General features: G+C 37.8%; 3 protein-coding genes, 1 non-coding gene and 1 pseudogene across 7 annotated transcripts in view; 4 read left to right on the top strand and 1 right to left on the bottom strand.

Moving 5' to 3' along the window:
- The first annotated feature begins 10,256 nt into the window (after positions 1–10,256).
- On the top strand, positions 10,257–12,139 carry LOC145584890 (uncharacterized). The gene is made up of 2 exons (XM_081641669.1): positions 10,257–10,829; positions 11,153–12,139. The coding sequence occupies exons 1-2, from the start codon at positions 10,257–10,259 to the stop codon at positions 11,903–11,905; spliced, it is 1,326 nt and encodes a 441-aa protein (XP_081497795.1). The 3' UTR covers positions 11,906–12,139.
- A 3,892-nt stretch (positions 12,140–16,031) lies between these two features.
- On the bottom strand, positions 16,032–16,137 carry LOC145587080 (small nucleolar RNA R71). The gene has a single exon (XR_014101122.1). It is a non-coding gene; the product is annotated as a small nucleolar RNA R71 (small nucleolar RNA).
- Positions 16,138–40,262: 24,125 nt separating this feature from the next.
- On the top strand, positions 40,263–41,096 carry LOC145583884 (uncharacterized). The gene has a single exon (XM_081640838.1). It carries the CDS (start codon positions 40,263–40,265, stop codon positions 41,094–41,096), a length of 834 nt encoding a protein of 277 aa, XP_081496964.1.
- A 5,951-nt stretch (positions 41,097–47,047) lies between these two features.
- LOC145583883 (putative mitochondrial protein AtMg00860) lies at positions 47,048–47,401 on the top strand. The gene has a single exon (XM_081640837.1). It carries the CDS (start codon positions 47,048–47,050, stop codon positions 47,399–47,401), a length of 354 nt encoding a protein of 117 aa, XP_081496963.1.
- Positions 47,402–70,940: 23,539 nt separating this feature from the next.
- The window catches only part of LOC145584889 (pentatricopeptide repeat-containing protein At5g39350 pseudogene), a 7,160-nt pseudogene continuing 6,011 nt past the window's right edge, over positions 70,941–72,089 (top strand). For all 3 annotated transcript variants that reach the window (XR_014100440.1, XR_014100443.1, XR_014100442.1), the window contains exon 1: positions 70,941–72,089. This exon is cut by the window's right edge and continues 1,117 nt beyond it. The product of XR_014100440.1 is annotated as a pentatricopeptide repeat-containing protein At5g39350 pseudogene, transcript variant X1 (transcript).

The following is a 72,089-nucleotide window of genomic DNA, read 5'->3' as shown; positions in this document are numbered from 1 at the left end:
TAGGATGAATTAATCCTTTCACTATGAGATACAATGTGGACGCATGCATTTGACTAAGCTTATTCAACATGCACCATCAAACACTCACTTCTTCCTTTTTGTGTCTTTCTTTTTCGGGAGAAAGTCGGTACCCTCCACAAAAGTGACGGAAAATTTTTGCATTTTTCGAGTCACACAATCACATTATAATGCACACACGAGTCATGTACGTTGAGTCATGTCACCTCGAATTGAGTCTAACACATGTGTCAAAACACATTAAGTCATACAAAAGTCACACACGTGTCAAAACACATTAAGTCACACAAGAGTCACACACGTGTCAAAACACATTGAGTCAACCTCAAGTCAGTCAATCACCTTAGGTCAACCTTAAGAAAAACACTAGCAAAGTCTTTTGCAATCTTTTAATTTTTACAGGATACAACCATTCAGCAAAGCTCCTGTTCGCAACCAACTGGACGATCTCAACAAACATTCAAGTATCAAAGCTCTTTGTTCAGAGACGCGTGGACATTCCTATCAAGCTCTTTTGCTCAAAGACGCGTGGGCATATCATTCAAAGCTCTTTGTTCAGAGACGCGTGGACATTTCTTTTCAAGCTCTTTTGCTCAGAGACGCGTGGGCATCCTATTAAAGCTCTTTGTTCAGAGACGCGTGGAAATTTCTTTTCAAAGCTCTTTTGCTCAGAGACGCGTGGGTATCCTATTAAAGCTCTTTTGTTCAGAGACGAGTGAACATCCCTCCAAAAGCTCCATTGTTCAGAGACGAGTGAACATTCCTCAAAAAGAAGCTCTTTTGTTCAGAGACGAGTGAACATCAACGACGACGAAGCACGACCACAACATCAACAACGGCAAGATGGCATTCCATAGCTTGTGGAAGGTTGTCACAACAACAATGCAACAACAAAAATCGGTTACTCCAGAGACGTGTGCTCGGCCGTGCAAGATACGCATTTCTTAACTCTTTTATCTGCTTAACTAACGCTAGTTTGCAGGTATCGGCGTTACAAGAATGATTTAGGATCGCAGAACGTTCTGAATCATTCTCCGTCCCTATCGCTACTTTGACTTTTGTTTTCGAAACTTGCGTTTCTCCAAACTCAGTCAAAGTGGGGGCTTCTGTAGACACCCAAATGTGTCTCCCCAAAACCGAACCTAGTGATGAATACCTTTCATGTCATTTGATTATCGAACGAAGTGGAAGTGTGAAAAGTCTAGTGATGTGGATGTTTTTATTAAAATATCTCTCTTTTTGTTTTTGAAAACATTTCTCTTCTTTCACTCTATTTATGAAAATATCCAGTCCAATTTAATTTGGTCTATGATAAAGGTCCAATAATAGTGTAGCTGGATTGGGCTTGAAAAGGGCTTTTCAACGATATATTATAAGCCCAATTCCGATGAATAATGAGGAAGTTATGGATTAAATTAAATTGGGCCCGAAATGAATTTTATACGTGGCCCAATGATCTAGAGGAGGGCCTATTAATTATTATTCCTAAAGTTGTTAGGATTGATTTTAATCTTCTAGAATATCTAGAAGGTTCCTTTTAATTCTAATGGAATTAAGATTAATAATTATATTTTAAAGAGTTTTATTTGGAATAAAATAAGTGTTTTATGATAAACTTGATTTTAATTTGATAAACACGGAATTTGCTGCTTAATCATATTAAGAAGGGGATTCCGTACAAAAGCGCCTTTTATCTTTTAATTAGCGCCAAACGACAAAGTCTGTCGCCTGGCGCTGATGTCTGTCGCCTGGCGACAGATTCCAGTTTTATTCCGTAAAGAACTTGAAGTATTTTCTATCGTTTCTGAACTGTTTTCTTATAAATAGGGGTTGTATCTTCCCCTTTTTGAAGGACCAACAATCAATCATTCACAACAATCATCTCTCTCTATTCTCTCTCTAAAAGGTAGAAGCTCTCTCTCTATTCTTTTTCTAAACCTTCCCTTTTACAAAATTCCTCATACATTAGCTCTAGACACACCTAGCCAAGTTCGAAGTTGCCTTCGCCCTAGACGTGAAAGGTTGATAATTTCTGAGGGTTTGGTCCCAAACCTTATTATAATTCTTTGATTAGATTTACTGTTTTATTATTTTCCTTGAAGTTACTAACGTGTGTATTTTGCTGTTAGAAAGAGGTACGTGGCATCGAAGTAAGTAATTTAATTGCTTTATTGCTCTTTTGATATAGAAATAATGCTTAGAGTATTTTATTGATTCCTAGTATCATGTTAGGATGTTTTATTGCTTCCTAGTATCATGTTTAGGGTTAACTAAAATTTCTAATATCATGTATGTTTTTATGATGCTTCCTATTTCTTTCCTAATATCATGTTAGTGTCATGTTAGGGCTAACTGATCTTTAATGTTTAGTGACATACTAGGATTTGTTATTAATCTTGTTAGTATCATGCCTAGGATCTTGCTAATATTATTATGCTTTCATGAGATTGAGAATATTATTATGATGATGATTGTGATTATTATGTTGCTTGACATATTTTTATTGTTATTGCTTGATCACGCCTTTTATGCATGTTTAAAGGGAATTTGTACTTGTAATCACACTTAATAAGATAATTAATAATCTTGTTTTGGTTAATATGATTATAATTCAAGTGATTGCTAATAATAGTTTTATTTGTGCATTATTATTCAACCAACATAGATTAAACAGGTTTAGGGGTAAACCTATTGATTGTATGTTAGTCAGAAAGCTCACATGAATACGAGAAGAATAAAGTAGAAGCCTATTATTAGGGCAGGTTCGATCTCTTTTAGGTTGGATTTGTACCTTCATCCCCGAACTTCAAGTCATGGTTCCAGACCTATTGGAGTTAACGATCTCCTGGATCGTTAAGGGGTGTAACCTTCACCCTGTGAACGGTTTACAAGTTCCTAAAACTTATTGGCGACTCTTTTACTCTAGCTTCCTTCCCTTTGGACGCCACCATGCTTAAGTGTATGATCACAATGGGGCTCAAGTGTGGGATGCTTGAAATATTCCCTACAAATATCAAACCCAAAAATTAATGAAAATTAAGCCACAAAATTATCAAAAGTACCCGAAAATTAAACCCAAAAATAACCAAAAAAACAAAATCAAACTAAAAAAGAAATAAAAACAACTAAAAACGAAACAAAAAAATTAACCTTAAACACAAAAATATACCTCAAACTTCGAATTTTATCTCAAATTTGGTTTAATAAGGCCAAACTCGACCATGAAAGTCTAGATCTAGAATTTTCATGGTCGAATTCGACCTTAAAAACCGTTAACTTGTTTACACCATCACCAAACTCGCCAACACTGGACCCGAACTCGCCAACACCAAACTCGCCAACACCGGACTCTTTAAAAGGAGAAGGAGAAGAGGAAAGAGATCGGGGAGAAGAGGAAAGAGAAGAAGGAGAAAGGGAAATAGATCGGGGAAAAGAGAAGGGGAAACAGATCGGGGAAAGAAGAAGAGGAAAGAGAGAGAGGGGAAGAGGAGAGAGGCGTGAGAAGAGAGAGAAATGAAAGAAATAGTAGATTGGTTGTACACTGGTTAGGGTTAGGGTGTGCACCTCTTTTTTTTTTAAAAAAAAAATCACTTTTGCGACCGGTATTAGCGCTCGTAATTTTGCGACCGAATCTCAAACGGCCGCAATTTAATTTTGAATTATTTTTTACATGTATTTTATTTTAAAAAATTGTTTAAATACCTTTGCGATCATTTTATAACCCAAAAACGGTCGCAATATGTGACCGTGTAAAAATCGGTCACAAATTTCATATTTTGCGACCGTGTTCATGACGGTCGTAGAAAAACGGTCGCAAATTGGCCGAATTTTAGTAGTGTATGAAGCTGCGTTACTCCGACACCTGTCTTGACCATGGGTGTCGTGTGTTGACACGACACGACACGACACGACACGACGAGCGACACGACCCCTGACACAGCTCCAGGAAAGTGTTGACTCGGGGATCGGAAAAGTGTCTTAAACAGGTGTCGATTTAAGATAATCAAGATTGTAATTTAAAATTTTAAGGTTTAATTAAAAAATTTACCAAAATTTCGTGAATTGCAGGACACATACAGACATTAAAAGTATAGGGCTTTTGGCAGCCTGAAAATTCCGATTTCAATGATGTATTTTCCGGCACATTGAACAGATCGCCGGCGAGTTGTGGTTGCCATTTGTGGTGGCTGGCTGTTGAATGAAAGAACAAAGAAGTGTTTGCAAAAATAAATGACAAACCGCCTTTGAAATTAGAAAGAGAAGAGAAAGAGGAGATTAAGTTTTAACTTTGAAGCATGCATCTGATTTAATGGAGGAGAGAGAAGATATAAAGAGAAGAGTAGAAGACCATGGTAAAAGAATACGTGGAAACTAGAAAGTGAACAAAAGGAAACAAAAGAAGACTTAAAAAAAAGTGTATTGGAATATGTTTAAATGTTCCCAATGTATTATTATTATTATTATTATTATTATTATTATTAATTTATTTATTTTTTGAGAAAAATGTTTATCTTTAAGTGTGAAACATTGAAACGTTAAGAGGTATCAATTGGAATTATTTTTATTTTTATTTTTTTTATGTACCTTGTATAATTTTAAATTTGTTAATTAATTCATTTTGAAATATTTCAGTTCTAATAATTTGAATCTTATTTTGAAATTTTAATTAGTTTAGTTCCCAACGACTCAATTAATGTATTTGTATTCGTAAATTGTTAGTAATATTTTTTTTTGGTATTTTTTGAAAAATATAGCTTATTATTACGTAATTTGGGTATATTAAGCTAAAATTCTTTTATTTTTAAAATAACATATTTTAAACAATTCTTTTTGAAGGAATTATAAACTATTTTTAAAAAATAAAAACAAAGTTATCTATATTTTCAGAGAATATAAGCTTATTATTACGTATTTTGGGTATATTAAGCTAAAATTCTTTTATTTTTACAAGAACATATTACAAAAATAATAGATAACTTCATTTTCCCCTCAAAAAGAATAAGCTTATATTCTCCGAAAATATAGATAACTTTGTTTTTATTTTTTAAAAATAGTTTATAATTCCTTCAAAAAGAATTGTTTATAATGAAAGATCTACAAAATCCAATTCTAATCGCATAACTGACATAAATTGTTTATAATGAAAAACCTACGTATTCTACAAAATCCAAATCCAACGAATAATAAAAGAGATTAAGTTTTCTTTTTATTAAAAAAAATTCAAGTGTTGTATAAATAACAATCAACTAATGATATTAAAAATTATAAATTAATTTTAAAAAATTATCTTTAACATAATAACAGCTCGAGCTATCTTTCCTTTAAAAAAAAATTATCTTAATAAAACTAGGATTTAATTTCAATATTCTCAAATTATTACAGACTATTTTAAAATCAAATACTACATATTTAATAATTTTTTTTTTAAAAAAAATTAGTCATTTTTTAACTAAAGTAAGTATTTTTTTCAAGGGATTTTAGCCAAAAAAAAAAAGGAAAAGAATATGTTAATATTTTAAGAAACTCACAATTTTAAAATTAATTTTAAAAAATTATCTTAATATAACTATTATGGATAAAATTTACAATATTCACTAATTTTTATAAAAATCAAATATTATGTATTTGATAATTTTTAAAAAAAAAATTATAGTCACATAAGCAACTAAAGTCAGTTTTTTTTTTTTTTCAAGGGGTTTATAGCAAAAAAAAAAAAAGGAAAAGAATGTAATGTTAATATTTTAAGAAATTCACAATTTTAAAATTAATTTTGAAAAATTATCTTAATATAACTATTATGGATAAAATTTACAATATTCACTAATTTTTTTAAAAATCAAATATTATGTATTTAATAATTTAAAAAAAAAAATTAGAGTCACATAAGCAACTAAAGTCAGTATTTTTTTCAAGGGGTTTTAAAAAAACAAAAACAAAAAAATGAGATTTTTAAGAAAAAAATAAGTTATCATAATAGAAAAAATTATATATATATATATACACACACACACACACACACGATTTTTAAAGGCAGCTAATATGACTAAACATTAACCAATAATAATTGACGAGATAAATAAGTTCTAGACCTAAGATTATTCTAATATCACACTTATTATAAGATCACCTGCCAACGAGCTTGCTTTCCCGTTAATTTTGGTTGGGTGAGGAAGTAGCTAGCTGCCGTGTTATCGGTGCGAACAATAAACTTCGAGCCCAACAAGTAGTGTCTCCACCCCTTCAAGCAGTGAACAATAGCTAAAAGCTCTTTTTCTTGTGCTGCATATCTCCTTTCTGCATTACTCAACTTCCGGCTTTCGTAAGCGATTGGGTGTCCTTCTTGGAGTAAGACCCCGCCCAAAGCATAATCGGATGCGTCCGTCTCAACTTCAAATGGTTTGTTGATGTTAGGGAGCGCTAGAACCAGCTCCTTCATTACTGTTTCTTTGAGCTTGAGGAAAGCCCCTTGTTGTTTCTCTAACCAATCCCATTTGTTGTCTTTCTTCAACAACTCTGTGAGGGGGCTTGCTATTTCAGAGTACCCTTGAATGAAGCGACGATAGTAATTGGCTAACCCCAAGAACGATCTTAACTCCGAGACGTTCTTTGGAGCTTGCCAATCACTAATGGCTTGGATTTTCTTAGGATCCATTCTTATGCGGCCTCCTCCTACGAAATGTCCAAGAAAGCTTACTTCTTTCTTAGCAAAAGCACATTTCTCTCGCTTCACGAACAAATGATGCTGTCTCAATTTCTCGAACACCTTCTTCAAGTGTTCTAAGTGATCTTCGAGGGTGTTGCTAAAGATTACGATGTCATCTAAGTAAACAACCACAAACTTGTCTAGATAGTCGCGGAAGACTTGATTCATCAAGGTACAAAATGTCGCAGGAGCATTCATTAGCCCAAATGGCATGACCAACCACTCAAACGCTCCGTATCTAGTGACACAGGCCGTCTTTGGTTCATCTCCTTAAGCAATTCGAACCTGATGGTAGTCGAACCTTGGATCAAGCTTGGTGAAGTATACAGCGTCTCCTAGCTGGTCGAACAAGTCTGCCACCAGGGGAATCGGATAGTGATTTCTCACCGTAAGCTTGTTCAAGGCTCTGTAGTCGATGCACAATCTCAAACTCCCATCCTGTTTCTTCTGGAAAAGACCGGTGCACCATAAGGAGCTCTGGAAGGTCGGATAAATCCGGCTTCCAACAACCCATCCAATTGTCTGCGTAACTCTGCGAGCTCCGGAGGGGCCATCCGATAAGGACTTCTCGCGAATGGTCTAGCACCAGGCACCAACTTATGCTGTGATCTATGGCCCTTCGAGGGGGAAGAGATTCTGGGAGCTCCTTGGGAAGGATATCAGAGTACTCCCCAAGTAACTCTCTTATGACCTCAGGGATGTCCCCCTCATCCTCTTCATCCTTCATCGAGAGAGTAGCGAGGAACGTAGGCTTATTTCTCCTAATTCCCTTTTTGAGTTGCATCGCCGAGAGGAGGGGACCTTTAAGTTCTTTACCTTTTTCAGCTCGAGCGTGTGTTCGCAAGAGGCATGGTTGGTGGCTTGTCACAAGTAAGGACCCTAGGTGGGGCATCGGGATAGCCTTACTGGTGTGTAGGAAGTCCATCCTAAGAACCAGTTCAAAATCATCCATTGTTGCCACCGTGAAGTCTAGAGTCCCACTCCACTCCCTAATCTTCGTGTTCACATTCCTTTCCACTGCGCAAGTCGGTTGTGCTTCAGAGTTCACGGTCTTCATTCGACCTCCACTATGCACGGCTTTCAGGCCTAATCTGTTTGCCTCACGCTTTGTGACGAAATTATGAGTAGCTCCTGTATCAACCATCGCCCGGGCTTTCTTCCCATTTATTAAGACATCAACGTACATCAGGCTAGTGGCTCGACTCTTATCTTCTGGCGTCTCTTTTCCCATTGCACACATATAGTACACTGCCCCCAACTTAGAGGGTTCTTCTTCACTGACTACCTCTTCCTCTTTGTCATTCCCCTTGGTAGGTTCTGAGGACATTGAGGAGAGTTTCTTCTGGAGGTTGTCTATTTTCGACTTGTGCTGGCACTCGAACCATTTATGTGGTCCACGACAGAGTATGCAAGTGAGAGGTTTGTTCCATGATGATGAGCCGGAGGACCCACCTCCGTTTGTGGACGCAACGACTCTGCTCTTCCGCGAGTCCTCTCCTCCACTCCTATATTTGTTCCCTACACTGTTCGAGCTAGCCTGAGAATTACCACTAGTGCTCTTCGGAGTACTTGAAGCTGACCCAATGTTTCCCTTCTTCTGGTTAGGCACCCTATCTGATGAGTAACCCATCAGCCTTTCAGCTGCAGCTATAGCACCTGACAAGGTATCAATTTTCTGGCGCCATATCTCCCTTTGGGCCCAATCTTTTAGACCTCGCACGAAGTTGAATAGACAGTCTTTCTCCGATATGTCGTGAATCTCCAACATGCACGCCGAATACTCTTTCACATACTTTCGAATGAAGGTCTTGTGTTGCAAAGTTGCAAGCTTGGTGTGAGCAACAAACTCCGTGTTCTCCGAGTAGAATTGAGCCATAAGTTCTTTCTTTAGATCTTTCCAAGTGTCTACCGACGTCCTCTTAGCTTGGATGTCGGCGTACTTGGTGCGCCACCAAAGTTTAGCGTCGTCCACTAAATACATCGTGGCAGTATCTACTTTTAATTCGTCCTCCAACTGACATATGCGGAAGTATTGCTCCATGTCAAAGATGAAGTTATCAACTTCCTTCGAATCTCTCGTGCCACTAAAAGTCCGAGGTTTGGGAGGTTTATTCCGGCACTTCCACTTCCCCCGAGCCTTCTATGGGCATGCATCAAGGTTGCACATTTATCTTGTGCCTCATCAGCTACGCCTTGCACAAAGTTAAGCTGCTCCGTCAACCCATCTACTATCGAAGCAAGCCTTTCTATTTGCTCGACTTGTTTTATCACAATATCTTCGAACTTGGGCAACCTTTCTCCCAATATAGCCCACTCTTCCGACTTGCCTTCAAGCCAAGCAAGTCGTTCTTCCCACGAATATTCTGGCGTCTCGTCGTACGCCATTTTTCGAGCAACCTGGCTCTGATACCAACTGTCACGATCCGAGAGTTCTGACACCGGATCGTGCGGCGCGCTCTTGTCTATTGGCGACAAGGACGCAAGCCTAGAACGAGAGAGGTTCGTGAGCACACAGCAACACGGACCAAAGGTATCTCAAGAAAGCACTCATCAACAACGGGTGCTTAGTCGGGGCTTGTGACGGCCGATACTTCGAAGCGGGCACAAGCGGAACCGACAAGAGAAGGCGTCTTTTGAGGGTCTTTTGGTTTGGTGGGGATGATTTAAAACAAGGTAAGCACAATATCCATAAAGGCTTAAAACAATACACAAGTCTTAAAGCAATAGCAACGGGGTAGGGAGCTTTGATTCATATTGAATAAATAGAGAATTACAAGTGAACGCTGAAACGACAGTAACACAATAATTCTCTCTAGAGTCTAGAAAGTAAAAAGAAAGACCTAAAAGACAGTACATAAGGGAAAATACAAGGAAAAGGGAAGGGGATACATAGAGAAAGAGGCGGATTCTAACACCCCTTCTACTGAAGAGAGTAACAAATACTCCCTTCGTTTTTAAATACTTGCTCCACTTTCCTTTTTCGGCCGTTTTTAAATACGTGTTTCATTTCCTTATTTGGAAAGTTTTTACAATATTAAATTAATTTCTCTCACCGAGTGGACCCACCATGATCATATTTTATTATTTTTATATTCTCTCCTCCAATTCTCTCCACTACTTTTGTTTTTTACAATTTTTTATTTTTCCACCTACCCCACTACCTCCATATTTTATTACTTTCTCCAATTTCTTCTAAAATTCCGCACGTAAACAAATGGAACAAGTATTTAAAAATAGAGGAAGTAAGCCCTTACATTTAAATTTCGGACTCGAACCAAATCGTTAACTATTGACTTGTTTAGTTGTTTTGTTTATGCACATAGTGACATGATATCACATCAACAAAAACACCAAAACCTTTAAAATTTCAAACTAGTGTACAAACAAAACACCCCCAAACCTTTACACCATTAAAGTGCACGACCAAACCAAACAACAAACAAGACCATCCAAAGCCGAAAAACCTGGTCATGAGAGGAAATCAGCGTTGAAGCATAAAAACACAAGATTCTAAAAAAAAATCCTCTCAGATCCAATGGCTTTCCACCACCACCTCCAAAACCTCCACTCCACCACCAATTCCTTCGGCTGCTGCTGCCCACCACCCGCACCCCCGTGCCACCACCCAACACCCCCGTGCCACCATCCACCACTATTATCACCTCCTACCTCCGATCCTTTTCAGGTTGCCGCCATTGTTACTCAGCTTCTTCAAACTCAAACCCGAACCCAAACCCCCCTAAATTACCACCTTAATTCCTCTCGAACCCACCAAAATCAAAGACACCCACATCATAATAATCACGAAAATCAAGATAATTCTTTACTATTATCTCTCCTTCAACGCATCGATGCCCTTGAATCTTCCCTTCAGAAATACTCATCTTCTGGTTTTTCCTTAAGAGATGCTGCTGCTAAAATTATTCAAGCCCATTTTAGGGCTTATCTTGTTCATAGATCAAGGACTCTTCGTGACCTTAAAGATTTAGCTTCTGTTAAATCTGCTCTTGCTTCTTTTAAATCTTCCCTTTCTCGTCATGCTTTTGTTGATTTTGATTCTCTCTCCCGAAATGCCATGGATTTGCTCCATAAACTTGACTCTATTCAGGTATCTATCTCAATTTTTTTTGTTCTTAATTTGATTTTTGTGATATGGGTTTTGTGAATTTTTGCATTTTTATCTTATGGGTTTGTAAGATTTTGCATTTTTGATTTCTAGGTTTTTGATATTTTGCCATTTTGATGTATGGTTTTTGATATTTAGCATTTTAATTATATGGTTTGTGAGATTTTGCATATTTTATTTATGGGGTTTTGACATTGTTGCATTTTTTATACATGGGTTTTGATTTTTTTTTGAATTTTTGGATTCTGTTATTTTCTTCTATTTTTTGAGATTTTGCAAATTTTGATTCCGGGTTTTGTTTATAGAGTGGTGATAAGATGATTAGAGATAGTAAGAAGACAGTTACCAGAGAAATTGTTGAATTTTTAGAAATAGTTGATGGGGTTTGTGTGAAGAGGCAACAAGTTTTAACCAGGAAGATGAAGAGCATGAGGTTGGTGAGGAATGATAGCAGAGCTGGTCGTGATACTAAGGGGTTTTCGGGGCATAATGTGTGTTCGAAAACTCGAACTGTAGACAATGAGGAAAAGAAACTAATGGCAAATTTGAAAGAGAGAGTTGAAAAGATTGGTAGGATGACGAAGGCGCTCGAGGAGCAAGAGCAAGAGCAAGAGGTCTATGGAGATGCTGAGAACAAAGGATTTAAGCATGTTGATGATGAGGATGATGATATCCTTGAACAAATTGCTAACAAATATAGGCTGAACAATGAATTTAATGTACAGAAAAATGCTCAAAGCTCGAATGCCAAAAAACGTGTTAGTTTTGTGGAGGATGGGAACTTGATTAAGTTAAATGATACTGATGAGGACTCTAGAAGTAGTTCTCGGCTGGTTGACATGATTGAGGATTCTATTAATGGAACACAAGATGAAGAGGAGGCACGAAGTGATGGCGAAGGGTCCTCACAGAGCAGTGAAGAGATGAGAAAATTTAGAAGTGATGAAGTTAGTGAAGAGTGTGACAACCAAGAGGAGTTCACATTTTCTACCACCCCAGAACCTGCAACCAGAGCAAATTTCTCGTCTAGGAAACCTGGTGTAAAAATATCTGGATAACGTAATGAGTTTGGCTTTGTCTTGCAGATTGTTTCTTTGTGACTGCAATAAACAAATCCATTTATCTTATGAATTTGCAATTCTTATATATTTTAGCTTGTAAGGTGCAATTGTCATGTCTTGATTGGAGTGCTGTTTCACTCATTGCTACGCCTGTCGTAGCGTAGTACTGTGTACCATGTATGCTGCCTTGTATTGAAGTTATGAAGGATTCACCTGTAGTATGTTTGTAATGTGTAGGTTTCTAATCTAATTCATTTTTTGACATAATCTTTTACTTCTGGAGTTCTGGAATAATTCTTTGTGTCCATTATGTTGTTTTTCTGTCATTAATGACTTTGCTACATGATAGAAGATGATCATAGAAAGGTTAAGAGTTCTGGCAGTTTGCTGCATAATTCATTAAGCTTATCTAAGGAGCTTGTGGTTTTGCTGAAAAGAGATTTGAGACTAGACTTGTGAAGCTGGCTTACCGTCCTTACTGCTGGCATACATCAGCTGTAAGACTTAAAGAGTGTTGAAGATTGCTTGAAATTTAGCTCTACTAGAGCAGATTGACTGATAGGAGAAACCAAGGGACTTAAGCTAGAATCAAGTGCAAAATCTTGAATAAAGTAGTCCACTCAGTGGTAAATCCTGTCATTGCAATATTGTTCTGATGCTATTATTTGATGTCGGACATTAGGATTTCCTAACGGAGCCTAAAGGTGACCGCAACTAGTGTATGTCTGACAAGGTAATAATCGCGTCGTCAAACGACTACACCTCAATCAAATATAATTTATACACCTAAACAAACCTAATACAAGTATAAGGCAAGTATAGGGGTCGAACCACAAGGAGACATGCATAAACACCACATTCACTACTCAATACTTAAGCTACCTCGGTACAAGAAGTGTGAAAAGCTAAGAAATTAAACTAGAGATTAGGAACGATTAAAACCAATATAACTAAGCACCAAGGGAAGTAGGTAGATGTAGTGGCCAATTGATCATGCAATAACACGGAGGCAAGGCAATGGTAAACTAAGCATGTAAGAATATCGAATTAAAGCTTAATCTAACCGCCTTCCGGGGTCAATCAAATTCTCCTAACATAGCCTCTATGTTTCCACACTAGAACCATATATTAGAAGGTGCAATCAAAGAACTATCGATAGTAATGAATCTTAACTAAGTCAACTTCCGTTTCTTGTTAGCAAAGATTCACCTTTAATCAACTAACAATGTGCACTTGCAAGAAGATTAAAGAACATCAAACACACAAAGACTTTAATCACCATTAACAAAACCCCAACATCATAAGCATGAATCAATCAACAACTACACCATCCCCACACCCTTGGCTAGGGGACTACTCACAAATCATATTGAAGGCAATATCAATCATCAAATCAATAAGCATCAACATGATCAATAAGCAATTAAGGAAAATCAAAATAAGCAAATAAAACTAAATACAAAAGCAAAGAAAGAGAGTAAGAAATTGCTCATTAATTGAAGATGAAGATTTACAAAGGTTCAAGCAAGCTCCTTCTTCAATATCCAAGTTCATCAATGGAAATCCACACTTTCTCTCTCTACTAATGAAGTTTCTCTCACTAGATTAGGGCTAAAAATGTTTCTAAGTAGTGATCGACATCCCCTAAACTTCTCTACGGCCTATATATATAGGTCCCCCCAAAAGATACAAAATACGAAATAAAACAAACTGCAGTTCAGCGGTGCGCGCCCGCGCAAATATACTGCGCGCCCGCGCAGAAGCTGGGTGTGCGCCTTCGCAGATCTTGCGCGCCCGCAGATCTGTGGGTACGGAGGATGAGACCCATGGATGCGCGCCTTCTCTCAGCAATACTGCGCGCCCGCTCTTGAGGGGTGTGCGCCCGCACACAAGGCGCACACATGGCGCACGCAACACTCTGTTTTGGTTCTGCTTCTGTTGCTGTGCTGTGCGCGGGTTCTCCCAGAGCTGCGCGCCCGCGCACATCAGTCGCGCGCCCGCACACGGAGCGCACACATGGCGCACAATTCTTCTGTTTGTGTTCTGCCAAGGAGCCATCCTGCGCGGGTTCTCCCAGTGCTGCGCGCCCGCACACAGGGGAGATTGGGTGTGAATTGCTCTTCTTCCAATGCCTTGGTTCCTACAAAACAAAAACAAAGAAAACAAGGAGAAAGGCAAACAAGGAAAAGAGGAACAAAAAGGAGAGAAAAGGGGGCAAACAAGCTACAAATGGGTGGGAAAAACCCGTAAAGAGTACATTAAATTGTGGCATAAATGCCACTCATCAAATTCCCCCACACTTGCTTCTTGCTTGTCCCCAAGCAAGGGAAACCAAGGCAAAAGGCAACAAACACAACATGACAAGGTTCAGGAGAATCAATCTAATGCCACGGTGAGAATTGCTCAGATCGGACTCAGATAAAGTGACATTGATCAAAGAATACTTACCTTTCTCAATTCAAGAGGGGAAACACGCTTTAAGATGCTCAAGGTTGAAAGAGACAAACCTAAGCTAAGCATAGAGAACTAATGATTTCATCTTCCGCCCTAGCGCCATCCAAGACGGTCCTCGTTCTCTCCACTAGCTTCAATTTCTTACTCTCTTTCTTTGCTTTTGTATTTAGTTTTATTTGCTTATTTTGATTTTCCTTAATTGCTTATTGATCATGTTGATGCTTATTGATTTGATGATTGATATTGCCTTCAATATGATTTGTGAGTAGTCCCCTAGCCAAGGGTGTGGGGATGGTGTAGTTGTTGATTGATTCATGCTTATGATGTTGGGGTTTTGTTAATGGTGATTAAAGTCTTTGTGTGTTTGATGTTCTTTAATCTTCTTGCAAGTGCACATTGTTAGTTGATTAAAGGTGAATCTTTGCTAACAAGAAACGGAAGTTGACTTAGTTAAGATTCATTACTATCGATAGTTCTTTGATTGCACCTTCTAATATATGGTTCTAGTGTGGAAACATAGAGGCTATGTTAGGAGAATTTGATTGACCCCGGAAGGCGGTTAGATTAAGCTTTAATTCGATATTCTTACATGCTTAGTTTACCATTGCCTTGCCTCCGTGTTATTGCATGATCAATTGGCCACTACATCTACCTACTTCCCTTGGTGCTTAGTTATATTGGTTTTAATCGTTCCTAATCTCTAGTTTAATTTCTTAGCTTTTCACACTTCTTGTACCGAGGTAGCTTAAGTATTGAGTAGTGAATGTGGTGTTTATGCATGTCTCCTTGTGGTTCGACCCCTATACTTGCCTTATACTTGTATTAGGTTTGTTTAGGTGTATAAATTATATTTGATTGAGGTGTAGTCGTTTGACGACGCGATTATTACCTTGTCAAATTTGGCGCCGTTGCCGGGGAGACGGCTTCCATTAATTTTTCACTACTTCATTTGAGACTATCTCATTCCTTGTCTTTTAGTATTTGTTACTTCTTGTTACTTGTCAGTGCTTACGTTCTCCTTAGCTTTGTTGTATGAACAGAGGACGAACTCGCTCAAGGTCTTTGGTCCCCATTGATCCGGAGTTAGAAAGATCTTTGTCCTTACTTCGAAGAGAAGCGAGAGCGAGGAGTAGAAATTCTTACACCCCAACGAAAGAAGGAGTAAGAGAATTGGAAGATACTCCACCATCTTCACCCTCAAGTGAAGACTTAGATAGCCCTAATTCGCTATCAAGTCCCGATATCAACCCCTTTTCAAACTTTAAGTCCGGAGGTGAAGACGGTCCTAAAATGGGAGAGAATACACCTTTGAGTCGTCTTGGGGCTCCCGAAACCTTTAGAGCCCAAAGTGGGATCCTAACTCCTACCACTCAAGCCAACAACTTCGAAATCAAGCCCAATTTGATTGCTTTGATAGAGAGGAAACAATTCTCGGGTGGGAAATTTGAGAGCCCTCATGAGCATTTAAAAGAATTTGAGAAATATTGTGACACAATCAAAGCCAACGGGGTGACTCAAGAGTACATCCGTCTCAAGATGTTTCCATTTTCTTTAATTGGGAGAGGTCTAGAATGGCTAGAGAAGGAGGTGCCCCCTAACTCTCTCACAACTTGGGACCAAGTGACTACGGCTTTCTTGAGGAGATTTTATAACCATAGGAAGACCGCCGAGGCTCGATCGTTGATCCAAGGCTTTCGTCAAAAGAGTGGTGAGACTCTAAGTGCGGCATGGGACCGGTACAAGGAGCTTCAACGCCAATGCCCACATCATGGGATACCCAAGTATCAACTCATCCACACTTTCTATGGAGGTCTCTCACCTCAAGGGAGAACAAGCCTAGATGCCGCCGCCGGCGGTCCAATCATGAACAAGGGAGAGGATGAAGTGGAATGCATCATAGAGGAGGCCGCAAAGCACTATGATGATTGGTACGAAGGAGAAAGGGAGGCCACTTCTAGCAAAGGTGTCTATGCATTGGAGCAAGCCAACGCAATCAACAACCTTTCTTCCCAAATCTCCAAGATGGCCAAGCAAATGGATGAAATGATGAAAGAAAGGTCCAATCCTCATGGTAATACCTCCCCTTCAACCAAGGGAGGCAATGGTATGGCCACTTCTTCCCCCTCTTCTTATAATAAAATGCCTCAAGGATGCATGTTTTGCTCAAATTGTGAAACCTATGATCATGATACCTCCCATTGTGTGTATGTTTGTGAAGTTCAACCCCCTCCCTATGAACATGATGATAGTGTAGAAGATGTCAATGCCATGAATTTTTCTCCTAGAATGGAAAATGTAGGGAACTTGAGGCCAAACCCTAATCAAATGGGGAATTGGAATCAAGGTGGAAACCGTGGTTGGAATCAAAGTGGTGGTGGTTATGGTAACCAATATCATGGTGGGGGAGGCCCTTCCAATTTCAATGGAAGAGGCTACTCTAACCAAAGAGGGTATGGCTACCAAAACCAACAACCCAACTCCCGATACCAAGACCATCAAAATCAAAATTTTGGTGATCAAGGTAACTTGGGAAATAATCGACAAGGTAGTGTTCCCAACCAAGGAGCCGGAGGCAATAGGGGCCAAAATGTTTCTAACTATGCCCAAACCAATAGGCCTCCGGGTTTCTATCAATCCCAACTTCCTCCACCTCAACAACCTCTTCAAATTGAGGCCCCTCCTAATGATCCCGTGATGGCTAAGCTAGATGCCATCATGAAGATGCATGAGGAGGAAAAGAAGAGGAATGAGGAAGAAAAGAAGTGAACCAATGCTCATATGAAAATGCTTGAAACCCAAATTGCCCAACTTGCTTCCAATTCTTCCTCTTCTTCTTCTTCCTCTATCCCTAGTCAAGGAGTCAACCCAAAACCTTTGTATGCCGTGACAACAAGGAGTGGAAAGGTAGTAGGGAGTGACCCCTTAGTTGAGGAAGAACCTCGAAATGAAGTAGAGTTGGAGAGGGGGAGTGAGAGAACCAAGGAACCTTCTAATGTTGAGAGGGAGAGGGATGTTGAGGTGCAAAAGGAAAAAGAGACCACCCCCTTGCCCCTAAATCTCCAACCTAGAGAGGAGAGGCTACCTTTTCCCCAAAGATTTGTGAGAGCTAAGCTTGATGCTCAATTTGGGAAGTTTTTGGATGTGATCAAGAACTTGCATGTTTCCCTCCCTTTTATAGATGCTATGAAACAAATGCCCCATTACTCTAAGTTTTTGAAAGATCTTTTGAGTGGGAGAAGGGAGTGTGAAACGGTGAGCTTGACCGCCAATTGTAGTGCAATCCTTTCCAACAAACTTCCCACTAAGTTGAAGGATCCGGGTAGTTTTTCCATTCCTTGTTCTATCAATGGGATTGAGTTTGACAAAGCTTTATGTGATTTAGGAGCGAGTGTGAGCCTCATGCCCTACTCCGTCTACCAAAAGCTCAATGTAGGAACCCTTTCCCCCACCAACACCACTCTCCAACTAGCGGATCGGTCTATTAAATTTCCCATGGGGAAGGTGGAGGACATCCCCCTTAGGGTAGGGAAGTTTACATTCCCCGTGGACTTTTACGTGCTAGAAATGGATGAGGATGAAAGGATTCCTATTATCTTGGGTAGGCCGTTCTTAGCCACCTCTAGGGCCATTATTGATGTGAAGGAAGGCAAAATATCTTTGAAAATTGACAATGACTCAATCGAGTTTGATTTAAATAGTGTCATGCAACAACCTTCCTCAAGTAGTGAATGCTTTAGAGTAGATGTTCTAGATTCCATGCTTAGTGAATTCTCTCGTTCCCATTTGTATGCTTCTAACGATCCCCTAGAGAATGTATTGTTGAATGATTCTAAGCTAGGTGTTCGCAAGGACGACATTCAATTCTATGAGGATTTGCTAGAGGAGAGCAAGAGCAAGTGCATGGATGAGAGCATGGAGGAGGAGGCTTTTCACACCCATGACCTCTTTCAAGTTGAGGAAAGAGAAGAGGGCACCAATGGTAAGGGAGCACCAAAGGTAGACTTGAAACCTCTACCTTTGGGCTTGAGGTATGTATTTCTTGGTTCTAATGAGTCTTTCCCCGTGATTGTTAATTCCAACCTAACGGAGGAGCAAACCTCCCTCTTGATCAATGTTTTGAAAAAGCACAAGAAAGCTTTAGGCTATACCATTGATGACATCAAAGGTATAAGTCCTTCCTTATGCATGCACAAAATTGATCTAGAGGGAGATGCCAAACCCGTTAGGCAAAGGCAAAGGAAGCTTAACCCTTCCATGCAAGAGGTTGTGCGGAAGGAAGTGGCTAAGCTTCTTGATGCGGGAATTATATACCCAATTGCTCATAGTGATTGGGTATCTCCCGTGCAAGTTGTGCCTAAGAAAGGGGGAATGACGGTAGTGAAAAATGATCATGATCAACTAGTTCCCACTAGGCTTGTAACCGGTTGGCGCATGTGCATTGACTATCGCCAACTCAACACAAGTACATGCAAAGATCATTTTCCATTACCGTTCATTGATCAAATGTTGGAGAGGCTTACAAAGCATTCCTTCTATTGTTTTCTTGATGGTTATTCGGGGTTTTTCCAAATCCCGATTGACCCCAAGGATCAAGAGAAGACGACTTTCACTTGTCCCTACGGTACTTATGCGTATCGTAGGATGCCTTTTGGGCTTTGTAATGCTCCCGCAACATTCCAACGTTGTATGATGTCCATTTTTAGTGATATGATTGAGGATGAGATAGAGGTCTTTATGGATGACTTCTCCGTTGGAGGAGCCACCTATGAAGACTGTCTATCTAATTTATCTCGTTGCTTAGAAAGATGTGAGAGGGCTAACCTCGTGCTAAATTGGGAAAAGTGCCATTTTATGGTAGAAAGTGGGATTGTTCTTGGGCACAAAATTTCCCATGCCGGCATTGAGGTTGATAGAGCCAAGGTAGAGGTCATTGAGAAACTTCCTCCCCCCACCAACGTGAGGGAAGTGAGGTCTTTCCTTGGCCATGCCGGGTTCTATCGGCGTTTTATAAAAGACTTTTCTTTGATTGCAAAACCTCTCACATCCCTATTGCAACAAGATAAAGAGTTTATATTTGATGATGCTTGTCATGAGTCTTTTTGCAGGTTGAAAGAGGCCCTTTGCACCGCCCCTATTGTCCAAGGCCCGGATTGGTCTCTTCCATTTGAGCTCATGTGCGATGCAAGCGACGAGGCTATTGGTTCGGTTCTTGGGCAACGAAAGGATGGGAAGCTTCATGTCATACATTATTTGTCCAAAACTCTCAACGACGCTCAACGAAACTACACAACCACCGAGAAGGAATTCTTAGCGGTTATTCACTCATTTGAGAAGTTTAGAACCTACCTCATTGGTTCTAGGACAATTGTGTACACCGACCATTCGGCTCTCAAATATTTGATAGGGAAGAAGGAAGCTAAACCAAGGTTGTTGAGATGGGTTTTAGTTCTCCAAGACTTTGACTATGAAATGAGAGATAAAAAGGGTGCCGAGAACGTGGTAGCGGATCACCTTTCAAGGTTGGGCAGTGCAAGGTTCAAGGATGATGGTTTGCCAATTGAGGATGCTTTAAGGGATGATGTGCTATACGTTCTTGAGGTGAAGTCGGCTCCATGGTATGCGGATATTGTGAATTACTTGGCTTGTGGTGCCATACCTCCGGATTTCACTTCACAACAACGTCGAAAACTCAAGCACGAGGCAAAGAGATATATTTGGGATGAACCGATTTTGTTGAAGAGAGGGGTTGATGGGTTGTTGAGGAGATGCGTTCCCGATGAAGAGTTTCAAAGTGTTCTCCACATGTGTCATTCCTCTCCTTGTGGTGGGCATATGAGTGCTCAGAAAACCGCCTCAAAAGTTCTCCAATCAATGCTCTTTTGGCCTTCCTTATTCAAGGACTCATGGGTATTTGTCAAGACCTGCGATAGATGTCAAAGGGTGGGGAATATTTCGAGAAGGGATGAAATGCCACAAAACCCCATCCTTGAGCTTGAAGTTTTCGATGTATGGGCGATAGATTTCATGGGGCCTTTTGTCTCCTCCAATGGGAACAAATATATTTTGGTAGCCGTTGACTACGTGTCCAAATGGGCGGAGGCCGTGGCATTTCCAACAAATGACTCAAAAGTGGTGGTCAACCTCTTCAAGAAAGTGATTTTCCCAAGATTTGGTGTTCCGAGGGCAATTATTAGTGATGGGGGGTCGCATTTCAAACACCACACCTTCGTGCGACTACTTGAGAAATATGGGGTATCTCACAAGCGGGGGCTTGCTTACCACCCCCAAACAAGTGGTCAAGCGGAGGTCACGAATAGAGAGCTCAAAGTGATCTTGGAGAAAACAGTTGCCAGAACGAGGAAGGATTGGTCCTCTAAGCTCATTGATTCTCTATGGGCTTATAGGACCGCTTTCAAGACGCCAATTGGGACCACCCCCTACAAGCTTGTATATGGGAAGAATTGCCATTTGCCCGTGGAGATGGAGCATCGTGCTCATTGGGCGATCAAGCAAATCAACCTTGATCTCCATAGTGCGGGGGAGCAAAGACTTTTAGAGTTACATGAGCTAGAGGAATTGAGGTTGAGTGCTTATGAGAATGCAAGCATGTATAAGGCAAGATCAAAAGCATGGCACGACGCTCAAATCATCAAGAAAGATTTTGTGAAAGGGAAAAAGGTGCTCCTCTTCAATTCAAGGTTGAAACTCTTCCCGGGCAAGCTCCGATCAAGATGGAGTGGGCCTTACATTGTTACGGAGGTGTTTCCATATGGTGCTTATGAAATTTTCCAAGATGGGCACTCCCCCTTCAAAGTCAACGGCCACCGTCTCAAGCCTTATTTTGAAGGATCCCCAAGTGATGAACCAATTTCAGTTACTCTAATTGATGTGCATCGTCAATTCCACCCTCCTTAATCATCTCGAAGAACGTCGAGCTAACGACGCTAACCAAAAGCGCTTCCGGGAGGCAACCCGAGTTTCTAACCCTCTTCTACTTTCTTCTTTTCTTGTTAGTTTTTCATTTTACAACTTTGGATTATTGGGATTTTTGAGTTTTTGATTATAATTGAGTCTTTGATAAACGGTGCGTCTAGCATGATACATGACTATTTTTTGTAGGCCGTTTGGTGTTATGTTTGGAGCTAAGTTGAGGTTTGGAGACTTGAAAGTGAGCGAGGAGCCTTACACAAGAGGATTTGATGAAGACCCTGTGCGCGGGCGCGCAGGCCTGGGAGAACCCGCACACAGGGAAGCTCAAATTCCAGAAAGTTTTGCGCGACATCTGCGCGACATGTGCGCGGGCGCGCACACAAAGGATGTGCGGGCGCGCAGGCCTGGGAGAACCCGCGCAGGATGGAAGGCAAAATTCCAGAAAGTTTTGCGCGACGTGTGTGCGACATCTGTGCGGGCGCACATATAAAAGCTGCGCGGGCGCGCAGGCCTGAGAGAACCCGCGCAGGTGTGCAGGCAAAATTTCAGATTCTGGCAGAATGTTTTGCGCGACGTGTGTGCGCCTTGTGTGCGGGCGCGCAGTCAACTTGCGCGGGCGCGCAGTATACCTGCGCGGGCGCGCAGATCTGGGTTTATCGGGGCTAAAATCTCATTTTTCCCGATTTCATCCTCATTTCATCCTCACCTCCTCACGATTCTCACTCTCTCTCCTCAAAAACACAAACCCTAACTTCCCAAATCACCTCTAATCTCACTTGTTTCCTTGAAATCTTAACAAATCCCTTACATTCCCTCAATTTCCTCACAAATTTATCACTTTTCCCTCTCAAAATCACCCATTTTTCACCAATTTCGGAATTGCTCCTTGGTGGCCAAAGTGGTGGTGCGTGAGTGGTCGTGGTGGTCTTCATGCTCTTCAATTGTGGTATAATCCTAAACTTTGACTACTTTGTAGCTTTAATTCACTAGATAATACCATGTTTTAGGATTGTTAAGCAAAAAAATTGAACTTGCATGAATTTTGTGTGATTTTGAGAAAGTTTAGCTTATAATTGTGGTTTTTGTTGGGATTTTCTTGGTGATTTGTGTGTATTGTTGATGACAATTGTTGTTCTCATGAATCTTGGCTAGCAATTACTTGGCTTGAATATTGAGAATTGTGTGTATAATCACTAGTTTGATTTTGAGCATTGAAAATTGTTAATGTATGAGGATTGAAAATGCATGTTGATTGAAAGTTTTGATGCTTGATTTTGAAACTTGCCTAGTGATTCTTCATTTAGCGATTGAGTATTGTGAATTTTGGCCTGGATTTTCGTTATTCATAGTTGTTTCTTGCTTGTGATATTTGTGTCTGGAAAGGTTGTTGCTCCTAACCCCTTTTCAGGTACCAGAATCAAAGGTTTCTCTTGTTGTTGTTGTTGTGGGAAGGTTTTGGTATTTCTGAGTGTTGGAGTCACTCCCTGGTGTTCTCGGTTTTCTTGGGTTGTTGAGTAAGTTGGTAAAGACGAGCGGTAGGAGAAGGAGTAGAAAGGAGCCTAGAATGTCAGTTGACGAGCCTCAACCCTCCTCCCAAAATCAAAACCAAACACAATCCTCTCTTCCCACTCTAAAGTTTGTAAACCGACACCATGCACCCTTCCATCAAACACTCCTCAAACGCAAGCTTAACCCCACCCGACACTACTATCAACGCTCAATGCGTGATTTGGGGATAGATGAGGACCTTCGGTCCCTTCTCGACAATCTTGGGATGAGTGAGTTCATCAATCACCAATACCCAACCTTCAAAGAACCCACCTACGAGTTCCTCGCTTCCTTTGAGAAGGAACCCGTTGGAAACAACGAATTCCAAATCTCCTTCCAACTTTTCAATGCCCGCCATGTCGTCTCTCTTCGGCGTCTAAATGAACTCTTAGACTTTAACCCCGACGCCGACCTTCTTGCCCCATCCACCGAGCTCTTCCCCGAGTACGATGCTTTCCGTTGGTGGCGGACAATTACCGATTCGGAGGAGTTTAGTACTCGGTACTCGGTGGCAAGCCAAATCATCCACCCGGTACTCCGCATCCTTCACCGCATCTTGGGGTTTGCGGTGTTTAGTAAGCAAGACTTGAGTAAACTCTCTCACGAGGAGCTTTTCACTCTTTGGGTCGCCACAAAGGAGGAGTTGAGTGGGCGGCTCAACATGGGGTATTGGTTTGTGCTTTGTTGCGAGGCAATCAAGAATGGGAACAAGACGGGAGAGATTGCCTTAGGAGGGATGATTTCAAGGATCGCCTCGAAGTTAGGGGGTGAGGTTCTCTTCCCTTTTTGTACAAGGGCGGGAAGAGAAAGAGACATATTCGTGGATATCTCCTATATGAGGAAGTCGGTTTTCATCCAACCAACCGACGATGTGAACAACTTCCATGATTGGTGCGTTGAGAGGGAGCACCATTGCATTCTTCCATTTCCGAGCCGCACTTCCTTTGAGAGGAACGCAAGGAATGTGTGGAAGGTTCCTAAGGACAATGGTGTCCTTCCTAACGCTCTTGGAGGTGAGCGAAATATGATCATCCGTGAGCGGCATCAGCAGCATCAACATCAACAACAAGAAGAACAACAACAAGAAGAACAACAACAACAATTCCAGCAGCAACAACAATTTCAGCAACAGCAATTTCGTCAGCAACAACAACAACAAGGATTTCAACTTCAAGGTTTCCAGCATGGGGAGGGATCCCAAGGTTTGCGCGTCCCCTCCTCTAGTGAGGGAGGTATGGCCTCTTCCTCTTCTTCTTTTAACCTTGAGCAAGCTTTCCAAAACCTGTCAATGCAGGTAAACCGGTTGACGGAGGCCTCCGATGGGTACTCGGTTTACAATGCCAACATTTATGATTGGCATGTAAACCAAGGACATTTTACCCCACCGGTGAACTATCCGTATTTTCCGCCCCAACAGGGGCCGGTTCCTTCTTACGAGGAACCGCATTCTGACGGCACTCCCCGTCAACCGGTTTGGCCCTATTGGTCCGGGCCTTCATCTCAAGGGACCCCCCGAGTGAACTACCCCACCTCTGAGGGGTATGATTACAAGGCACCGGGGGGGTGTGATTACCGTGGGGACCCCAACTACCCCATGTACACATCCGAGCCCCTTGAGATGCCCCCTCCCTATGACCCTCTTCCGGATTACCAGCAAGAGTTATACCGGAACCGTGGTTTTCCACCGGGTTACACCGGTGGTTGGGACCCCCATGGCCCTCCTATCGACGTCGACTACGAGTGGCGTCCTTATGGAGAGAGCTCTAGTTCTCACATGGAGGACTAGGGCCCTCGGGCCGAGTTTAGCCCTTCCTCCCACCCCATTCTCCACTTTGTTCAACCCGAGGACGGTTTTCCGTTCTAGTGTGGGGGGGTGCTTGTTTATTGTTCCATTTAAGGGCTTTGTTTTTATGGGGCGTGATTTTGGGCCAATAGGTGTCTTTTTGGAAAATTCCCTCCTCTCTTTTCAACAAAATGATGATGATGATGTTTTAATGAAACCTTGTGTTGTTTTTGGCTCCCTTTCTTTTCAAAAATCCAATTTCCCCTTTAATCCAAACTTTTTCTTGTGTTATTTTTGCTTTGTATATATTTCTCTTGCTACTAACCAAACATTTGCCGAGTTGTGTTGGATTTTGACATTTTGTAGGGCTTATTGGCGCGTCCCCCAAAGTTTTCCAAGCAATGGAGCTTCATTGATAGTGGACTTGCGTTCTCTAAGCATATTTGGGTGACAAATTTCCCTTCTCAACTCTTTAAATATTTGAATGGTTGCATAGTTTAGTTTAGATTAGGAAGAAGTTGAATGGTTCGAGGTTGTTTGATTTGGTTCTAAGGAACCTGGGATCGTTGATGTTGTATTCAACGATCATTGTATGTCGATTGGGATTTATGTGATCTACATGCCTCTCTTATGAACCGTTTTGATTTCTTCCTTTTTCCCTTGTGGGTTGTTTTTCTTCTTCCTTTTTGTGACATTCATAATCATGACAAGAGAAAATAATTTTTGGAAATTGAGAATTTGCTCGTTCATTTGGAAATGTGGACCTATATGCTTTTGTTATGACATATTTTTGAATGCTTACCTTCCTAGTTGAAGAGGGTCTTCACGGTTTGAGAGTGCTTAGGGTTGAACTAGACACATTTTAAGCTAAGGTAGCCCGGTTTAGAACTCTTGAGGACGTTTGAACCCCTAGTTCACGGGAAAGTGGTAAGATGGTGTTGCTCTCCGTAGTGAATAGGATTCCTTTGGTTGGTAATTGCTTAAATTCATATCCCATGTGAGCGTTTATTGTTCAAGCCTCCATCACTTTTGTCGAGCGGCATTTTGGATCCTCAACTATGTGTGTCTTAATCCTTGTGTTGGTATCTAGCTCCCAAGACCGTGATCATATAACTCTAGAGGAGGAAGAGGGCATCTCTTCTCATTTTTCTTTGTTTTCCTTGTGTTTTGTTACAAATTTGGTTTTATTTTGCATGTACCTTCTTGCTAGCCATGTTGAGCCTTATTTCCCCTTTCTTGGTTAAACCACATTACAAACCTAGCGGCCTATGTCCTACCAACCTTTGTAGTTAGTGAAGCATCGGCTTGTGAGGTTCGGGTTTGAGAGTCTTTATTTTAAACAAGAAAGTTGTGCAATTTGGTTCGAATGAGGTCTTGAAAGTTTATTCGTGAAAAAAAAAAAAGTGTGCAAAAGGTTCGGCAAGGAAGTTGTGATCTATGAAAACCAAGCATCTTCAAAAAAAAAAAAAAATAAATAAAAAAAAAAAAAAAAAAAAGAAAAGAGAGGAAAGAAAAAAATAGGAATTTGAAAAAAATTTTGAGTGTAATAAAAATCTTGAGAAAGAAAAAAAGAGAGTAGTATTGTCATGTAATTTGTATTGAAGGTTGTGATTTGAAACTTAGGTTAGATTCTTATGTTGTTATTGAGAGATGGCCACTCTTATGCTTCACTTAGGAGTCTCCACCAAAGTTTTCAAATTAATTCCCTACCTTAACCTTTAGCCATGACATTACAACCCTAACTAAGACCCTTGGACTCTAAAGGGGCGTGATCAAGGAAACGGTGGAGGGAGATAGATTTCAACCCTATGGAGAGAGTACGCATAGTTGAGATGTCGGGATAGCCTCGTTGTTCCACATAGATTTGATTGTTTTTTTTTTTTTCTTTTTTTTTTTTTACAAAAGCAAAGAAAGAGAGTAAGAAATTGCTCATTAATTGAAGATGAAGATTTACAAAGGTTCAAGCAAGCTCCTTCTTCAATATCCAAGTTCATCAATGGAAATCCACACTTTCTCTCTCTACTAATGAAGTTTCTCTCACTAGATTAGGGCTAAAAATGTTTCTAAGTAGTGATCGACATCCCCTAAACTTCTCTACGGCCTATATATATAGGTCCCCCCAAAACATACAAAATACGAAATAAAACAAACTGCAGTTCAGCGGTACGCGCCCGCGCAAATATACTGCGCGCCCGCGCAAAAGCTGGGTGTGCGCCTTCGCAGATCTTGCGCGCCCGCAGATCTGTGGGTACGGAGGATGAGACCCATGGATGCGCGCCTTCTCTCAGCAATACTGCGCGCCCGCTCTTGAGGGGTGTGCGCCCGCACACAAGGCGCACACATGGCGCACGCAACACTCTGTTTTGGTTCTGCTTCTGTTGCTGTGCTGTGCGCGGGTTCTCCCAGAGCTGCGCGCCCGCGCACATCAGTCGCGCGCCCGCACACGGAGCGCACACATGGCGCACAATTCTTCTGTTTGTGTTCTGCCAAGGAGCCATCCTGCGCGGGTTCTCCCAGTGCTGCGCGCCCGCACACAGGGGAGATTGGGTGTGAATTGCTCTTCTTCCAATGCCTTGGTTCCTACAAAACAAAAACAAAGAAAACAAGGAGAAAGGCAAACAAGGAAAAGAGGAACAAAAAGGAGAGAAAAGGGGGCAAACAAGCTACAAATGGGTGGGAAAAACCCGTAAAGAGTACATTAAATTGTGGCATAAATGCCACTCATCAATGTCCTTCGTATTACAGTATTAAATAAATAACATTCACTACAAAAAAAAAGATCCAAAAAAACAAGAAAAAGGGCAACGTTAATTTATGGTGTTGAGTTGTATACCCACAAGGCCACAACACAAGCAGATGATATCAAAGAGACAAAGACCCATACGTATCAAATGTTGCCTTGACATTTAATTCCAACTATGAGTAGTATATGACGTGAACATAAAAGCATGTGACGAGGCTGATCAACCTCCGTATAGATAAAACACTAATTAGTAAAAACGGCAGATGACAGTAATTTATTCTGATTGTTTAATGGAAGATAACATCCTCTACAAAAACCTATATTTGATGCGCTAAGTTCTAAAATATAATGAAATGCGTGACAAACAAATGATCGAATCCACATCCAAAAACATAGACCTTGCAACTTTCACCACCAGTTTACATATATCAAGACTTCTGCTTTAGCATATATGAGAGTTTGCAAAATCTAATAAATGATAAAGCCCAGAAACCAACAAATTCAAATATACACTTGTAAACTCACGAATCTTTATCTTAAATCCGCAAAGCCCCAGCAGGATCAACACTGCAAAGTAGACAAGAAACAATGAGAAATAGGAAGATCATACCATTTAGGTTGTGAAAGGGAAGCACAAGCAAACAATAAAATGTAACAAACATATACAACATTCTATAATCTATATAGTTAGTACATATGGTCTTTATATCCTGTGACTCATTTTAACCCTAAAGCAGACAAACATAACCCCACAAGCTGGCAACGTTGAACTAATAATTTTAACCATTTATCAATGTTGTCACTTCATAGCACCCTGATTATGTGCTCATACAATAATACTACCATAAAATGGCCAAGCCACTAACAGGACTCACCCTCACTACCAAGCAGGAGAGCAACCGTATGAGCGTATGGCATCCCTATTCCCCACATTATAATGACATGTACAATATATCCATGACAGAGTTCCAGTCACCATGGACCCCACCAACGTCCCCTATCCCTAGGTAAGACCCAACCCCCTCTGTCTCTCTCCCCTTCCTGCCCTACTCCCAACACTGCCTTCAAAACTGCCAGCCAAGATTACAAATCTAAATTTTCCGCCCATGCAACTGTAGGAGAATACTTAGTAGGTGAGGAAGGGTGACAAGTGGTCAAGGGTGGATATCCACATGAGACTTATTAGAGTTATTTGACATTTTCTCCACAGACAATTGCAACACTTTGCTTTTTCAAGGTCAGACTTCAAATGCTTTGACCATAAATTTTCACCAAAACATAGGAAAAACAGTTATGTGGCTTGAAAACTTTTTATAATCTTTATCCGTACATGATTGAAGAGATAAGTAGTCAAAGTTGTGTCTTGCAAGCCATGAAAAAGCAAGTGCTGCAGTTTCTCAAGAAAAGAGAGTTTTTACTTTTCATTATTTTACCTCCAGTACTACTTTTATATTAATAAAGAAGGACCATTTGCAAATTCATCTCTACTAATCTGAGGTAGGAGGTAGGACTCTGCACTTTGCCCTCTATATCACCCAAGGAGGTATCCAAAGGTTGAGCTTATTTTAAGATCAGAGAGAGAAACATCTATAAATGGGTAAAACCGGAACCAACACAATAGTAAAAAGGTTCATAAAACCTTAGACAAATTCAGCAAGTTAAATCAGCTGGTTTAGATAAGCTAAAGTTTACACATATATCAGTATATCACCTTAGTCGCAACTGGTTAAGGCTAAGGTTGGGCAAATCTTAACCACCAAAACATCCAGAACAGCTGGCACTTTACTATATACTGTATATTCAGCAACCCATAAAGTATGCAGCCTTTTTGGATATGAAGGAAATTCCATTACCAAATGAATCATTTAATAGAGTATACAATGATGTTGGAAAACAGCAAGGCATAATAATGCTTCTTGTGTTGCATATTGGGGCTCGAATTACTAAAAGAGAAGCTTGTTTGTGCTCCTCTTTCTAACTACACCTTGGCCCCATCGAAGAACACCAAGGAAACATCATTAAAAGGATATAACAATCAGCATGTTGTAGACTCTTATCTGACTAACTGCCTCATCACAATCACTAGTCTTACTCCGTAGATTAAACAAACTTTCAGAACCTTGCTGACATTGTGATCTCTCCATGTCAGTACCGTTGAACTTTCTTTTCCTCTTTTAGTTCAGGCAAGACAAAATCATACAAGAACTACTCCTACATGTTATTTCAACTATGGTGTCACTAACACTTACTACCGCTGAATAGGCTCACGAGCTCTGCTATTTACAAATGGTAAAAGATATGTCACACAAAAACTAAGAAGAGGCACCATTGACTACACATCTCTCAATGTTTGAGAGTTTAAATGCAGAACATGAATCTCCTTACTCTAGCTGTAACCCAAGTTTTCAATAGAGGCCACATCATTGTATACTTAAAGTTGCTTCACCAAACAGATTTCCAGAAATTATTTAATAGATCAAGAAAAGAGATGTATGGTGGTATCTGGATAAGTGGATAGTGGAACAATCATACTGTCTTATCATACCTTTTTAGGCAAGGACTGATAGACGAACTAAATATGATACCAGAGGCGGAAGATGGAGAAGTTTTTCAACAAAAATGGCAACATGGCAGAATAAAAGAGTGGCTACAATTTTAGACATGCATGTTACTGTAGACACTAAATTTTGATCCCCTATTTTCCATTTTTTTACTTTTAATTCACTAATAAATTTTGTGTAATTTCATAAATATAATAATAAGATCTGATTTTGCTAACGACAACCGCAATAATTAGACATAAGAGACAAATTCAAGTAGTGTTTATTTATAATTTTGGAGTATACAAAACTCTTACAATTTGTACTCCTAATTTACGAACAAAATACGAGATTAATTCGAAGCATAACTCGAACCTTGTACACTCCGTGCCGAGAACTTCAAGTCGTCATTTATTCATGATTATGAAAATCATTAACGCCATTAGTAGCACCACTAACGCCATGATCAAAGCTAAATATAAATTTAGCACTCGAAAATGCTCGTCGAACGGAGATGGAGCTTGACGATTTTAGTTGCCGAGAGCCATGGAAACCGAAAAGGAAAAGGCAAGAGGTGTGTTTTTCGGGTAAAGGGTGATTTCGGATAAGGGAAATCTCCCTTTTATAAGGGATAAATCTTATCCGTATTTTTGTCGTATCCCAATTGTATAATCGTTTAGTCTAATAATAGTAGTAAGTGTATCTTTCAAAAATAACATAAAATAAAAAAAAATGTTGTTACCAGTGACATATGTAATAATCATGTCGTTTGACATATCCTGGTCAATAGTATCAAATTTTGACCCTTTAATCTGTACATTTTTTTTTTAAAAAAAAACCGTGACCATTTCTAAAGTATCACTTTCTAACCCCAAATAAATTTTTAGTGCTTCTGATTCTTTTTATCCTATTGTTATTATAATTATTCTACTATTTTTATATTATAAGTGGGTTCATCATATGTTATGTAAATAATTGTTACATTGTTGTTGGATTTTGTTTGACGACATGCCTAACCCATTAACATATTCATGGCTTTTGTTTCTTTATAAGTTTATTTTTTTTTTAAAAAAAAAAAAAAGGGAAAAATACAAATCATAAAAAACAAAGTAGCATATTTTGATAAGTGCAAAATCATGCAAAGCATGCATGAAAATATGCATGCATACTACCAAAGTCACGGCTCTTTTTTTCTTTTTTTTTATTTTATTATTTATTTATTTATTTATTTATTTTTTTTTGTACAACTTATTTAATTTTAACTTGTTTTAATCCTACCATTTTACTTTGCTAATAACTTACTACTACTTCATTTTTTTCATCTTCTTCCTTCCTTTCAACTTCTCACCAAAACACCATTACCACAATGCCTTCATGACTCACCCTTTTTCTTTATTTCTCTATTTTATACACTCAAAAACAACAAATGTAAGGTATGCATGTTATTTTCTTCCCGATTAATAATGCAATGACGACAATGTTTAACAGTGAAAGAGTGGTTATGAGTAAAGATACCTCTGCCATAACCACTCATTTGTTATGTCAAATCCATGCAAAAGAAGAAAATGGTAAGTCATAGTTGTAATTTAGCAACAAGAATCAGAAAATGGTGTGATATGACAATACGTTGTATCACTGAGCTGTGTTTCTTCCCAAACGGTAAGGTGATATGACCATCCACAATCCATGGCAAGCAACTTTTTTTTTCTCCTTGTTATTTTCTGATAAGTGGGTTTTGTAATAATCTTGTTTAGCTATGTTAAGTTTGAAATACGAAGAGTAAATACACTCTTCGAAGGAAAGTAGTACTAATTAACAATTGTGTTAAAATTATATTAGTACTTTTAATTATTTTTAGTCATTAATAATATTGTCATGTGTTCAGTCAAATTAATTAAGCTAAGTTTTGCATGAAGTAGTAAGCTAATTCTATTTGTCCTCTACTTCATTAAGTTGAATTTTGGTTACAATTTTTACCTAACTCTTGTATTTGTACGTATTTATTTCGTATAATAGTACGTTCTTTGTATTTTGTATCTTAGCTTCCATTTGCTCCCATATATATTCCACCCCATTCTTCACGAAAAGGGAGAAGAAAGAGATCGAAGAGAATAGTAAAAAAAAAAAACATAAAAGAAGTATAAATTATTTCAGCATTAGACTAAAAAAAAAAAAAGCAATCAAAAATTTTTATTTTCCGTAAAAAAAATTAATTAAAAAAAAAATATTGTAGAAAGACTTGGCCTAATTTTAATTCGATCGTTTTTGACACTATCTACTCTTACTAACTCCTCAAGATAGCTACTCAAAGTCAAAGGTAATATTTTCTTTCTTTTTATTTGTGATTTCATATTATTTTTACATACATTTACTAACTTTTCTACTTTTGTGTGTTCCATAACCTCCTAGGGCACTATACGTGCCGGTTTCCTAATTTGGAAACCAAGTAGAATTTGACCGACCGCGAGCGAGTTTGAGAGTGAGTATACATGGCTTGTGTGATTTTTCTTTTCTTGTATGTATCATCATTATGTAGAGTATGAAATGGAAGCAATGATAATTGTACAAAATGCATAAGGAAGCTCCAAAGAATGAATGATGGAATTCTAGCAAGATAGCATTTTTGACCACTTTATTTTATTATGTAAAAAATCGTTTTTTTTTATCATAAAATTAAGAAATAAATTTTTACAGTAAGCTTATGTATTTAGGAGTGTATGAGACTTGGAATTTCATAAAAATAAATTTTAACCAATACACAAAAAATCAGACATGAAGACATAGTAAGACCACAATTTTTTTACTACAGGTCTGTCTATTTGCCAATTTTCAACTAATATCCTTTTTAATAATAAAAGTTTAATTGAATATCTAGAAAGAAGATTCCTTAAGCTTTGTAAATTGGGGTCACACGTTCCCATAGGATAAATACTCTATTTTTTTATGATTTTTACAAAACAAGGTAACAAAATGATAAACTGATTTGAGGTTGTCTTCCCCAACCAAGCATACTCTTTTTATTTGGCATATCAAATGACTTCTAAAAAGGGAGAATTTTCTACAAAGCATTTATATAATTTTCCTTAACATACCATTAAAAGGATCATGCCAATTTCGAAGTATTTTGACCATTATCACCCGATTCCCCATGAATGTCTCAAACTAGAGTGTTTTTAAAGAAAATTCATTATTTTTCAATTCAACCGTTGGATGAATCCCAATTTTTGATATGTTATAGAAGACTGATAGACCTTTCTAGGGATCTATCATATGCTCAAATCCGACCGTTAAAACTTGAGTTATGGTGTCCGAAACATTAAGGAATTTTTTTTTTAAACCCTTAAGTTCTTTTTTTTAAGAAAGAATGAACTTTATTATATAATTTGTGTCACCCTATTATATAAACCTCTGGTACTCTTTTTTTAAAAGATTTAAATTTAAGTTATGTGAGTAAGCTATAAATTACTCATGCCTCAAGTTTATATTAATCCAAAAAAAGAGACACATATGTATCACTTTAAGACTAACACTTTTTTTTCTAAAAAAAAAAGTCTTCTTCCTCCTTTGGCTATATGAAAGGAGTGATATAAATAATTCATTTATTTCGGAATAGAATGTCTTACTTTTTTATATATAAATCTTGTTTAAGTTTTAATTCCATCACCGTTCGGAGGAGCAAAAATTTCCTTATGCATTTCTTAATAAAGAGACAACTAATTTTTAATTAAGTAAAATATGGCTTTGCATGCTTGTATCATTTTATTAATAAAATAAACCTTTCGAGTTGTGGTTTATGGCTTGTATTTAAATAAGAGGGTAAAATTGAATATTCAATCATGATAGGTTATGAGATGATCTTTTGCCACAGAGAACTATACTTTTAAAGTTTTATTATCTCTGATAGATCGTTTACGTAATCTGACATGATCAAGGTTTTCAATTCACTACCTATCATTTAGATTTAAGCCATATGGAATGTCCATTTTGCATAAGTCAATTTCCTACAACCCAAATACATTTCCTTTGTATTCTTCTAGATTCATACCAAGTAAAATACCTCTTTTTATCAGACTCCAATAAAGCCCATGCGATCTCTTTTCAGAAGTTGGTCAACCCTAAGTAAAGCCGTTGATTGAAACGCATTTTCCAAATAAAAAAGCATTCTCCTCAAAGAAACTCCTATGGTGTCGCTAATTCTAGTGACTTCCTCAACCTTGATAAATTGACCTCCATCTTGAAAGCAAGATTGCTCAGCCTCATTCAAATAACCCCATACGGATCGACCACCCTTCCCAAAAAAAATATAAACTTTCTTGAAACCTCGTATGGAATCTTTGACCTTGTACAAATGGACGTTCGTAAGAACTATGTAGGGTTTTGATCCGGGAGTGGATTCAAATCCCACAATGAACGGTACGTAGGGCAACTTTAATGCTCAAACCCACCATATATCGTAAGGTTTAATTCACTTTTATTTTACATTTGAGTGTGATCGACAATGTGGAAATTTTCGTGTTTTTGTGCATTAGTTTAAGGTAAAGTATTTGAATAACCATAACCAATTAGCAACGTAGTAGTAAGAGCCTGTTCATTAGAACAGAGGAAGAGACGAGTTCCAAACGTTCGATCTTCCTAACTTATACCCCGTACCTAGATCTCTAATTTTCCTAAGACCATACTTATATAGTGCCTCGCCTAATGGAGTCAATGTCGTTTTCTATTTGAAAGGATCATAAACAAAAAGACCGTCTCTATTCGGGCAAAAATAGAGTGGCGACTCTAATTTCTTTTTTTAGTCATATTATCGACTAACGTGGGATTTTGACTTCTAATTCTAATTAGTCAAAAACGGGGTACCACAGGCTGGCGACTCCACTGGGGAACTTTTTTTTTATTCTAAGAGGTATAAACCTGAAAATACGAAAGCATATATGTATAACTTTATATGTTATTGATTATGGTTATTCGCATGAAGTATTTTTTTTTTTTTGATATCATGATTTATGTGAAAATATGTGTCTTTGGGTATGCTTACGTGATCTGTGTCCGCACACGAGCACCGACTTGGTCGTAACCTAGGCTCTGAGCTGCTAATTTGCGGTGTTCAGAGAGTTTAGACAACTTATAATGAATTAAGGACGTAAACCTGTATCCGTGCGTTAATTACAATCGGCTATGTAGGAACGTTCAACCTCGAAAGAGGTCATATGGTTAATTATTACCTTAAATGATTAATCCTCTTAAATTGTGTGTTAGGACACATGGACAAATGCATGCTTGATTTTATTACATGTTCCTTTGTTTTTTATTATTATAATTCATGCATGTCTTATTATTTTCATCTTCCTTACATAAAGTTTTTTTTATGTGCATAAGTTTTCACCTCCAACTTTGATTGTACCATCTCTTTAAAAGCATTACACGCTCTCTTTAAAAGCATTATGTGCTTTCTTTAAAAGCATCCTATGCTCAACTTTTTTTTTTCCTTTTAGTCTTTTTTTTAAATTTGACCATTTTATTTTTCTTTTCATTTTCCTATTAAAACCATAATAAGATTAACTTATTCTGACTGGTAAGTCCCTAAAATCCCTAATGCTTGACCTAGGCTATGAAACCTTAGAAGATAAGTCTTTCAAGTCCCTAAATCGCAGAGGTAAAAGAAGAATGATTTCAATAATTCCCGACCCGACAAGTTTGCAAACCCTTATGATCCTTCTTAGCACCACCTGCCTTCAATTAATCGCGAATTTCTGTAATCATGGAAAAGTCTTTCATTGTTATCTTTTCTTTCCACCAATAAAAAAGAGGGGCGATTATTTTATGTATGAGATGCTTTTTTCATTTCCCGCTAATATTCATTATATGTTTATCACCACTCAAACTATTGATACTGATAATGTTCTTATATGAAATGACAGGTATGTATTTGCATTTCAATATGGGATTCAATGCACCAGGGAACAATCATGGAAATAATGGAGGGCGATGGACATCCGTCAACCCCATTTGCTTTAAAAAATGTGAATCTATGAAGGATATGTACTATCGTCTCAAGTCACAAGGGTTCATTGAAGCAAAACATCATAATTGTATTTTGCCATCTCCGAAAATAAACATGGGGAAATATTGCTCTTACTGCCACGACTATGGACATGATATAGAAGGTTGCTTCGATGTGAGACATGTGGTGCAACAACTAATTGATGACGGAAAGATCCCAATTCCTAAAGGAAGGATCCCACCTATATTGTCCTTCACTAATGCCGATTTACCAAGGGTCATCAATTTTAGCCAACCCTTGTGTATCACTTTGGGGTGTAATTATCGTCGGATTTCAGGCATTTTAGTTGATAACAGATCAAATTTCAACACTTGCTCCAAAGAGTCTTTAAGCAAGTTGGGGCGAAGAAGTGCGCCTATGGGATTTTCTAATGTGATCGTAGTTACACATGATCACATCCCGAGGAAGGCAATAGGGACTATTAATCTGCAACTACGACATGGAGATTAGACATGTGATGTAGAGTTTCAAGTGGTTGAAGCTCCTAGCAACTTCTCTCTTATCTTGGGAAAACCTTGGCTCCACGACACTCAAGCTATTGCTTCTTCTCTTCATCAAAAAGTAAAATTCTCAACACCGAAAGGAGTGATGATTATCCATGGTGACATGCCAGCGGCAAAAGTGCCCCCAATATACTGCAACGTGGTTAGATCAATGGAAAACCCCACACTTCAACACAATCAGCCAAAATCTCGGAATAGGGGCAATGCGATGTCATTATGGGAGTTAATCTCTAGTTCACAAACTCATCTAGATGCCCTTATTCGTCACCTAAAGGCAACTACAATCGACCTATTTGAGGAATCAATCGACATCAAAGCATTCATGTCTAAGGACATACTATGCAATCAAGAATACACTCTTCCGGTAATTGAGCTAGATTTTGCTTTCCTAAAGGCAAAAAATCAAGAGATGAGAAGGATTGTCCTAAAGTATCTACTATTGGCAATTCAGGAATGAGTCATAACCATTTTGATCTTTGCCAACCATATTCTGATCAATTGGTTGATTCATTTGATACCATACTACCCAAACATGAATCTTATTCTGGTGTTCTGTGTCATGGGAATAGGCTCAGTGAGTCTTCGATGATTCTCCAACGTCAAACCAATCATCAAGAGTGGACATTCACCGAAGCTGATTTACCCCCGAACCCATGGCATACGCAAGAACTGCACATCACACTAAGACATGGACGAAGCTACATAAATCACATATTGGTCGACAATGGGTCTGCATTAGACATATGCTCTCGAGGCTTCCTTTATAGTTTGGGTTACACCGATTCATATATCAATCCTTTGTCTTACACAATTCTTGGTTTTGATGATACGCCACGAGAAGTAACTAGGTACATCAACTTGCCCTTAAGTTACGAGACCATGGTTTTTTATGTCAGATTTATGGTCATTAATTGTCCGACTTCATACAACTTACTCTTAGGACGGCCTTGGCTACACGAGTATAAAGGGGTTGCATCGACTCTCCACCAAAAAGTAAAGTTGGTAACGCCACTTGGGGTGATTACAATTCCCGGAGACCTTACAAACGAAGTGTATAATTGAGGGTGGATCAATCCTCAAAGGTATAGGATGGGTAATATCTTCATTTTGATGGAAAGAAAACAACCCAATCTACATGGAAAGATGCAAAGGGAGTCTACAACGACGTCTAGCAAATCAAGGGTTTACCACATCAAAGTTACAAGCTTTAGAAACTCCATCGAAGAACTTTATATGTATTATGTATTTATTTTTCAGTTAAAAAAAAATGTATGACTACTAAAAAAAAAAAAAAGGAACCAAAAAAAAAAAATAATAATAATAATAAGGAATAATAACATGCTTCATAGAGCTATGTTTGGGCCTGATTCCCGAAGAATACCCTTGTTCCGGGATACGTAGGCAGCCTTCGGGCGCGGCCTTTGCACTTATCGAATTTTAATTTTTGTTGTTTCAGGATGCACGGTGCTAAAGCTTTGATGATTTACATTACCAATAGTGTTTTCATATGTAACAGGGACACAGGCCCTATTTCTATTTCCGTCTCTCTTTATATATACTTTTTGCAAAGCGGGAAATGAAAAAGTAAAAAGAACTTTTGACAATGATTAAGTAATTCGCGATTGAACCCCATAGTTGAACCAATCCTCCATTTTAAAAAAGCTTTAGGATGGCCCAAACCCGTACCTTTTCTTAATTTATATAATTTAAGGACCAAGTACAAAAGCTATTAAGGACCAAAGCTAATAAGGACCAATTAGAATTTTAGTGGACGAAGGAATTTTAAACTCTTCATGATGACCCCAGGGGAATCTTTGACAGTGCTCAGCAAGAAATAAAGCCCCTTTTAGATCCCCTTGTAAGAAATGTCGTATGCTAATTTCCCAATCATGTGAGCACATCATTTGGAGTATATCGCATAACATTAACTCAACCTCCGTGGTAGAGATGTCTAAACTAGCCAAGGCTAGATTATAAATACCAACATCTACCAGCACTTCCAAATGCTTCACTCGTAGCAATCGAGCCTTTTTCAAACCTTGTTGTAATAACGATAAGACAAAGAGCGATAGGCCAGGCCCTTTAACCTTAGAACCAAACCCGATCACCCAGTTTTCCTCAGCATTCCGTAATGTGAACCCACCCCTACTTTTGAATGCACCATCGGAGATGGCTGCGAATGAGAGTGTGTAAGGTTTTATGTGCACCCAAGGATCGGTAATCTGTGCCTTTGAAAATATGTCCATTAAAGAAAATAGACCCTTCTGGCCTATTGTCCATAATGTTTCGGGAATCGCGAATGAAGGAATTCTATATTCAGGTATTTTTTGGAGGAAACTTTCTTTATAACGCAAATAACTCGACGGCCCACCCAGTGCTGCCTTTAAGCGATCATGTGAAACAAAATCCGATAAATTTAACCAGGCATGGTTAGCAGAACTTTGGCTCGGACCCTTCCCTTCTCGTAATGGAACCTCTAAGGAAGTCTTACGATGTGAAACATAGGCAGATAAACTTATTAAATCTGCAGTTACTTGATTCAAAGAAAAGAAACATGTTTCACTCCACAAAAATAAGATTGGTGGGAGTGAGCCAGACCCACGGAAGACTGAAAATGTTCGGATACCGAAACTCTTTGCTACCTCTTCGCCTATTCTAGGGTCTGAAAGAAGAAGCACAAAACAAGTAGGTTGGTATGTTTTGAGTAGCATGAGGAGATGACCGGGAAGTCGAGTCATAGGTTGATCTCGAACGTCCCACAACAACAACCTAAGTGCCCTACGACTTGTAAGGTTGACAGGTAATGGGGATGTCGAGCTAGAACTTTCTTCGGAGTTATAAGGAAAAGGGAGTGTTTTGTGACTTATGATAGCCAAAATAGAATAAGTCAAGCTTAAAGGAAACTGTAGACTTAGAGACATGGCCAAAACTGTAGTGTCCGTCACGAATAGAACTAAGGACTCTAAAGGATCACTCATACGAAACGTTTGAGAGAAATTACCTACCAACACAGGCCTCACTAATGGAGTAGGAGAAGTAGTTATGGGGAGAATTTGGTTAGAAAATCCCGTAGGAGAATCAACGACTAAGCGGTCCTCCAACGACATGGAAGCAAGAGCCGCTTCATGTTCCCTATCCCTTAAGTTTTGAAGAGAAGGAGTAGGGTCTTCTGAGAAAAATTGGATCAACCTCCTCACACGGGATGAACGAGAACCTTGAGGAGGCAAATTAAGATCCATGGGAAATACTCCTATAAAAAAAAACTTGTATGAGTTCTTACTTTTGTTGTTTTAATTTTAGGAAGGATAAGGTTATATTATCCTTAGGATAACTGATGAACTTATATATAGGCTAGAGTTTATAATGGACCCACCGATAGCGTGTCACGAAATTCAAGACACAAGGAGATAACAAACAAAATCTCAAAACTTCTAACACAAGCTAGAGGCAAACCTATGAATCTCGACAAAACTTCTTTTAAAGATAAGGGAATCTTTTCAAACAAGTTTATATAATCATATTAATTGGTATTTAGGTGTTCATCTCTCAGTTAAATATTCATTAGTCGTATTTCTTTTATGTTTACTTGTTGCGATCATGAATACTAACGTCTTTCCTTTTTTTCTTCTCTTATCACACTATCATGTCATTTTCATTTACAGGAGTTCTATATGGACCCGTGCTGGATCTAGACTTGTTCGCCAAGCCCCTTTTAATTGCAGAAGATCCCTTTCTGCAGAGTTCTCCCCTTGCCCGATATCAGTCATATTCTCCTCCCCCAGCTGTAGTAGCATGGCTGGAACCTCAAACAATGAGCAACAAAATTCGAGCTTCAGCTTAGATCCTTTCGTGGAACTTAAGGGGATGATACAAGCCATAATCGAACGACAAGATACTGTAGAGCAAACTGTGGTGAATTTCATAAAACAAAACACACAAATGCATCCTAATGTGCCAGAATCGGAAGTAGCCTCACCATTCCCACTGGAAGTTGGAAACAATGACAGGGAAATTCCCACCAAGATTGAAGAGGAAATGACCAGGATGAAAGAAGTGTTGAAAGGTATCACTCAGGCCGAACCATGGATGGACATCCATGGGCTAACTCTCTTTCCTAAAGCGCGCCTCCCATATGGTTTTAAGATGCCTGTTCTTTCACACTTTGATGGAACAGGAAGTCCTACCAACTTCTTAAAACTCTACGTTGGCGCTATGAGCCCTTGGGGTGTAGATGAACCACTGATGGCTCAGTTATTTCAACAATATCTTGATGGAGCTGCTTCACACTGGTTTTTGAATCTGGAAAATTCAAAGAAATCCACTTGGGCCGACATAGTGAGAGAGTTTTCCAACCAATATAAATACAATGAGGAAGTTGATATCACGAGAAGGGATTTGGAGACAACTGCACAGAATATTAATGAAACATTTTCTTCCTTCATTACTAGATGGAGAAATAAAGCAGCTAAAATGATAAATAGGCCAAATGAAGAAGAGCAATTGCAGATGATTGTGAAGAATCTCCTTCCTGTATATCAAAAGCAGATGGCATATCAATGCTTCCCCTCTTTTAAAGCTCTTATCTCAACTGGGTCATTAGTTGAAGATGCCATAAAGAAGGGATAGATCAAGAAGGAAGACTTTAACAATGGCAACTCATATAATTCAAGGTTCGGGGCTAATAAGAAGATCACTAATAATGATGCATCTGCTTCAAAGCCTACCAACATGATATACAGCATTGGGGCAACCTCGGCATTTCAACTCCGACCCCAAAGAGAATTCACTCCTTTAAATATGACATATGCCCAAGCATTCTCCAAACTGAAAAAGGCCAATCTCATCCAACCTTTGAACCCAAGACCTCCACCAAGGAACCCGCCACCAACGTACAACCCAAACAAACATTGTGAATTTCATCAAGGAGCCGGGCACGACATTGAAAGTTGTACGACATTCAAGCATCGACTACAGGACTTGATAGATGGTGGAAGACTCTCTGTTGGAACCTTAGCCAACAAACCAAATAACACGCAACCTAGCATCACAAATAACCCCCTTCCAAATCACAAACCCCCTACCTCCATAAATGCCATCTCCACCTACACAAATGATTTTGACCCAACCCAATTGATCACCAGAAATGAATCTTGTGAATGTGAAGCACCAGCGACTGAAATAGGCAGGTGTCTAGATAATGAGCTTGCTTCCCATAAAATCATCAAGATAAGGGGTCACGACTATACCCTCCGCAAGGATCCTTTTGCTATGATGTGTGGGGCTATAGATTACGACAATGCATACTTTATATTGGACCGTGAGGAAGATGAAGATGCTGCATCTGTAATGGCTATTGTTGAAAGAAACACGGGAGCTTATTTCTCCACTCCAAACAACTATAGGCACCCTATATGCCTTGATGACCTTAGTGATGATGAAGTAGTGGAAATATCCCATTTAACTCGAGCAGGTCGACACTTCAAGCCCTCTTACCTTGAAGAAGATAATCCATTAGATGCCTTACGAAGAAAAGAAAAAGGGAAAGAATTAATGGTAGATGAAGTCAACATAGAAGATGATGCTATCAAGCGAATGAAGGAGGTCAATGCTAATGTTTCTATATGGAAGTTGCTTATGCACTCACAACCACATCGAAGTACGGTCCTTAAGCATTTGAATGAAGCTTCGGTTGACCCATCCATTACTCCAGATCATATTGTAGGCCTTATTCATGGTGTAGACCGTACTCTCATGTTCACGGACGAAGATCTCCCTGAAGTTTCAAACCATAATAATTCATTACACATCACTGTTCGATGCAATGGATGGACGATACCTAGAGTTCTTGTGGATAACGGATCTGCAATCAATGTATGTCCCTATCGAGTGCTCACTAAGCTTGGTCATTCGAAAGATGATTTAGCACCATCAAGCCAAGTGGTTCGAGCCTATGACAACGCCACCAGAGAAGTTTTGGGTTCCATCGAATTACTTATAGAATATGGCCCAATGGCTAGGAAAGTAGACTTCACAGTGACTGACATCAAAGCATGCTTTAACTTCTTGCTAGGAAGACCTTGGTTACATGAAAACAAGGTTGTAGCCTCAACGTTACATCAAAAAGTGAAATTAATGACCGATCACGGAACAGTAACCATCCCCGGAGATCCAGATATCATGAACATCTCACCTATCGGGAAATCTGTGCTACACCTAGATGAAGAAGAAGGGAGTCGCGTGGATGGTTTTAATGTCTTTTGCATTCAAAGTGGTGGGTGGATAGAGGTATCTGATGAGGATGGTAATGAAGAACCAGAAGACCCAATTGAGATCCTAGAAGAAGGCGATGAACCTCTGTATCAAGAAAAGGAAGAAGAACCTAGAACCCCAGAGGATAGAATTAACAATGAACAACAAGAACGAGAAGGAGAGTCGTGGACTAGTAGCGATAGTCGTGCAAATAGCAATGACGCACGCGATGACTTTGATTTAGATTTTGATGTCCCAATGTTTAGAATGCCAATTTTCCCAGAAAAATTAATTTTGTTTCCGGGCTATAAACATGAACCAAGATATCAAGATCTACCAAAGTTGGAAAAATTTGATGGCACAGGTGACCCAATGATCCATCTCAATAAGTTCGTTAATGTCCTTGCTCCCTTGGATGTCCCTGAAGAGCACCTCCCTACATTATTCGATCGTAGCTTGGAAGGCGAAGCGTTAGCTTGGTATTATAGCTTCGAACGCATTGGTGAAGGGACTTGGAAAGAGATATCACAAGCTTTTGTTAATTGGGCTTATAATTTTAGTCAAACGGACCCTCAGAAGTTGGTCTTAGTCACAACCCTACAGACAAATCAAGAAACATTCTCCCACTTCTGCTCTCGATGTTCTGTTGTACGATCCAAGCTCCGAAATCCTATCACAGATAAAGAGTTTATGCTCATCATGCTTAAGAACCTTAATGATTTCTATTACCGTCAAATGGTTACAATGAGATACAATGTTCTTGGGCATATGGAACAACATGGGTTCGATATCGACACATATAAATTACTAGACCATAGGCCAAGGGTCAATCCATGTGCCGAAACATCTAACAGAAGATCATTTACAGAAATTAATGAGCCTCTGAGTGCGGTGTATCGTCGTTTGCACAGGCAAGGCCTTATAAGAACAAAGGGATACGTATGTGCAATCCCGCCACCTGAAGTAAATATGGAAAGATACTGTAGTTATTGCAGTCAGTTTGGCCATACGACTGATTCATGTTATGATCTTCGATGCTCTATCCAAGACCTCATTGATCGTAGGATAATCGACCCATTCCACACAAGGCCTAGGACTGGACACAATCTTGTGCGCCGTTTTTCGTCGCAACAATGGTCGTCTCAATCTGCAATCTTTCGAGGATTACTCGATGAAGGCGCTATTAGACCACTTCCTCGACGACCTGGAGCTAGCCCTATAGGAGTAGACCTCCACAAATATTGTCATTATCACCAACTTCACGGTTACGACACCGATGGATGTCACGCTCTTCGCTTGCGCATCAAACATATCACCAAGATATCACATTTGAGTCGTAAAAGGTCAATATCCATTAATGTCTTATCAACTTCTAATGGTGAAGAAGACCCTACGAATCTCATGACATACGATCCTCTAAGTGAAGAAATGGGACGGATGAATGTGAATGAACGGTTATCTCCAGCACCACAATCCGATGGGTCATCCAGTGATGAAGAACCCTTTTGGATGAAAGATGAGGAATTTGCCGTGACTGCGGATGGAGAAGATACATCCGCAACAAAAGTAGCTTCTATTCAATCAATCATGGAGCCACATATCTTTCTAAGACAAATCGACAATGAAACCAAGAAAGCATGTACTCAAGTATGTAAAGCATGGGCTAGATGGTTGTATAAAATGAAGCAGGATGGTTATGATGAAGAACCTAGCGAAGGTTCAGGACATTAACAAAGAAATAATCATGATCCACACTTCCGTTCATTCATAGCCAACCTCGTTTAAACGGAACTTCTAGAAAACCCACAAAAAAAAAAAATAGAAAACCCACAAAAAAACAAAAAAATAGAAAACCCACACAAAAACCAAAAAATAGAAAACCCACAAAAAAACCAAAAAAATAGAAAACCCACAAAAAAACCAAAAAAAAAATAGAAAACCCAAAAAAACCAAAAAATAAGAAAAACCCACCATAAAAAAAACTAAAAAAAAAAAAAAAAAATCCACAAAAATGCCTCCTTTTACTACCCTAAGAACTACGTGCAGCTTGATCCCCCATGGCACACTATAACACTGAAACTCCTATAATCACCATACCCTTCACCACGCCATTGGGGGTACGTAGGCAACTCAGGCATGAGTTCAGCTGCTTAAACACAAAACCAACCTTCCACTTTATATGTGTATTGCAAACAGAATAGAGATTATGCAGAATTTGGACTCATACAAGGTACAAGGAGATACGCAAGCGCGTAAGAAAATTGTTGAGTTTCTTGACGTCCGCTGAAGAAAATTACTAAATGGATACAGGCCCATGTTCTACGTCTTTTCCCTTTATTTTATTTTATTTTATTTTATTTTAAAGTTGGTATAACATGAGAGATGAACACCTATAAACCCTTTTGTTAACTCAGATCACTTCTCCTTATTGATTAATCATAATACATCTCCGTGTTTGCATACCAAAATGGTTTCAGTAGCATGGATGAATGTCAAACAATGAGCGACTTCTAACATCTTGAGAAGCATCTAATCTAACACCTTAATCAACGGCCCTTACTGACCTTTTCTTTCCTTTATCAAAACGTCATTTACTTTTTTTTTTTTTCCAAACAAAAATTCATACATATGCATTTCTTAAGTTTCCTTTTTTATAAAAAAAAAAAAAAAGTTTTCTTATTTGGCATATGAATTTGCATGATTCATACATATCTTTTCTTTCCAACTTTGGTTGACTTTAATACCCCTTGTATAGGTAACCACCCAGGATAAACAGACGTCTGATTTGGAAGCCTTCTCTTTACAAATATGACCAATCCCTCTCAACAAACCAGCCTTTCAGGCCGACTAGAAAATCCCATCCTTAAAAACCAAGGTTTGATGCCCCAGCCACTTACTAAGGGTCTACAATTAATGATGAAAATGGGTTATATACCTGGTCAAGGTTTAGGTCGAAACAATGAAGGAAGGAGGGACCCTATCCCCATCATTGACAAGAAGAATCGCCATGGTTTAGGATATGATCCTAGCCACGACTTTCACACTCACAAAAGATCATCTTTAACACTCAATGGACAGTTCGTTTTACAAAATGATACCGAGCCATACCATGAATTCCCTGAGCCGTGGTATGACTTTACCTCACGAAAGACACTCCCTGGACTGGAAATCTTCTTCGCTGAGGCTAGAGACGAGGACGTGGTAGAAAAGTGGTTTTATGAGAAGCCTAAACAAAAGGAATACATTGATTGGATAGAGTACTTGAAGCATGGCGTTCTAAGAAATTTATTTTCTACAAAATTTGGAGATATTGAAGACATAGATCCATTATCACTCATAGTACCAGTTGAGGGTGATGTTCAACTCCAAATGAAAACCGAAAAGACTCAAAACCAACCCTACCTAAAAGACCCTTCCCTTAAATTTTTTTCAAAAACGAATGAGATTCATTTCTCCCACTCAGATGGCTATGAAATGGATAGTTCCTCATCCAGCCAACTTTCCCTCCACACACAATCTGACTTTTCTGATCATGAAGACTTTGAAGCTCATGTAGAATCTAAACATGTTTGTATGCAAGAAATTAATGTTGATTATCATGAGTTATCTGACAATGAATCTTTCAATGAGCCTAAATCATGCATGACACCTATAGAAGAGTCCATAGTCATAGATATAGGCATAGAAGGTGACATAAGAGAGGTTAAATTAGGATCTTCCCTCTCCCCTGAAGAACAAGTTGCATTCATTTCATTACTTAAAGACTATGTAGACGTGTTTGCATGGTCATACGCTGATATGCCAGGTGTGGACCGTAACATAGCTGAACATCGTATTCCTCTCTATCCAGACAGCAAGCCAAAACAACAAAAGTTGCGAAGAATGAAGCCAGAAGTCAGTCTTAAGGTCAAAGAGGAGATCCAGAAGCAGCTTGATGCAAAATTCATTCGACCAATTAAACACCCTGAATGGTTGGCTAATGTGGTAATAGTTCCTAAAAAGGAAGGAAAGGTTCGAGTATGCATAGACTTCAAAGATTTAAATGCAGCATCGCCAAAGGATTATTTCCCACTACCCCACATAGATGTCTTGGTGGATAGTACTGCGGGACATGCAATGTTCTCATTCATGGATGGTTTTTCAGGATATAATCAAATACTGATGGCGATGGATGATACACCAAAAACATCATTTATTACCCCATGGGGGACATTTTGCTACCAAGCGATGCCCTTCGGACTAAAAAATGCTGGGGCTACTTATCAACGTGCTGCAACAACCATCCTACATGACCTCATTATGACACTGTTGAAGTGTACGTGGATGATATGATTGTTAAAAGCCATGACCGTATGGAACACATATCGGCATTGAAGTCTTTCTTCGATAGAATTCGGAAATACAACTTAAGATTAAACCCCCAGAAATGTGTGTTTGGGGTAACTTCCGGAAAACTTCTAGGATTTATTGTAAGCCAAGAAGGAATCAAGGTTGATTCAGATAAGGTTAAGGCCATTAAGGAATTGCCTCCTCCAAAGAATGAAAAAGAAATAAGAGGTTTTTTGGGAAGAATTCAGTACATCAGCAGGTTCATATCACAACTTACAACTAGATGTGAACCAATTTTCAAACTTCTTCGGAAAAATGTGCCAAAAAAGTGGAATGATGAGTGTCAAGCTTAATTTGATTCAATGAAAAATTATCTTTCTAATCCTCCAGTTTTGATGCCACCCAAGCCCGGGGAACCTTTGCTCTTGTACCTTACAGTGACAGAAACTGCCATGGGTGGATTGTTGGCGCAATATCAAGAAGGTACCAAGAAAGAAATTGCTATTTATTATCTAAGCAAAAAGTTCTTAGAATATGAGACTAGATATACTCCCTTAGAAAGGGCATGCATCGCTCTAATCTACGCGACAAAAAAGCTCCGACATTATCTACAAGCTCATACAACATTCCTTATCTCAAGATTAGACCCTATCAAATATATCTTTGAGAAACCTATTCTGAGTGAAAGATTTGCAAGATGGCATGCTATTCTCTCAGAATTCGATATTCAATGTGTTAGTAAAAAATCTGTTAAAGGGAGAGCCATATCTGAAGCGTTAGCGGATGGGCCTATATCAGGAGATGAATTCGATAACGACTTTCCGGATGAACACTTATTCAATATTAGTACATCACAATGGAGGATGTACTTTGATGGAGCATCTAATAGAAGGGGGAATGGTGCGGGTGTGTTACTTATTGATCCACAAGGAGTTCATATTCCCTTTTCAATAAAACTTAGTTTTCCAACAACCAATAACACCGCTGAATTTGAAGCTTGCATCTACGGTGTAAAGGCAGCCTTAGCAGCAGGGGCAAGAAATCTTATAGTGTATGGTGATTCAAACCTCATTATATCTCAGACAATTGGAGTGTGGAGGGTTCGAGATGAAAGGTTGCAAATGTATACTGACCATCTCCAAAAACTTATCCCCTGCTTTGAGGAAATCGATTTCAAACATCTCCCTCGAGAACAAAATAGTTTCACTGACGCGCTAGCAAATCTGGCAGTAAATTTAACCTGGGAAGATAACGTTAAAGTTCGGTCTGTAACTGTAGAAGAAAAAAGTTCCCCAGTGATCATGGATGAAGAAATGATCGCATCATTAACTATACAAGACGAAGAGGACGCTTGGTATAGCGACATAAAAAATTTCTTGGCCACTCGAGAATATCCCGAAGGGAGTCATAAAAAAGATCAACTTGCAATTCGAAGGCTAGCCGCTCATTTTGTGATATTAAAAGATCAATTGTACCATAAAGGTTTTGATGGAACCTTGCAACTATGTATTCATGGTGAACAAGTCCGAAAGGTCATGGGAGAAATCCACGGAGGAGAATGCGGACCACATATGAACGGACAAATGTTGGCTCGTAAGATTTTGCGAGCCGGGTATTATTGGACCACCTTGGAGACAGATTGCATACACTTTGTAAGGACATGTAAGAAGTGTCAAATCTTTGCAAATCTCAACCATATGCCACCCGTCTCACTACATAATCTCACCTCACCGTGGCCATTCTCAAGTTGGGGCATCGACATCATTGGACAAATTCATCCGAAAGCTTCAAATAGGCATCAATACATTTTAGTAGCGATTGATTATTTTTCAAAATGGATTGAAGCAGCATCATTTTCCAAGTTAGGTGCAAAACAAGTCTCGAAATTCGTGATAAATAACATTATTTGTCGCTATGGAGTACCTTTTGAAATGATTTCGGACAATGGGTCGCAATTCGAGGGACAATTGAAAGAAACTCTTGAAAAGTATAAAGTTAGACATCATCAATCTTCTCCTTATCGCCCTCAAACCAATGGAGCAGTTGAAGCAGCCAATAAGACCATTCAGACAATAATCGCAAAAATGACTGAAAAGACAAGGGAATGGCCTGACAAGTTGCCGTATGCTCTTTGGGGGTATAGAATCTCTATTCGAACCCCAATAGGAACTACTCCTTACTCCTTGGTGTATGGGATGGAGCCCATCCTTCCCATAGAAATCGAAATTCAATCCTTACGGGTCATGAATGAAAGTGAAATCTCTGAGGATCAATGGCTCAAACTTCGGAATGATGAACTTGCCTTAGCAAATGAACGAAGGTTACGGGCTCTTCACAATACCCAACTTTACCAACGACGCATTGCTCGAGCCTTCAACAAAAAAGTTCGAGATAGAGACATCCAGGAGGGTGATTTGGTGCTAAAAGAAAATCGCGCTCCTCTTCATGATCCTCGGGGCAAATTTAAACCAAATTGGTCAGGACCATTCTTGGTCAAACATATCACTCCTGCCGGGGCAGTACAGTTAGTCGACATGAATGGTGATACTTTCCTCCACTTCACCAATCTTGATCAGCTCAAAAAGTATTATGCTTAGTATCCATACCCAAGTCAATACGGGTAAAAAAAAAAAAAAAAAAAAAAAAAAACGGGAAATTTCTTGTCAATGTATGACATTCAATCAGCTCTAAGATTGCATATGAATTATATTTTTTTATAATCTCGTCTCCTTTAGATTTATCGATTGTATATTTTTAATGTCATTGTCTAAACTTTGGACCTCCTTTTACGGTTAAAATACATGATTGGGCTCATAAAATGGAATATTCTAAATCATGATCTCGTGATCATAAACTTTAAATTTCAAGTAACAAATGTCAAAGTTTAGAGCAACAATTGAGTTGACTTTTAAAGAAAAACTTCATTCCAATGACAAATTCCAACCTTAAAAACACAATGTTACAAAAGAGGACATTCGATCCTAATTCGACGCTTCAAATGCCCATAGTGCTAAGGAAACCCTAGATTTATTACGTAAAAGGTTCAAGTGCAAAAAAAAAAAAAAAAAAAAAAGGGCATTTGAATCTTTCCGTTCTTGACTTTATCATTTCTCTTCCTTAATCCTCTTCGAATTGTTGATCGAGGGTTCATCCTCTATCTTTGGCCTTTTAAAAGAACCCACATCTTTGAGAAGCCACCCTTCATAATAAACATCAATAGTCGAATCTCTTAAGACAGGGAGAAATGGAATTTTCTTAACCCGTTCCCAAACTTTGAACAGATCCCTCAACAAGTTGGTATCTATCCAATGAGTAGTACATTCATCAGTGGGAAGATCCTTTAGGAAGGTTTGTCGCTGCCCGAGCTGCCGAAGACACCTCCACGAATAATAAAAAGTGATCTTGTTGATGCTTGGAAGCACTACACCCCTTTTGTTAGCAGTACTGTATATGACTTCTTTGATCCCCAAATGAGAGGTTACCCATTGGATTTCACCTTCAAGGGTAAAGCTCCAAGCATTATTTTTCTTTACCTTATGATATAAGGGTGAACAACCCTTACTAAGGATAATCTTAGGATGGTACTTGATTTCGTTCAAAGGTTTCACCAACTTAAACTTCTCCATCAGCCACAAGTGAAGCACCAGTGGGCTCCCCTTCATAAAGGTGTATGGATGTTCCTTTTGATGATCAAGACTAAGGACCAATTCCCCTAAGATCAATGGGTCCTTAGTCTTGATCATCAAAAGGAATATCCATACACCTTTATGAAAAGGAACATCCATACACCTTTAACAAAACCATTTGTAGTGCATAGCTAGCTACATTGTTATGACACAACCCAAGATCTTCCTTGAACAACAAAAGACCCATGAGGGCAATCAAGCATGCTCGACTCCGTGCGGAGCCATATGAAATATCAAGTTTAAGACTGGTACCTTTTGCTTTAAAAGGTTCGAGGAAACAATTGATAAGGATGGAATATTCATGATGGAAAGTCATACCATCATGATAAGATATGCCTAAAGCCTCATGTAAATAACCACTAGTAGAAGTACACTTTTTTGTGGTAACCAATGGTCCACTCATAGCAAAACCCAAAAGGTCTTCAATTTCTTCTACCATTGGCACCATCTCCCCACCTTTAAACCTAAAAACATGCTTTTTCTCATCCCAATATTTTGTAGAAGCATAAATAAGGTCATAGCAAAGTGGAAGTTTGAGAAGAGGAAGAAGGGAATCAAAGAAGATTTTTGCATAACTTTTCTCTCCTAAAGCAACCTCTACCCCCATGGAAAATAAAGTGTTTTTGTAGTCTACTTCATTGATTTCATTCAAGTAGCTGGGTTCTTTTCCTTTCATATCCATAATTTTGAAAGAAAATTTGATGAAAAGGAGGAAAGGGAAACAAGAAAACTAAGTATTCTTGTTTCAAAGGAGAATAGTAGTGAATGATTATGATCACCCAAACTCATGTCTTATATAGGCAAAGAAAAACCCCACCTTACATTGAAACACCTATAAGATTTCATGCATTTAGTCCCATCACAACATGCAAAAATCCCACTTATAGGATTTCATGCATTTAGTCCCACCACAACATACAAAATTCCCACATATAAGCTTTCATGCATTTAGTCCCACCACAACATGCCATTTTTCTTCATGCAAACTTTATTTACATACATGTGTTATGATACCAATCAATTGTTTTTTTCTACTCCATATTCTCATGATTAAAGTACCGTGAAACTTGCTTTTTTTTGTACATGAATAGTATAGTCAAACAGAATCAAATTAATCCTTAGAATGTCATTTTAGCCAATTTTACGGTTACATTTTGATATGCCTCAAGCTGTTTATTATTATCTCCGTCCTAGCTATATAGAGTCTTTCAAGCCGATTTTTTTTTCAACCATGAGTAATGAACGATTAAGTTCTTTATCGAAATTTCCAAAGCTGGTTTTTCAACCACGACTGATCAATAAATCAAAATTTTCGAGTCGGTTTTTCAACCACAACCAAAATTCCCAAAGATGGTTTTTCAACCACAATTGATCATTGGTTAATTGACCAAGACTCTTTAAGCCGGTTTTTCAACCGCTGTCGAGATTTTCCAAAGCTGGTTTATCAACCACAACTGATCGATAAATCAAAATTTTCGAGCCGCTTTTTCAACCGCAACCAAAATTCCCAAAGCTGGTTTTTCAACCACAATTGATCATTGGTTAATTGACCAAGACTTTTTAAGCCGGTTTTTCAACCGCAATTGAGATTTATCAAAGCTGGTTTTTTAACAACAACTGATCGTCAATCAATTATTCAATTTTATTTAAGCCATTTTTTTAACTGCAAATAATTGGCGATTAAGTTTTAACCATAGTTAATACGTTGTATCTGACCGCAACTATTCTTACGCCACATTTCAGCATATGCTTGATGATTATTAGCATTTTGTTTTATTTTACTCTAGTTTCCTTATAAGTTCTATTTAAGGATCAAAATTTACTATCTTTTTCTAATCATTGATCATCGTTTGTTCCAAACTCAATCAATGAGGGGCATTCTGTAGACACTAAATTTTGATCCCCTATTTTCCATTTTTTTTACTTTTAATTCACTAATAAATTTTGTGTAATTTCATAATTATAATAATAAGATCTGATTTTGCTAACGACAACCGCAATAATTAGACATAAGAGACAAATTCAAGTAGTGTTTATTTATAATTTTGGAGTATACAAAACTCTTACAATTTGTACTCCTAATTTACGAACAAAATACGAGATTAATTCGAAACATAACTCGAACCTTGTACACTCCGTGCCGAGAACTTCAAGTCGTCATTTATTCATGATTATGAAAATCATTAACGCCATTAGTAGCACCACTAACGCCATGATCAAGGCTAAATATAAATTTAGCACTCGAAAATGCTCGTCGAACGGAGATGGAGCTTAACGATTTTGGTTGCCGAGAGCCATGGAAACCGAAAAGGAAAAGGCAAGAGGTGTGTTTTTCGGGTAAAGGGTGATTTCGGATAAGGAAAATCTCCCTTTTATAAGGGATAAATCTTATCCGTATTTTTGTCGTATCCCAATTGTATAATCGTTTAGTCTAATAATAGTAGTAAGTGTATCTTTCAAAAATAACATAAAATAAAAAAAAAATGTTGTTACCAGTGACATATGTAATAATCATGTCGTTTGACATATCCTGGTCAATAGTATCAAATTTTGACCCTTTAATCTGTACATTTTTTTAAAAAAAAAAAACCGTGACCATTTCTAAAGTATCACTTTCTAACCCCAAATAAATTTTTAGTACTTCTGATTCTTTTTATCCTATTGTTATTATAATTATTCTACTATTTTTATATTATAAGTGGGTTCATCATATGTTATGTAAATAATTGTTACATTGTTGTTGGATTTTGTTTGACGACATGCCTAACCCATTAACATATTCATGGCTTTTGTTTCTTTATAAGTTTATTTTTTTTTTTTAAAAAAAAAAAAAAAAAAAAAAGGGAAAAATACAAATCATAAAAAACAAAGTAGCATATTTTGATAAGTGCAAAATCATGCAAAGCATGCATGAAAATATGCATGCATACTACCAAAGTCACGGCTCTTTTTTTCTTTTTTTTATTTTATTTTATTTATTTTTTTTTTTTTTTTTTTTTGTACAACTTATTTAATTTTAACTTGTTTTAATCCTACCATTTTACTTTGCTAATAACTTACTACTACTTCATTTTTTTCATCTTCTTCCTTCCTTTCAACTTCTCACCAAAACACCATTACCACAATGCCTTCATGACTCACCCTTTTTCTTTTTTTCTCTATTTTATACACTCAAAAACAACAAATGTAAGGTATGCATGTTATTTTCTTCCCGATTAATAATGCAATGACGACAATGTTTAATAGTGAAAGAGTGGTTATGAGTAAAGATACCTCTGCCATAACCACTCATTTGTTATGTCAAATCCATGCAAAAGAAGAAAATGGTAAGTCATAGTTGTAATTTAGCAACGAGAATCAGAAAATGGTGTGATATGACAATACGTTGTATCACTGAGCTGTGTTTCTTCCCAAACGGTAAGGTGATATGACCATCCACAATCCATGGCAAGCAACTTTTTTTTTCTCCTTGTTATTTTCTGATAAGTGGGTTTTGTAATAATCTTGTTTAGCTATGGTAAGTTTGAAATACGAAGAGTAAATACACTCTTCGAAGGAAAGTAGTACTAATTAACAATTGTGTTAAAATTATATTAGTACTTTTAATTATTTTTAGTCATTAATAATATTGTCATGTGTTCAGTCAAATTAATTAAGCTAAGTTTTGCATGAAGTAGTAAGCTAATTCTATTTGTCCTCTACTTCATTAAGTTGAATTTTGGTTACAATTTTTACCTAACTCTTGTATTTGTACGTATTTATTTCGTATAATAGTACGTTCTTTGTATTTTGTATCTTAGCTTCCATTTGCTCCCATATATATACCACCCCATTCTTCACGAAAAGGGAGAAGAAAGAGATCGAAGAGAATAGTAAAAAAAAAAAAACATAAAAGAAGTATAAATTATTTCAGCATTAGACTAAAAAAAAAAAAAGCAATCAAAAATTTTTATTTTCCGTAAAAAAAATTAATTAAAAAAAAAAATATTGTAGAAAGACTTGGCCTAATTTTAATTCGATCGTTTTTGACACTATCTACTCTTACTAACTCCTCAAGATAGCTACTCAAAGTCAAAGGTAATATTTTCTTTCTTTTTATTTGTGATTTCATATTATTTTTACATACATTTACTAACTTTTCTACTTTTGTGTGTTCCATAACCTCCTAGGGCACTATACGTGCCGGTTTCCTAATTTGGAAACCAAGTAGAATTTGACCGACCGCGAGCGAGTTTGAGAGTGAGTATACATGGCTTGTGTGATTTTTCTTTTCTTGTATGTATCATCATTATGTAGAGTATGAAATGGAAGCAATGATAATTGTACAAAATGCATAAGGAAGCTCCAAAGAATGAATGATGGAATTCTAGCAAGATAGCATTTTTGACCACTTTATTTTATTATGTAAAAAATCGTTTTTTTTTTATCATAAAATTAAGAAATAAATTTTTACAGTAAGCTTATGTATTTAGGAGTGTATGAGACTTGGAATTTCATAAAAATAAATTTTAACCAATCCACAAAAAATCAGACATGAAGACATAGTAAGACCATAATTTTTTTACTACAGGTCTGTATATTTGCCAATTTTCGACCAATATCCTTTTTAATAATAAAAGTTTAATTGACTATCTAGAAAGAAGATTCCTTAAGATTTGTAAATTGGGGTCACACGTTCCCATAGGATAAATACTCTATTTTTTATGATTTTTACAAAACAAGGTAACAAAATGATAAACTGATTTGAGGTTGTCTTCCCCAACCAAGCATACTCTTTTTATTTGGCATATCAAATGACTTCTAAAAATGGAGAATTTTCTATAGAGAATTTATATACTTGTCCTTAACATACCATTAAAAGGATCATGCCAATGTCGAAGTATTTTGACCATTATCACCCGATTCCCCATGAATGTCTCAAACTGGAGTGTTTTTAAAGAAAATTCATTATTTTTCAATTCAACCGTTGGATGAATCCCAATTTTTGATATGTTATAGAAGACGGATAGACCTTTCCAGGGATCTATCATATGCTCAAATCCGACCGTTAAAACTTGAGTTATGGTGTCCGAAACATTAAGGAATTTTTTTTTTAAACCCTTAAGTTCTTTTTTTTAAGAAAGAATGAACTTTATTATATAATTTGTGTCACCCTATTATATAAACCTCTGGTACTCTTTTTTTAAAAGATTTAAATTTAAGTTATGTGAGTAAGCTATAAATTACTCATGCCTCAAGTTTATATTAATCCAAAAAAAGAGACACATATGTATCACTTTAAGACTAACACTTTTTTTTCTAAAAAAAAAAGTCTTCTTCCTCCTTTGGCTATATGAAAGGAGCGATATAAATAATTCATTTATTTCGGAATAGAATGTCTTACTTTTTTATATATAAATCTTGTTTAAGTTTTAAATCCATCACCGTTCGGAGGAGCAAAAATTTCCTTATGCATTTCTTAATAAAGAGACAACTAATTTTTAATTAAGTAAAATATGGCTTTGCATGCTTGTATCATTTTATTAATAAAATAAACCTTTCGAGTTGTGGTTTATGGCTTGTATTTAAATAAGAGGGTAAAATTGAATATTCAATCATGATAGGTTATGAGATAATATTTTGCCACAGAGAACTATACTTTTAAAGTTTTATTATCTCTGATAGATCGTTTACGTAATCTGACATGATCAAGGTTTTCAATTCACTACCTATCATTTAGATTTAAGCCATATGGAATGTCCATTTTGCATAAGTCAATTTCCTACAACCCAAATACATTTCCTTTGTATTCTTCTAGATTCATACCAAGTAAAATACCTCTTTTTATCAGACTCCAATAAAGCCCATGCGATCTCTTTTCAGAAGTTGGTCAACCCTAAGTAAAGCCGTTGATTGAAACGCATTTTCCAAATAAAAAAGCATTCTCCTCAAAGAAACTCCTATGGTGTCGCTAATTCTAGTGACTTCCTCAACCTTGATAAATTGACCTCCATCTTGAAAGCAAGATTGCTCAGCCTCATTCAAATAACCCCATACGGATCGACCACCCTTCCCAAAAAAAATATAAACTTTCTTGAAACCTCGTATGGAATCTTTGACCTTGTACAAATGGACGTTCGTAAGAACTATGTAGGGTTTTGATCCGGGAGTGGATTCAAATCCCACTATGAACGGTACGTAGGGCAACTTTAATGCTCAAACCCACCATATATCGTAAGGTTTAATTCACTTTTATTTTACATTTGAGTGTGATCGACAATGTGGAAATTTTCGTGTTTTTGTGCATTAGTTTAAGGCAAAGTATGTGAATAACCATAACCAATTAGCAACGTAGTAGTAAGAGCCTGTTCATTAGAACAGAGGAAGAGACGAGTTCCAAACGTTCGATCTTCCTAACTTATACCCCGTACCTAGATCTCTAATTTTCCTAAGACCATACTTATATAGTGCCTCGCCTAATGGAGTCAATGTCGTTTTCTATTTGAAAGGATCATAAACAAAAAGACCGTCTCTATTCGGGCAAAAATAGAGTGGCGACTCTAATTTCTTTTTTTAGTCATATTATCGACTAACGTGGGATTTTGACTTCTAATTCTAATTAGTCAAAAACGGGGTACCACAGTTACCTTAACCATGAGACTATAAGAGAAGATGGAATGGGATGGTACATGTACACCAGTATTAAATGCCTCAGCCCAAATAATGCTAAAGACCTACTCAAAGTATGACAACAATAGCAGTGTCATTCTGATTATTAATACAATCAAACAACCTCCCAGGCTCCAAACACAGTCAAGAAAACTAAGTATATTACAACTTGGTCCTCTAGAGACAAAGTACACATACATAAGTCCATAAAACATCCAAGACATTCTCCATCTGATGCTTATTCTCATTATAAGCCTTGCATTAAATTATGTCAGTCTTGTCATTAATACATATATTTTTCATCCATCAATTCTTCATGCTGCACTAGAAAATATAATGCTACACTTGTCTTGCCAATCATTTTAGACATGGAGGCCCCTTGCCCTTCTCAATGGGGAAGGAGAATTCAAAGAGAGAACATTAAAGAAATTGAGCAATCGACCAAGTGCTAGGTAGGCTAACAGAAAGCAAAACTGGAATACTATTCGATAAATAAAGAAACTCTAAACTCTTCCACACTAAAAAATTCCCCTATGAATCCCAAGTATCAAGTATCAATCTACCCCTTGTAATCTATGGTCTTGCATAAACTTTGAAGCTACAATTAACTAGTATTAAGATTCAGGATCTCTCACCTACAATTGTTTAAAAGTGTATATAGAAGAATTTTCATCTTTACATGTACATATTTTGTCCATTGCCAATAGACTAAAGGAGTTAAAGAGTAAAGACAATATCTTGAATCAAGAATTGCTCGAAAACATCTAGGTTCCATACATCTGACCTTATCTTTCCCTTTTTAGGCAGGACCTTGATTTAAGGCTCTTAGACAATGAGTATGCCATTTTGAAGAATAAAATAATGAAAGTGAGAGTCTCTCCATCTTTAGAGCTAGGAGATCTTACATTCTCCTTCAAGAAATCAATCTCATGACAAGTATCCTAAACATCTTTCCAAGATTCAATGACGAGTCCAATTACTAGATTTTATAATTTTACGTCATAGTTCATATTTCATAATAAATTCCCTTGTTATAATCTCAACTTACTCAAGCTATTTTTTTTTTTATTTTGAGCTTTGACAGAGCTTGGTGTCTTTTACCTAGACTTACCGGACCTTATATAAGCCTATCAGCTCAAGTTTAATCTGTGGTGAAAAGAACATTGCCCGAATCACCTTAAATAAACAAATCTAAGATATCCACTTTGTTCATAGTGTATAAGAGCCTGTGGATTTCAGAAACTTATAAGGCTATTAGGCTAACCCCTCCATCTCAATCGATGAATTCAATTTTTCACAAAGAAACAGTAATGCTAGCCTAATTCCTCATGTCTCTCTCTATCTCTTAAGTGCAAGCCACCCGCTTGGTTTCTTACCATACTACGGGGAATTTTTTTAAAAAAAATACTTCGTAAACTATATCAATAATTCAATCTTAAAGAAAATAATGCAACTCACTCAATATATATCCTTTAACATAAGTATATGACAGAAAGAGGATAATCAATTGTTCTCCCAAGTCCCAATCAACCAGCAAACGAAGAGCTTAAAATAAAAACTCAAAGAAACCCTCACAAACCCAGCCTCTATCCTTGTCTTTTCTTTCTCCTCCTAAAACCTAATTCTTTTCATCCAACTTAATTCCAATTACTCATTTAGCAAAAACTCGTAAATAAAGTAACCCTAAACTCAAAGACAAAGCAACTAATTCAATTCAATCAAACTAATATTTTTTCAAATTCAACGGCCAAAATCAACCAAAACCCTAAAAAATAAAAACAGGTACAAATCTATTAACGATTTATTTATATTACAAAATGTCGTAATTCTTATTTATATTCATGTATAATAACGATTTATTTTTAAAATGTCCAAATTAAAAATAGGTTTTATATAAACTCTAACCTAGTTTAACCTATAACAGTTATTTCAAAAAAAAAAAAAAAAGTTTAACCTATAACAGAATTAAAGCAAATTCAAAATATATAAAATCAATTCAACAACAATCAACGCAGTTACATCATATTAATTCTACTTCCCACTTAACATGATTTCAACACCCCAAATAACCTAAAACAAAAACCCTAAAAAATCTTGAAAATTACCTAATAAATTAGGGTCTAGACCTCCATAATGCTCTTCACTTTGGGAGCATAAAGTGAGTAAACGACAGCCTGACGTTTAGCAACATCGAGCTGAGATTTGGCGTCGGCGAAAGCTTGAGCAATAGAAGAAGGTTCAGAGAGTGATTTGTTGTGATGAAAAGCATCAATGGTTCTTCGTTTAGCGTATTCTCTGATATTGTAGTCGGGAAATTGACGAGCAACGCGAAGAAGTGACCGGAAAAGATGCAGGATTTCTGCTCTCGCCGGCGCCGGAGGTATCGCAGTCATTTGGTATTGCTGGTGGTGGGGAACAGAGAAAGAGAGAGAGGGTCTAGAAAGAACAAGGGGTGAAGGATAGCCGCAGAGTGGGTAGAAAACTAGAAAAATGTGTACGGTACTTGTAGGCCTTGACGCCTTGTGGTTGCCCGGTCGGATTTGGTGAAGTCGAGTTGGGTTAATTTTAGGCCTTGTTGAGTTGTTACGAAATAGTGAGTGATATAAATTGGAGGAAATGCAAATTTATGGGAATTGATGTGTGGCTTTAACGCCTTGTGGTCGCCCAGTCGGATTTGGTGAAGTCGAGTTGGGTTAATTTTAGGCCTTGTTTAGTTGTTACGGAAACTAAGTAATATAAAATAGAAGAAATGAAAATTTATGGGAATTGAAGTGTTAGGCAGTTGTTTGATTGACAAATAAAAGTAAAAATGGAGGAAATAGAAATTCACGTGAATTTCAACTTCCCACAAAACAAAACATGGGAAGTAAATTCCCTCGCCCCCCCCCCCCCCGGGTCAATTGAAATCATGGAATTTATAATTCCCACATTGCCAACCAAACAAATTACGTAGTATGAAAATTCCTAGAAATTGCATTAGGGAAATAATTTTCCATGAGACACAACTTCGTCTCTGTTTGTTTTGGTGGAAAACATTTTCCTGAAAAGATTTTTCTTCCTCTTTCCATATCCTTTGTTTGTTTTGATAAGAAATGGAAAATAATTTTTCTGAAGGTAAAATCGCACTTTAAAAAGGAAAATGGTTTTTTTTTTTTTTTTGAAATAGAAAACGGTTTTCTTTTAAAAAAGAAGGTATATCACATTTTCCCCTTCATTCATTACTTCTCCTTGTACTGTCCTCCCATCCTTCCTTTCCTTTTCTCATTAACTTTTCCTCTAATCAAATAAACAAAGCAAAACTTTCTTTAAAATCATGTTTTCAATTAAAAGTTATTTTCCTTGAAAAGTGATTTTCCATGAATTGTTTTCCTTCAAAACAAACGGAGCCTTCCTATGGGAATCTATTTCCATGTCAACTAAATGCCTCTTAAATTTAAGTTATGTTAAATTATTGTGTTTATATAAGTCAAAATCTAAATTTGATTTTAATTAAAAGGAAGGTTTTAATGTGTTGTTTAATTGGATTTTGAAGGTTTTTAAGTAAGTTAGTATTGCTGTAAATTTGGTTGTTTGGGTATTGATTGAAATTTTATTGTTTGGATTAGGAGAGGACTTTGTAGAAGGTGATTTCTAGTTGGTTAAGTGGTCAACCAAATCGTTTATTCAAGGTACGTACAAGATACGAAACCTTGCCTTTAGATGCATGTTTAGGGATGTATCGAGAACTTAGTATCATGTATAGAGAAGACTGGGCTTAATTGTTTGGTTATACATTGTGATTTTCGTATGTTGTGTATTATTCTACCTTGCAAGTGTCATTTATGCATTAATTTTGTAAGATGCGCTTAGAGGCAAAGGTACATGAATATGTGGAATGATTTATTTATTACTCGTTCATGATTATTGAGATAGAATGAGTAAATGAAGAATTTAAGTCTTATAAGACGAGGTTAAGGTTTTGGGGTGCTTTATGCAATCAAGGTGTTTATCCACCGAGGTAGTTAAAGGAATCAATAATAAATACTGCTTGTCACTGATAAATCAAGAATTGAATTTGGAAACTTGGTTTACTTGATTGAATTGATATTGGATTGATTGTGTTGTTTTGCATACGAGTCATCACCAAGTCTAAACTTGTAAATCATGTAAAGTGCAAGATGGATGAGCAATAAAACTCTGGATTTGTGCACATCTGGAGTAATGACAATTAGGGGTTGGGGTACACGGGGTATTAACCGTGCATTTTTCTAGAGGTCGTCTGATCTACGAGTCTCTTATTTCAAATACTTTTCAAAAACTAGGAGTTAGATGAGATCTCATACTAGTTATGGTCACGGAGTCGCGCCCGTGGCCATTGGATGTTTATTGATGTTTCCAAAAGGAGGCATGGGGTTTTTTCTTTTATTGATGTTCCCAATGGAGTATGGGATTGGATGGACAACTTTGTCTATTGCTTAATCCAATGAATAAAATGAAATGATTTATCTATTATTAATTAGTGAAGTCTTAGTAATGTAAACAATTGAGTCATGTGTTTGAGTCTATAATTAAATTGTATTTGATGATTGATTATTAGTAGCATGCTAGGAATTTCTTATCATATTTCGTAGCTTGTATGTACTCAGCATTGCTGATTGCGTGCTTTTGTGTGTCTTTCTTTGGTCATGGCCTTCGCCTTTCAATGACCCTGTGACGATCCAATTTTTACACTTGTAATATTGGAGAGCAGGTTAACCACAGGTTTTTACATATTCAGAATTTTCATCAAGGAGGTGGGATTTTGAGTGGAGTGTTGGTTACTTTTCACAACTTATTTTTTTACTTACTTTTGAAATTATTCAAACTCGGTTTCATTTATGTACTACTTTGTTAATTGGGTTTTGAATAAGGGCCTTAATGGTTCTAACTTGTAAGATTTATTTGGTTTTTAATTATTGGTTTGAAACTTTAATTTAATTGAACTAGTTTTCCGCTGCCAAATTCTGAAATAGCCTTGACGTTTGAACACGTGGCGGTAGCACGTCGATAATTCTCTTGCATTTTTATTAAAGGTACTTACATGTTTAAAGAGAGAATTATTGGGGTGTTACACATCTATTGAGTGTTTTACACTTTTACCAGAAAAGTCTACGGATTTAAATATGTTTTACTGGAAAAGTCTGTAAAGTAACTTAGAAGCAAATATACATATGGAAAAGTCTTGTCGATTGGCTTGATATGCAGGAATCTTGTTGCTGTTGCATATGCTATAAAATGATTTTGTGAACCAAACAAAATATTTACATTCCTTAATCATCACCATTGAATCATACAAAATCTTTACATTCCTTGTGTGTTGTTGATTTGATGAGGATTTATATGAAAAGATTAGGTGTTGTTGGAATAGTAGGACCTCTCTACATATGTGCACCCTAAAAAATATCTTGGAGGTAGGGGACTAGGGGTGGTTTTTTATTCAACTAGACTTAACGGATAAAGGGTTTGTAATCAGTACACTCACAACATGAATCTTTGCTGGATCACACACTAGTTTTAATATTGTGTTCTATAGAAACTATGTTGTCCAGTACATCATCGAGCTAAAACTTCCATTTGCAGCAACACAGTTTGTCTCTTAGTTTGTAGGGAACTATGTGCAATCTCTCCATGCAGAAATTAAGCAGTGAAACTTCAAGCATTTTTCAACCAGTGTAAGAGGTTAGTCACCAATTCAATGTCTGCTTCTTATAAAATCGAAGCGTATACGAGGATAGTCACCAAGATCTGCTTCTTATAGATGTTTGTTAACTATTTGTTTTCATGACATTTTATGCTCATTTATGAAGTAAAATAATTATCATGCTAGATTGGTGAATGAAAATTACGGGATTTTTAGAACCCAAATAGTAATATGTGATTATATGCTGATTAGAATATCAATGAATTTTAGATGGTGAACTATGAGAATTTGCAATAGAAAAGCTATGAAATAGAGATGGGAAGGGGTGATAATTATTATTATTTATTTTAGTGTACTAACTTTTTCGCCCTTGAATATATTCGTTTACAATTCTTTGTTCTCCTTCACTGAAATGATGATATTGTAACATTTTCATCCTCTTAAGTGTGGGCGTGTAGTGCTAGGGATTTCCCATCGAGTGGTGGTGGCAGGTATCCTTCATAATCTGAATTTGGTAGCTTTGTTCTTTAGGGAGATTGTGATTATAACCGTTCTTATGAGCGCGCTGCTGGCGGGCGCTATAATAGTAGAGACCGTTTGGAAAACATAGATGGGTATGTGTTCCCGTGATCGTTGCAGCACTGAAAGGTACCCCCACCTGCTGGTGATTGTTATAGAAGCGATAAATATATGGATTGATGCCCCTAAAATGGATATGGTCAGGATAGAGATATGGAGGCGTAAGAGATGGTGATACGTATGCTGCTGGTGGACCAACAAGCTATGATGAAGAAATCTTTAGAGACGACTGGGCTTTGGGAGAAGCAAATGGAGTTGATATCATTGTTGGTTTTGCTCCTCTAATGCTGCGCAAACTGTTGTTTATCTGAACTACTCATTTTAGAGCTTTGTTTTCTGAATAGCTGCAAAAATGTTTGATATTTTCTCCTTTGCTTAGCTTGAATTTGTTCTGTTCATATTCTACCCAAATAAGTAGTGTGCCCAGATATGTAGAGACCTCAGTAGTTGACCTGTAGGGAGTATTTACTGGGAGGAAATTACTTGAATATAGACTATCACTTGTATGTTTTAGTAGAATGAAAGAATGGACAAGTTACACATAGATCAATTTGATTTCTTTTGACGGGCATTGATAGAGCTTCTTGAGGAAGCACATTAAGTAGCTTAGGATATTTTATTTTATTTTATTTTATTTGGAAGCAATTAATTCCTGCAACGATCTTGTAATCAGAAATTAATTCTTATAGTTAGAGATTAGAGAAGATACAAAATGATTTTAAAATTAAGATTAAGATAATACAAGAAATATACAACATATGATATTAAAAAAAATTGTAATTTTCCCATGATGCACATTGATGATTTGAAAGTCACTCACTCCGTATGCAGGTTACTTTGTGATATGGTTGAAACTTCAGAGAGATTTCAATCCAGAAATGCTGAAAAAACTCGAGAAGAAAAACAGAGAAAAGAAGAAGAAGAAGAATAACAGAATAGAGAGAGAAAGAGAGAGAGAGAGAAAGGATAGAGAGAAGATTCAATGTATTAATTTCATAATGAAAACTTAATACAAAGCATGAGCCTATATATCCAGCTAATTAACCTTAACAGCAAAAACAAAAGGAATCTTATTTTTCTAACAACCAAGAAAAGGACAAAAATGATTAACAAACTCAGCTAACCAAATTTCCCGCCAAAACTGACTAAAATACCCTTTTGCTGCAACATACCCTCCCCCTTTAAGCAGACTTGTCCTCAAGTCAAGAGATGAGTAGAACCAGGAAACTGAGCCATAAAATCTGAGAGAGTCACCCAAGAAGCTTCATGCCTAGGAGTACCTTGCCATTGAACTAACAATTGTTCAGTAGGAATGCCAGCAATCTGCACAAATTTGTGATCTAACACAGACTCAAGAACCTGAATAGGAGCCGACTGTTTATCCAAAGCTGTAGGAAACACAGCCGCAGCAGGCAAGTCACCTTGAAACAGTTTCAACTGTGACACATGGAAAACATCATGGATTTTGGCTGTGCTAGGAAGATGAATCTTGTATGCAACCTTTCCAACTACTGACATCACCTTAAATGGCCCAAAATACTTAGCAGCTAGTTTGTTATTACTTCTAAACTGCACTGATTGTTGTCTGTAGCCCTGCAACTTCAACCAAACCCAATCACCAACCACAAAGCTTCTTTCAGATCTCTTTTTATCATCCTGAACTTTCATTCTTTGCTGAGCCTTGATCAAATTTGCCTTTAAGATCATCAAAACAGCTTCTCTTTTCTGCATACTCCTGTCTACCAATTCATTGCTTGATTCACCAGGAAGATAAGGCAAGTGAACTGGGGGAGGTTGACAATAGACAGCCTCATATGGGGTCATTCCAGTAGAAGAATGAAAATGAGTGTTGTACCACCACTCAGCCATAGGAAGATATTTACACCATTCATTAGGTTTATCACTAGTGACACATCTGAGATATGTTTCCAAACACCTGTTGACTACCTCAGTTTGCCCATCAGTCTCAGGGTGATAAGCTGTAGACAGTAAGAATTCTGTTCCATATAGAGAAAACAGGCCCTTCCAAAACTGACTCAGAAAGATGGAATCCCTATCAGTCACAATGCTCCTTGGCCACCCATGAAGCCTAAAAACATTGTCCAAATATGCTTGAGCCACCTCTACAGCAGTAAAAGGATGCTTCAAAGCCATAAAGTGAGCATATTTGCTAAGCCTATCCACCACTACAAAGATTACATTCCTGTGCATAGACATTGGAAGACCTGTTATGAAGTCCATTGAGATGTCTGTCCAGATTTGTTCTAGTATAGGTAAAGGCTGTAATGCACCAGGTTTTGCAGCAGTATCATATTTTGAAGCTTGACAAATTAAGCACTTTCTAACATATTGACTCACATCCCTAGCCATGCCCCTCCAATAAAAGATTTTATTCAATCTTTTTTGAGTTTGATCTCTACCAGAGTGACCAGCCTCCAGAGATGCATGTTGCCAGCCAATCAATTCCTTTATGAGGTTATCATCTGGTCCCACCACAATCTTTCCATGCTTCCTAAGCAAGCCATCCTGTAAACCGAAGTCAGCAACCAGAACACCCTGACTGAGCTTAGCTACAATCTCCTGAGTATTATCATCCAAGGTATAGCTAGCCTGAATATGGTGAACTAGATCAGAGTCAATTACTGAGATGGCCATTAGAATAAACTCAGAGCCCTGCACCCTAGATAAAGCATCAGCAACACTGTTTTCATGTCCAGCCTTATATTGAATCTCATAATCAAAACCCATTAACTTAGACAACCAAAATTGCTGAAATGGGGTTGAAATTTTTTGTTGCAAAAGCCATTTTAAGCTCTTTTGGTCTGTTTTAACAATGAAATGAGAGCCCATCAAATACTGCTCCCACTTTTGTACTGCAAAAACCATGGCTAACAGCTCTTTTTCATAGACAGAAAGCTTTTGCCATTTTGAACCAAGAGATCTGCTGATGAAAGCTATGGGGTGTTGATTCTGCATCAATACTGCACCAATACCTGTCTTAGATGCATCTGTCTCCACTGTGAATTGTTTAGAAAAAATCTGGAATAGCCAGTACAGAAGCAGAAACTATTGCTTTCTTTAGACTGTTAAAAGCAAACTGTGCTCCATCATGCCACTCAAAAGCTCCTTTCTTCAGCAAATCAGTTAGTGGTTTGCTCACAATAGCATAATTTTTAATGAACTTTCTGTAGTATCCAGCCAAACCTAGGAAGCTTCTCAACTCTTTTACAGAAGTTGGAACTAGCCAAGAGTTAATAACAGCCACCTTGCTAGGGTCAGTCTCAACTCCCTTTCCTGAGATAAAATGCCCCAGATACTTTACTTTATCAGTCACAAAAGAACATTTGCTGTCTTTGACATACATAGCATGCTGAGACATAACAATAAACACCTCATTAAGATGGTGCAATGCTCTTCCAAGCTCTTGCTGTAAACCAAAATGTCATCAAAGAACACCAATACACACTTCCTGAGTAATGGTTTGAAAACAGAATTCATCCAACTCTGAAATGAGGAAGGGGCATTAGTTAGACCAAATGGCATAACCAAAAATTCATAATGCCCTTCATGGGTTTTAAAAGCAGTCTTGAATACATCATTAGGATGTATTCTAAGTTGGTGATATCCTGCTCTTAAATCCAGCTTACTAAAAACCATTGCCCTAGATAACTCATCAATGAGCTCATCTAAGACAGGGATAGGAAACTTGTTCTTGATTGTTCTCCTATTCAATTCTCTATAATCAACACAAAGCCTCCATGTTCCATCTTTTTTACCCACCAAGACTACTGGGGAAGCAAATGGACTGGTGCTAGATTGAATGATTCCCCTATCCAACATTTCCTGCACCAATTGTTCTATGATATCCTTTTGTTTCAAGGGATATCTATAGGGTCTGATGTTGACTGCCCCCATGCCTTGCTCTAAATGAATTCTGTGGTCAAAAGTTCCTCTACTAGGAGGTAAACCAGTAGGGTCATCAAAAACTGCAGCAAATTTGTGTTTCAAAGCCTGTAACTCTGGGTATTCCCCAGTTTCTTCACAACCCTGTACCAAACAAGAAGTGATTGGTATCGAAATCTCAGAAACTTGTATAAGACAGATCTGTGAAGCATCTTATAATAATTTCTGAGATGGACCAGCTGCTAACACCTTAAGCTTCTTGATAGGAATTCCCTAGAGTTCCACCCCAACACCATTTAGCTGAAACTTCATGGTGAGCTGTTTAAAGTCCCAAGCAATAGACCCTAGAGTGCTCAACCATTGAATTCCAAGCACCATATCACAGCTTCCCAGGGGAATGAGCATCACATCAGCAACAAATTTATGAACCCCAATTGACCATGTAAACTGCTTACAGACAGACTGACATAGCAACTGATTGCCATCAGCAATCATCACAGCTTGACCCTCAATTGGCTCACACTTACAGCCCAGTTTAGTAGCTAAGTGAACATCCAGAAAATTATGTGTACTTCCTGAATCAATCAATGTATGCAAAGGGATGTTCTCCACCATAGCCTTAACTCTCATTGTATGAAAGTTGTGCCCCCCAATCAAGGCACTGCAAGAGATTCTAGGATCTACTTCATCCACCTCCTGTTCCTCTAGCTCCACTGCAGCAGCATCCACCTCATCCAGACCAGGGATCTCAACAGTGAATAAATGAGGTTCTTTGAAAGAGCATTTGTGATTCCTCTCATAAGGAGCATCACAATAATAACAAAGACCCTTAGCAATTTTTTCAGCTCTTATGTCTGCAGGAACATATTTGGGTTTCTGGTAAGGTTTGGATACAGGTCTAGGGTTAGTGAAGGGTGGATTTGGTGGTGTGGGAAGTAAGGGTGGGTGTTTGGACGTGTTGTAAGGTTTTTGGTAAGGTGTGGTTGTTTTGTAAGTTTTTTGTGAGTTAGCAGAAATGAATTCATCCTGCAGTCTGGCATATTCAATGGCTGCAGCCATAGTCTGAGGTTTAAAGGCTCTGACAAATGGTCTAAGGCCAGGTTTAAGACCTCCAATAAAACTCTCCAGCAAGTAATTCTCAGGTAAGCAAAGGCTATTTTGCTGCATAATCGATTTCAAACTTTCAAACTCATCCACATAAGATTCAATACTATCAATTTGTTGCAGTTTATTAAATTCCTCTACCACATTCATTCCCCTCTCATCCTTAAAACGAGCATTAACATCAATAACAAAGTCACTCCAATCCACCTTAACACGCGTAGCTAAGTAACTATAAATCCAGTTTTCAGCCTTCCCCGGCATGTTTAAAGAAGCTAAATCAACTTTTTGATCCTCAGGAATTTTACAAAGATCAAAATATTTGCAACACTTTTTAAGCCAAATTCTGGGATTACTACCATCAAATTTTGGAAAGTCAAGTTTAGGATTATACCCCAATTTAGGCTGAACAATACGGTCATCAGACTTAGATATGTGATCTTTCATAACTTGCATCATCCCCAAAAGATCCTCGATCTGCTTAGCAGAAGCAGCAGATGCTGCAGCAGCTGCTGCGGCTTGATCCTCAAGCTTCCTTTCCATTGTTTGAGAGTTGAGCTTCCATTTTTGTTACGCGTGTGGTGAGAGTAGGTGCCAGAATGAACAGAGAGAACAGGGACTGCTCTGATACCACTAATATGGTTAAAACTTCAGAGAGATTTCAATCCAGAAATGCTGAAAAAACTCGAGAAGAAAAACAGAGAAAAGAAGAAGAAGAATAACAGAATAGAGAGAGAAAGAGATAGAGAGAAAGGATAGAGAGAAGATTCAATGTATTAATTTCATAATGAAAACTTAATACAAAGCATGAGCCTATATATCCAGCTAATTAACCTTAACAGCAAAAACAAAAGGAATCTTATTTTTCTAACAACCAAGAAAAGGACAAAAATGATTAACAAACTCAGCTAACCAAATTTCCCGCCAAAACTGACTAAAATACCCTTTTGTTGCAACACTTTGATGACACCAGCAAAAACAAGAGTGGGAAGTTTGAAACCTAACAAAGGGTCAGGGATGAATAAAACATACTATTTAGATTGGGCCTTTTGCTCAAAAACTTTTGTTGTATAAAATTTATTTTATATTAATTAAACCAATTAATTAACTTAATTTTACAGACTCATATGTTGTCGTGGATCAGAAACCTTTACTTGTCATTACCATAAATTATTCCCGCCACTACTTACAACTTAGTCATTAATTTGCAATTGACATGAGCGCTACTCTTTGTCACATATAGAGCATTGTTAAAGTTGTTGAATATGTTAGGAGGGATGAGGTGAACACCGATGAGTGATGGTTTCAAGTTTATTTTTTAATATTATTTGATATGTTAATTATTTTCTTTTTTTTTTTTTGTATAATTCCGTTGTTGCTATAATACTTCTACTATCTGGCTTTGTTTATGACTTGATGCATATTAATGAAATAATTGGCCTAGAAGTTAAGTAAATGTTCTTGCAAAACCAACTTCTGTATTGTCTTCTACTGATTTGTACTTCGTAATTGCTTTGTCTAATAGTTTCAGGCTTTCAGCTGGGATGCCATGCTTCATCAATTATTGCTTTTGTTGGCTATTGTTACCTATAAATTACATAAAACTATGCAGAAATCATTAGGCTAAAAAGTCATTTTTCCTACTTTACTTACAATTACCTAGCATAAATGATGTACAAAATGTCGGTCAATTCGATTATTTGTTATTGATAATGCTAATCATTTCACATATGAATAATGTCTCGTGTGCAAACAATATTGTCTACAGTATTTGCTTACTATATTTATACTATATATTTGTGATACGGTGTAGTCCATCATAACGCACTCCAAGATTATATGATAACTGACTACACCTTAATGTTACATCTTACAAGTTTAACCATACAATTCCGCGCGCATGAAACCACTTTCAGCAAAACCAAGATTTCGTTGACGTAAATTGTTACTCCGTAAGTGGTAGTGAAATATAATTTTTTTTCTTTTTACGGTGGCTAAAAAAAAATAGTGGTGGTTTTTATAAGAAGTACGTAGTATAAAAAATTGGCCTTTTGAGAGTAATGAAATTCAAATTTTCCTAAAACTAATTACAATACAATACAATAAGACTTTTCTTCATATCACTTTATTTTTACGGAACTAAAATACTAGTATTTTATACAAAGCTTGAATTTTTATGTGAATTAAAATTATGTTTTTTTTAAGGTGAATTGAAAAGGGCTCACACAGTCGCACACAATTTTGCCTAATTGTACTCGTGCTATACGGTTTGCAAGAGAAAGAAGTGCATTAATCTGAGAAGTGTCGCAATTACGAGTCTCACTACCATGGCTTCTCCATCAACTACACCCATCCGCCATTTTTGAATGGCCTCCAAAATTACTCCTCTTCCCTCAAAACTCAAACAATTTTCTCTCTCCACAACACAGTTTGTCTCACTCTTGGAAAGCTACACCAACGCTCGATCTCTCTCTAAAATCAAGCAACTTCACGCTCACATCATCAGTACTGGTATACTTTCTCTCTCCTCTTTCAAACCCTTTACTCTTTGCTCTAATCTTGCTTCAAGTTATGCTCTTTGTGGTCATGTTGCATATGCATGTAAGCTGTTCGACGAATTGCGTCAACCAAAGTTGTTCTTGTATAACGCCATTATTAGGGCGCACTCTCAAAGTGGTTCCCCATTTGAGGTTCTTAAGCTTTTTGTTGATGTATTGTCATCTGGGTATTTGTTTCCTGACAAATTTACATACCCTTTTGTTATTAAGGCTTGTGGAGACTTGTCATTGCTTAAGACTGGTGTTGTGATTCATGGGAAAGTTATAACTGGTGGGTTTGGTTCAAATGTGTTTTTGTTGAATTCTTTATTGGCTATGTACATGAATTGTGGTGCGGTTGAGATGGCGAGGCGCGCTTTTTATGTGATGGGTGAGAGGGATATGGTGTCTTGGGCGACTATGATAAGTGGGTTTGTTAAGAATGGGTGTGCTAATGATGCTCTAGTGATCTTTGATGAAATGATTGGTGTTGGTGCAGAGCTTAATAGGTCTGCTGTGTTATCTGTGTTGTCTGCTTGTGGGGATTTAGATGATTTAAGTTTTGGAAGAAAGGTTCATGGGATTGTTGAAGAGAAGGGACTACGAGATGATGTATGTATATGTAACGCGTTGATTAATATGTATACAAGATGTGGTAGCATGAATGATGCTAGAGAAGTGTTTGACAGGATAAAGGAGAAAGATGTAGTGACATGGACCTCTTTGATGAAAGGGTATGTTATGAATGACAATGCTAGATATGCATTGAACCTTTGTAGGTTGATGCACCTCGAAAAAGTGGTGCCTAATTCAGTGACTATTGCTATGTTGCTTCAGGCTTCTGGAAGTTTGCAGGCAGTGAAACATGGCAGGTGCTTGCATGCTTGGGGAGTTAGGCGAAATCTTTTCCGTGATGCAATTATTGAAA

This window comes from Chenopodium album, chromosome 16, assembly GCF_948465745.1.
Source record: "Chenopodium album chromosome 16, dcCheAlbu1.1, whole genome shotgun sequence".
In the NCBI taxonomy this organism is placed as follows: domain Eukaryota; kingdom Viridiplantae; phylum Streptophyta; class Magnoliopsida; order Caryophyllales; family Amaranthaceae; genus Chenopodium; species Chenopodium album.
This window is presented reverse-complemented; position numbering and strand designations above follow the sequence as displayed.

Bases quoted from the DNA above. Each gene is read 5' to 3' on its own strand.
- LOC145584890 (XM_081641669.1), top strand. From the start codon at position 10,257: ATGGCTTTCCACCACCACCTCCAAAACCTCCACTCCACCACCAATTCC. The intron at 10,830-11,152 runs GTATCTATCTCA...TTTTGTTTATAG, and splicing joins ATAAACTTGACTCTATTCAG to AGTGGTGATAAGATGATTAG.
- LOC145583884 (XM_081640838.1), top strand. From the start codon at position 40,263: ATGGCTGGAACCTCAAACAATGAGCAACAAAATTCGAGCTTCAGCTTA.
- LOC145583883 (XM_081640837.1), top strand. From the start codon at position 47,048: ATGATTGTTAAAAGCCATGACCGTATGGAACACATATCGGCATTGAAG.